A 71,872-nucleotide genomic window follows, 5' to 3' on the forward strand; every position below is an offset into this window, starting at 1 on the left:
TTCTTCCTTCCTTTTTTTTTTCTTTTAATTTGAAAAGAAACTTCTGGCATTTGGGGTATTAATTGGAAATTTATAAAAGCAGGATGTGTTTCAGGTTGGCTGACCAGTCATAATTGCTGCCTGGGCACCCGGAGAGAAGGTCAAGTTCTTGCAAAGACACCCCCTCCCCCACACCCCTGGGCTCTGGCTACTCTCTTCCAGTTTCTTCCTATTACTTTTGGACTTTCCAGGAGAAAATGACAGGACAGATTTTTAACGACCTTGAGTAGTCACTGGCTCTATTTATAATGGGCACATAGTTTGTGTCCTTAGTTCCTGACGCAGAGTTTTGGGGGCAGATAGTGGTATTTTTAAAGGAGGGGAGTTGACCACTGAACCACGGTCACTGAGAAATTACATTAGGATACAAAGACAGAATCAAAGGTGTTCCTGGACACTTCAGATTAAAGTTTTAGAAATTCCCATGACATTTTGTTGAGTTGTGCTTTGAGACGGAGAAGCCAGAGCCTTCTTTAGAGAAATCAGAGAAATTGGTTCACAGAGGCTTACTTGAGTATTTTTTTCTTCAGCAAAAACAGTGAAATATGATTACATGACCAGAGTAGAGAAATATATTGACATCTACTTCTAAACGCTAGTAAAAATTCATCTGGCTTTAGGTTTGGGGGCAAATCAAAATATATCTGGTCCTTTGTCATCTGTAAATATTGACTGCACAGCACTTAAAACCTATCTTGAATTAAATATTCCCAGTACCTCTCTCTGAGATCAGAAATAGACTGTGGATAGATAGACAAGACAAAGAAGCTGTAGAATAAAGCTGAAACAAGTAAATATATGAGCATGATATAGACACCCAGGTGTGAGGATGTTTCAATTCCAAGAAAGTTGCTACCCGTCCACTCAACAGTTCATGCATTTTCCAGCCATCCCCCCCACCTTATGTCCATGAATCCATTCACCTGTCAGTTCACCAATATTCCATCTTGTTCCTCCATATATTACATGGCAGGTGAGTGTCATAACAAGGAGGTTTAGAAATATGTTGGGGGCTCAGATGAAGGGGAAGACCTTTCTAGCTGGAGTTTTTAGAGGTCTCATGCAGAGTTGACATTTGAGCTGAGTTTTGGAGGATGGATAGCATGTGAGGAAGAAGGGATGATGTGGGGAAGACAGTATGAGCAAAGACTCAGAGGCAGGAAAGTCCTGTGTTTGTCTGGAATGCATTGAACAGTCAAGAGAGGAGGTCAAATAAGAAAGAAGACTGAAGAAACATTAACTTTGGGGATCAAAGCAGTTAAGGCAAGTAGCCAACAGTGTTTTGGAGGATCTTGGAACCAGTCATTTTTACAGTAGAGAGAGCACCAAATGAGAAGGAGGGAGAGGAGCGGGGAGGAATGGGGAGCCGGGACAATGACTAGCACATTTTGCTGTGGGAAAGGGTGTGTGAATAAAACATGGAAAAGCAAGAGGAAACTCTGTGTCTTGTATGAAGTTTTACAAGTGCCTTACATTCAGTCTCCAAGAGTTCTCCAAGTAACTCTTTATAAAACTCGGAAAAGTCAAGGAGACTGAGTTGGTAAGAGATTCATTAAGGAGTGGGAGGTAGGAGGGTGTGAAAGGAATTTCAGTGTTTTTGTGTGTGTGAGACAAGAGCCTTTCCACCTTCCTGCACCTGGCCCTCTTATGCTATTTTTCTGGAATTGCAGACTTGGAACTTGGGTGGGTGGAGTCCACTGCTGTGCCCTGAGCCAGATGGTTTTCCAGCCTGGGAAGCACCGTCTGGACTGAGGGCTGGAGGAGGAGCAGGGCTGGACCTGGGCTGGAATCATGTGTCTTTATTCCTCATTAGATGCATGAAGCAGGAGAATTGCACAAACTCTTTAAAAATTGGTGTCATTAAAAGGTTTCTAGTAAGGCTTAGTTTCAAGTTTCAATGACAGGAAAAAAAGAAACTAGCCCCAAACATTGTCTCCCATATATACTGGTTCTTTCACAGGTCATCTTATTTTATCCCTGAGAGCCTACGGAGGTAGGAATTATTTCCCTTCTTTTGCAAATAGGATAATTGAGCCCAGAGAATTTGAGCAACTTTCCCACAATCGCACAGCTAGTTAAGCTGTGGCAGAACTAGATTCCAAACTGAACACTCTGGATGACCAGTTAGTCACTTAAATGATCTTTGTGCTTCAGTTACTGAAGAACTCTTGGAATTAGGGATTCCTGAAAGCTCTGGGCTATTAAATATTTAGCATAGATCTTTGTAATAGTGATATATTATATAATTATATTAAGTAGAAGAGGACTGGAAGATCATGATGAAGGGAGCTTTGGAGGAAAATATGAGTGGAAAAACTAGGAGGCAAAGTAATTTTGCAAGTTCCTTATATGAATTTTTTGCAAAAGAGAAGGTAGTAGGTGGAGAAAAGATGAGCCGATCTTCGGGGACGACTAAGCCAGACAGCCTCAGCCTCAGTGGTCCCTGGCCTCCCAGACCATGCTCTGGCTTGGGGCGGGTGGGGAGGAGGGAACCTAGTAAGCACAGTGTGCAGCAAAGCAAATACTGCCTTGTTGATTTTGCTAAAAGAAAATAAGAGAAACACAGTTTACTCCCTGAGGTTCTTGTGCTGAGCCAGCTGTCCTGTAGCCCCATAATGGGCTGTGGTGCTCTGCTCATAAGATACCTTGAGTGTCCTAGTGAAGAGAAATCCAGGCTGTTTCTTTCCTTATACACCGAGAAATACTCACATCTGAAGTACTCTGTTTTGATCAATATAAAAGCCTAGAACATTCCTGTCACCCTAGAAAGTTTGCTTGCAGTTTTTCCTAGTCAGTCCCTGCCTGCCCCAGCATTCATGATCTGACTTTGATCATCCTCGGTAAAGTTTCAACTCTTCTAGAATGTCATATAAATGCAATTGTACTGGGTGTTCTGCTCATGTTTGTCTTCTTTTACACAGCATATTTTAACATCCATCTTGCCTTAGCTCATCCATTCTTATTACTAAGTAGGATTCTATTGCATGAAAACAATGCAGCTCGGTTATCTAGTCTCCTGTGACTGGAATCTGGGTTATTTCCAGTTTTGGCCTATAATGAAAAAAGTTGCTATAAACATTCTTATGAGACTGTAGATATATATTTCCATTTCTTTTTTGTTGTTGCTGTTTTGTATAGTATTTATTGATTCAGGAAACAAACACAAAATTCTGAATAAAATGACTTGGAAACTGCCTGCCTTGGCTTCTCATTTCTTCCCTCCCCTTCCCTCCCACCTGCTGTTGAGTACAGCTCTATTGCCCCCACCCCCAGCTAATAGTTACTTTCTGTTGTGCTTTCTTGTTGACTGGAAAATGGTTAATGTTAACTAGGAGGTATGACCTTTCCATGAGAAGGAAATGGCAATCCACTCCGGTATTCTTGCCTGGAGAATCCCAGGGACAGAGGAGCCTGGTGGGCTGCTGTCTATGGGGTCGCACAGAGTCGGACACGACTGAAGCGACTTAGCAGCAGCAAGGCAGGATGACCTTTCCATAGGGATTGAGCAAGGACCATCATAAGCACCTCACATGTCTCGGCAAAGAGGAAGTGATGGAGGGAGAAGGGAGTGTTCTGAATTTACATCCTAGTGACCTCTCCCATAGAGGGGCTGCTGCCTCTATAATCACTTCTTGCAACTGCCAAGCATATTTTACTGAGACAAATCTGTAAGGATCAACTTCTCCCAAACTCCCCATCTCACTACCCACATGATGCTGCTAGCTCCTTTGGTGACACCAGGACCAATTATTTAATGACTAAGAGATCATGGTGGCTGGGGCTGAGGTGCTTGAGTCAGGCTGGGGGTGGGACCACCTTGGTTAAGAGGAAGTCAGAGATTTCCTCTTTTTTCCAAACAGAAGGCAGAGGGTACAGGGTTGGTTGAGCAGGCAGCTGGTACTAACACTGCCGGACTCAGGGTGAAGGCTGTTCTGTCATGAGGTTGGCTGTGTTCTTCTCTGGGGCCTTGCTGGGGCTACTAGCAGGTAAGGGGACAGGGGGAGGGGGCCCCTGGGAAGAAGCCTGCCCTGGGTTGCTAACCAGTCTTTTCCTCAAAGCCCGGGGACAGGGAATGATTATCCTCATACAAAATCTGCCACTCTGCTGCCATCCTTCACAGTGACACCTATAGCTACAGAAAGCACGTCAAACCCTGGAACAACCAGCCACAGAACTACCAAGAGCCACAGAACCACCACTCAGAGACCCACCACCACCACCACGCATACAACTAACACCACAGGAACCACCAGCCGCGAGTCCCCAACAGCCACTCATAGTCCTGCTACCACCAGCAGTCATCAAAATACTACAGTTCATCCAACAAGCAACAGTAAGGCCACAAGTCCAGGGTCCTCCATCAGATCCCCCCACCCAGAACCACCATCCTCTCCAAGTCCTAGCCCAGGCTCCAAGGAGGCAGTAGGAGACTACACTTGGAATAACGGTTCCCAGCCCTGCATCCGGCTCCAAGCCCAGATTCAGATGCGAGTTCTGTATCCAACCCAGGGTGGAGGAAAGGTAAAGCTAAAAGACAGTGGAGGACATAAAAGGAAGGGGCAGAGGCCTGATTCGATTCAGAAGGGGGTGAAGAAGAGCAGAGGAGGAGACAAATACAGACTGAAGACAAAGGGAACATGGAATGGCAGAGCTGTGTAGTCTTGTGACCTCTCATCTTTAACTTCTACAGGCCTGGGGTATCTCTGTACTGAACCCCAACAGAACCAAGGCCCAGGGGGGCTGTGAAGGTCCCCATTCCCACTTGCTCCTCTCATTCCCCTACAGAGAGCTCAGCTTCGGATTCAAGCAGGTACTAACTCTCATCCCTCCCCCTCACCCTATCCCTACCAACCTCTTGGCATACTCCTTACTCTGTACCCGGATGCCACTCTGCCCTGCTGCCCTGAGTCTTCCCGGTCACCTCCCCAGGATCCACCGCAGAGCGCTGTCTACCTGAACTTTATGGCTGTGGAGTGCAACGTGTCCTTCCCCCAGGCAGTGCGTGAGTAACCTTCCCTTTCTCACCACTTGCGCTAGATATTTGGATTCCTGAAGGGACCCAGGCTAATGGGTGGAGACGTGGATATGGAGCTAACTCTTCCTCATTCTTTTAGAGTGGACATTCTCAGTTCAGAATTCATCCCTTCGAGATCTCCAAACCCCCCTGGGCCAGAGCTTCAGTTGCAGAAATGCAAGCATCATTGTTTCACCAGCTTTACACTTAGATCTGCTCTCCCTGAAGCTACAAGCTGCTCAGCTGTCCCCCTCAGGGGACTTTGGACCAAGTAAGACCTATTTCTTCCCTCCTAGAATTTTCCCATTGCACTGAAAGCCCCCACCCAGGCTTATAATCTCCCTCCTTGCACCCCAAACTCTTCCTCCTCTCAAGCTTGTCACAGCTAGGGTAACTGTCCCTCCTCTGTAAGGCTCTCCCCAGGCTCCCTTTTGTTTCCTGCTCCGAGACATCTAGGTGAACGCCTCACCAATCTCTACTTCCCAACATCCCCTACATTCCTTCCTCCCACCTTGATCCCAACCATCACCGTGACACCCACTTGACCTGTCTTTCCACCAGGTTTCTCTTGTTCCAGTGATAAGTCCATTTTCCTGCCTCTCATCATCGTCCTGATCTTACTCGGCCTCCTCACCCTGGTGCGTGTTACCTTCCGCATCGGCCGAAGACGCCCATGCGCTTACCAGCCCCTCTTAGCATTTGTCTCAATACCCAGGGCACCAAGAGGTGCTCTCATTTCTTATCACTCAACTGACTCAAAAAGATAAAAGTTATCCTTCCCTGTCTTGATGAACAAAGAGATAATGCAATTGGAAGGGATGAGGGGAAAGATGTTTATTAAATATGATTGATTTCCCCATCTCCCATGGGAAAATAATAAAACTTGCTCAAATCTTTATCCTTGGTTTTCCTTGTCCTTCCTGCCAGGATTAAAAGCCGTTAAGTTTCTTGTCACACACCTTTTGGTACTTTCCACGGTTGAGTCTAAGGGTCCTAGAAACAGCACACCGGGAGCGATGAAAATGTCACTGTGTGATGCAATGCCCTCATGGATTCCTCCTTCAAAGTCTGGCACAGCTGTTGTCAAACTGGCCTTGCCTCCCTTGCTCCTCTTTTCCTGGGGTCTCTGGCTGCTCCAGTTACCTCTCCTCCAATCCAGGGGAGCCACCCATCCCAGCAACCTGTCAAATGCCCTGCCCTACCCGCTGTGTCTGGGCTAGTGAACAGCCCAGATTAAACTCTGGCTGCATCTGGGATGCTCCTATCTCACCTGCAAAGGATTTTCATCAACCACAGGAGCAATGCATACTCTGACTTCCATAAAACATCCTCTATGCTCCTGGGCAACCCACAGTCCCTGGTGGTGGTGGGTGGCGCCCCTAGGACAGCCCCAGTGTGAATTCTAAAAAGGATCTCCCCGACCGCTCCAGCCTGAACGACCAGACCAGGGAGTGCTAAATTCCCCTTTACAGTTCATGGCCCTGTGAGCATCCCCAGGGCCAACATGGGGCCCTTCCAATGGTAGGAGCCTTGTAAGGTTACAGAAAGCAGCCGCTGAGACTGACAGACCCACCCCTTTTGAGGGGAGCACATGGCTGAGATCCAGCAAACATACCACTGCCTTGGGACACCTCATAAGACCCTGCAGACTGTGGCACAGGAGTGGCTGAAGGGTGTGGTACTCCCAGCAGGTGCCTAGCCACCAGAGCGAGATGGCCAGTGCCATCTCCACCAAGACTTGGTGTCCTGGCACTGGGTGGCAGAAGGCATCGCTCCTGCTGGGTAGTCTTGAGATGCCCCACGGTGAGATGCTAGGGCGTCTCCATCTGGCACAAATCCTGGCTCAGCACATGGTCATGGGAGGCCGAGGAGGGGGCCTTGGCCCAGAGGTGGTGCCCTCGGGCCAGTGGGGTGAGAGGGAACCCCGGGTCCTTCGTTTCACAGAAGTGGCCAGGACTGGGCCCGCATAGAAGCTAGGGACGCTGCCATCTCCTAAAACTGGGCTCTCCTTCCCCACCGCCCCTTCTTCTGCTTCACTGTCCTGGCCCAGCGCACCCATTTGCCAAGGCCTTGGCGAACCTGAGGAGGGAGAAGCATGGGCCTTGCGCCTAAGGTGAGCAGCCTGGCTCAGACTGTCTCGCTCCCATTGGCGCCAGGTCCTCTGGAGACACCGAGAGTACAGGAGGTGGAAAGTTACACCGCCCACACCCAACGCCATTTTGGAGACTCACACCCCTCCTCTCTCAACTTCGAACAATGTAGTAAGCTGGAAGAAGACAAGATGGCGCCGAGTAGGTGGACAGAAAGGAAGCTGTTTCCATTTCTTTCAGGTAAATATCTATGAGTAGAATTGCTGGGTCAGGGGGTGGTTGCAGTGGTGTGCTGGGGAGGGCAGATACTGATTGGCAAGAGGCAATTCTGCTCATCCCTTTCCAATTCAGCTCTCAGTGATGTCACTAGCAGCTTGAAACTGGCTATGATCAAATTGATACCAGAGAAATTGGCAAATGCTACAAAGCAGGCTTGTTTTTCTTTTGGGGAGTCCCTTGTTAAACATTTACCAGTACACCACAGCATAGATATGTGTTTAACTTTTAAAGAAACTATTAGGTTTTCAAAGGGACTGTACCATTTAACATTCCTACCAGTGATGTATGCGAATTCCAATGGCTCCATGTCCTGTCCAACATCTGGTGCTGTCAGTTTTTAATTTCAGCCATTCTTTTAGGTGTAGTGGTGTCTCACTGTAGTTTTAATTTGCATTTTTCTGGTGACTGATGATGTTGAGGGCTTCCCCAGGTGCTTTTTGTGGTCCTTTGTATATTTTCTTTGGTACAGTGTCTGTTTAGTCTTTGGCCATTTAAAAACATTGATTGTTTGTCTTTTTATTGTTGAGTAGCAAGAATTCTTTTATATCCTACATAGAAGCCCTATATCAGATACATGTTTTGTGAATATTTTCTTCTAGTTTACAGTTTGCCTGCTTATTTTCTTGATGGTATATATTTTTTAGCGAGTTGATAGTTTAAATTTTGATGACACACAATTGATCAATTTTTAATGTATGGTTTGTGTTTTCTGTATTTGCTTTAAGATATTCTGCCTGGGGATTTCCCTCGAAGTCTAGTGGTTAAGACTCTGCTCTTCCAATTGTGGAGGGGGGTGGCGGGGGGTGGGGGAAGGGGTGGTGAGTACAGGTTGGATCGCTGGTTGGAGAACTAAGATCCCACATGCTGCAATGCAGCCAAAAGATTAAAAAATAAAATAAAGATATCCTGCCTTCAGTGTCCTTCCCCATTGCCTCTGTCTGGGGAACCATTCATTCTTCAAGGCCTAATACAAAGGTCACCTTTAGGGAACCCTTTCTGAACTTCAATTAGCAACATGCTCATCTCTGTACACTCACTTAATTCATACCTCTGATCATGCTAAAATATAACTGTTTATTTATGGGTCTTTCCCACCTACTTGACTGGGAGCGCCAAGTGGGATCTGCAAGTCTTCTGGATTTTATTCTCCTTTGTATCTCTTCATCCTCCTAGCCTCCTATCCCATTTCCATCAGCAGCACCCTGCTAGGTGTCTGGCCTATTCACAGTGAATGCTAGCTGAGTGAGTGAAGGAGCTTGAACACACCTAGGACCTCATAAATCTCCATGGCTGACCTATTTGTCCTTTGATTATGTTGTAAGCTTTGAGAGGATATTGCTTACAGATCAGAAGCTGGGGCAGTTTATTTCCCAGAGCAAAGGTGAGTTTGATAATTCTACCAGGTTCAGTTACTGAGAATCCTCAGTGAGGATCCACTGAGGCTCCACTGTGATTCTGCTCCAAGAAGGTTAGAGTTTGGCAGCTCTTTGTGCGCCTTCATGCTGGCAGACTGGGAGAGGGAGAGGGTGAGGGTGTGTGCAGGGTGTAATCTGAACTGCATCTAAACTTTGAGCCTGAACTGGCAAAGCACTGGGCTGGTGGTTTGACAAACCTGGGTCAAGCGCATTTATAGCTATGTAACCTTATGCAAGTGGTTTCACCACTTTTAGTCTCAATTTCTTCAGATATAAAACAGGGGCAATCATACTACCCATTGCCATTGGAATTAAAGGGAACTACTTAAGACAGATCTAAAAGTAGTCAAGTTTTCAGGAAACTTCCTGACCCTAAGGGTCTGGGTCACTCCTGTGGTGGCGGGGGGCTGGCGGGGAGGGGAGATGCCTGGTGGGTTCCTGGCTCTGTGAGGTATTCCATGAATGACGACTCCCGTGACTTCCAGCTTCAGTGTGGTACCCGCCTGGAGCAATCAGATTCAGTTCCGGGGGTAGGAGAATTGGAGGAGTCCTGGGGAGTCCATACAGAAGCCCAAGAGAGGCAAAATACCCGGAGTGCTTGCCACTCGCAGACACAAACATCCACCCTGAATCCGGAGGCCCCCTTTTTGAGGAATTTACGAATTGCCTGTTTTGGCAGCACTCAAATGGCGCCAGAGTGGGCTGTGATCAAGGCTTCCCTAGCCCATCAACAAATAGGGAATTGGAGTGGATCTTGGGTCTAGAAAGGCAGATCTCTTTACAGACCGAAGGTGGAGTATGGAAAGTCTTCCTGCCCACCCACCCCCTACCCCGCCCCCGCAGTTCCCACCTAAATCTAGAGGCAAGAGCGGCCCCGCCCCTAGCCAGTCACTTTCCCCGAGGCCAGTTTGCACCGTGGCAAACTGGGGGGTGGGGCTGTTGCCATGACCTCTCTCCCCTCTTCCTTCGGAGTCTTTACAAGAATGTGCGGAAACAGTGGGGGTTCAGGCGTTTGGCAATTGAGAATAACTGCAGAGGCACGTGGTGGGTAGAAATCGGGAGCGGCTCCCTTTCCTTTGTTCTTTCGTTCACGCGCTCGTGTATTCATCTACACTGATGCAGCGGCTAGTGGGCCACGCACTGCGATGAGACACAGAACGCGAACAAGACCAAAGCCCTCTGCAGTTGTGTCCGGCCATCCAAGAGTTAAACGGGCGGCGTGGGAGGCAGGAGGGCGCGCGGCGGGTGCCAAAGTCGGAACCTGCTCGGCGGCGGCTGCGGCGCTGCCTTGACTCGCGGCCAGGCCTGGCGCGGCCGCCGGCTGTGGAATGTGTGAGCGCCATGTGTCACCGCCCCAGACTGTGGGAAAACGCTGCTCCGCTCACCTCCCAGCAGCTGCCCCGCGCCCGCCTGCCGGCCGTGCCGGGAAACGGGAGCCGCCTGCCGCGCGGGCCCCGGGGCACTTCCGAGCGTGCCTGCCGCACCCCTCGCTCGGCTTGCCTCCGCAGCAGCCCGGCAAGGCCGTCTCCTTGCCCTTTGGATCCCGAACGATTTGATTTCTTTCCGTTTAGTTCAGTTGGCCCTGTTTAGACCCAGCAGCCTTCTAAGAGCAGGGCCTGGGGAATGAGGGCGGGACCGCTGTGGTTGAAATACCACTGGTCCGCCTGAACACCTTCCTGGTTCCTTGCCTGGCGCCCTGAGGTCACCCTCAGTGATCACAGCTCTGAATAGGAGGCCCCGATCTACCTGCTTCCCCCAAATCAGAAACACCTTCCCCCAGGGCCAGGCAGGGCATTTGCAGGCCGCCCCACCTCCCGCCCACTGCGGGGTCACTCTTCCACTCCCGGTCACACCCAGGACGCCAGCCTAGCGCCAGGTGTGAGTGGGAAGTGTGCAGTGTTCAGACCACCCCACCCCTCACCGCCAGACCAAGGACTTAGTCCAGTCATGTAGGGAGATTTATCCAAGGTCTCCCTGCCCGATGGCAGCAGAACCACCCCTAGAACCCCAAGTCCAGTGGCCCTCTGCCACACCCCGAACATGCCCCTCCTAGGTGTCCTGACTTCTCCAGCAGCGTGGGGCCCTGAGTCCCCTGCCTTAATCAGAGAAGTTGGGGGGCTTCGCTGGTGGTCCGGTGGCTAAGATTTTGAGTTCCCAGTGCAGCGGGCCCAGATTCCCTCCCTGATCAGGGAACTAGATCCCACATGCCACACCTACAGTTGGATGCAGCAGCTAAAGATCCTGCCTGCCAAGGAAGATTAAAGATCCCATGTGCTACAACTAACACCAGTTCAGTTCAGTCGCTCAGTCGTGTGGCGCTCTTTGCGACCCTGAGAATCGCAGCACGCCAGGCCTCCCTGTCCATCACAAACCCCCCGAGTTTACTCAAAATCATGTCCATCGAGTCAGTGATGCCAACCAGCTGTCTTGTCCTCTGTCGTCCCCTTCTCCTCCTGCCCTCAGTCCCTCCCACCATCAGGGTCTTTTCCAATAAGTCAACTCTTTGCGTGAGGTGGCCAAAGTATTGGAGTTTCAGCTTCAGCATCAGTCCTTCCAATGAACACCCAGGACTCATCTCCTTTAGGATGGACTGGTTGGATCTCCTTGAAGTCCAAGGGACTCTCAAGAGTCTTCTCCAACACCACAGTTAAAAAGCATCAATTCTTCAGTGTTCAGCTTTCTTCACAGTCCAACTTTCACATCCATACATGACCACTGGAAAAACCATAGCCTTGACTAGATGGACATTGGTGGCAAAGTAATGTCTCTGCTTTTTAATATGCTATCTAGGTTGATCATAACTTTCCTTCCAAGGAGTAAGCGTCTTTTAATTTCATGGCTGCAATCACCATCTGCAGGGATTTTGGAGCCCCCAAAATAAAGTCTGACACTGTTTCCACTGTTTCCCCATCTATTTCCCATGAAGTGATGGGACCAGATGCCATTATCTTAGTTTTCCGAATGTTGAGTTTTAAGCCAACTTTTTCACTCTCCTCTTTCACTTTCATCAAGAGGCTTTTTAGTTCCTCTTCACTTTCTGCCATAAGGGTGGTGTCATCTGCATATCTGAGGTTATTGATATTTGTCCTGGCAGTCTTGATTCCAGCTTGTGCTTCTTCCAGCCCAGCGTTTCTCATGAGGTACTCTGCATATAAGTTAAATAAGCAGGGTGACAACATACAGCCTTGACGTATTCCTTTTCCTATTTGGAACCAGTCTGTTGTTCCATGTCCAGTTCTAACTGTTGCTTCCTGACCTGCATACAGGTTTCTCAAGAGGCAGGTCAGGTGGTCAGGTATTCCCATCTCTTTCAGAATTCTCCACAGTTTATTGTGATCCACACAGTCAAAGGCTTTGGCATAGTCAATAAAGCAGAAATAGATGTTTTTCCTGGAACTCTCTTGCTTTTTCGATGATCCAGCGAATGTTGGCAATTTGGTCTCTGGTTCCTCTGCCTTTTCTAAAACCAGCTTGAACATCTGAAGTTCTCGATTCACGTATTGCTGAAGCCTGGCTTGGAGAATTTTGAGCATTACTTTACTAGCATGTGAGATGAGTTTAATTGTGCGGTAGTTTGAGCATTCTTTGGGATTGCCTTTCTTTGGGATTGGAATGAAAACTGACCTTTTCCAGTCCTGTGGCCACTGCTGAGTTTTCCAAATTTGCTGGCATATTGAGTATAGCACTTTCACAGCATCATCTTTCAGGATTTGAAATAGCTCAACTGGAATTCCATCACCTCCACTAGCTTTGTTCATAGTGATGCTTTCCAAGGCCCACCTGACTTCACATTCCAGGATGTCTGGTTCTAGGTGACTGATCACACCATTGTGATTATCTGGGTCATGAAGATCTTTTTTGTACAGTTCTTCTGTGTATTCTTGCCACCTCTCTTAACATCTTCTGCTTCTGTTAGGTTCATACCATCTCTGTCCTTTATCGAACCCATCTTTGCATGAAATGTTCCCTTGGTATCTAATTTTCTTGAAGAGATCTCTAGTCTTTCCCATTCTGTTGTTTTCCTCTATTTCTTTGCACTGATCACTGAGGAAGTCTTTCTTATCTCTCCTTGCTATTCTTTGGAACTCTGCATTTAAATGGGTATATCTTTCCTTTTCTCCTTTGCTTTTCGCTTCTCTTCTTTTCACAGCTATTTATAAGACCTCCTCAGACAGCCATTTTGCTTTTTTGCATTTCTTTTCCATGGGGATGGTCTTGATCCCTGTCTCCTGTACAATGTCACAAACCTCCGTCCATAGTTCATCAGGCAACTAAAACCAGACACAGTCAAATGAATAAATAAATGAATGAATTAAAAAATTATAGAGAAGGTAGAATTAAGACACATAGGGTTAGGGCTAAACCATGTGTACTGGGACCCCAGCTGCTTTGCCCAAAGTCAGCCTTAATGCTGCCAGAGGTCTACCCCTGTCACTTCACCCTGTCTTCCTGGGGGCTGCACCACCTACACACTTTGGGCCCTGCCTGGTTAGTGAAACCTCCACTGCATCCCAGTATTCCAGCTTCTTCCTGTCTCTGCGTCTGGCTTCTGCTTGTCCTTCAGTGTTTGGGCCTGAGGTCGGGGTCCATCTGGTCCCTCTCCTGGACTCCTGACACTTGATTCCTGTCTGTTCTTCCAGCCACCTACAGCTCACGATCTCTATGCCTTCTCCTGTCTTCCACAGTTTCTTATGGACAGGACCTATGTTGCCCTATTTTCTATATCCCTCACAAACAATAGTTTGGAAGTTCTGCTTAGTGGTATCTGCTCTGTCTGTTGGCTGGATGAACTAACACATGACGACTTTCCCAGAGCAGTCTATCACGGGCTCACTATTTCACTTACCAGATGTGTGACCTGAGCAAGTTACTTAATTCACCTCTTTAAGTCTCAGTTTTCTCACCTGTAAAATGGAAGCGAGTTCAGTTGTTCTTGGGTCTGAAGTGACTTGTGTAGTGGTTGGCACATGGCAGATGCTCAGTTAAAAATACATATGTATATACACATGTGAAACTGCTAAAATATTTAGTATATGAATGCTTAGCATATGCATAAAATATGCAAATACTAAATGACAAGTATTTTCAGGGACTATTCTCATATGGTACATCATTTGTTAGCTAGACTGGTGGTTGGGGAAACTCCTTGTTGTATCAGTGTGTGTTGTCTTTTGTGTATTTTCCCCTTCTCAGTGTGCTTCTGGGAGCTCTGGTTACAGACCCAAGACTTGACAGAGGGAAATAAATGTCTGGGTGTGTCTAAGTGTGTGCTTCTAAAAGTGTCCTGAGATGGTGGGACAGACACCTCCGCTCGGGACCACGTTTCGTCCTCCATCAGGGCATGACATGTAATCTGCTAAGCATGTCTTGAGCACCTGCTGTGTGCCATGCTTTGTGCTGGGCCTACGGGTGATATATGCCCTCTTGTTCCTACCTGCAAAAAGCTTCTGTCTTTATTGGGGGAGCAAAATGGGCATGTGTGGGGGAAATTATTGAGTCAGCAAGACAGTGTTACTAATTTAGTGCTATCAAGTGAGGGGTAGGTGACAAGTGACACAAGGTTCTGAGGAAGGAGAGAACAGTGATGGTGGTGTGTTCATCTACTTGAGCTGTATAACAGAAGACCATAGACTATGAGGCTAGAAACATTTGCTTTCTCATAGTTCTGGAAGCTGGGAAGTCCAAGATCAACGTGCTGGCCAATTTGGGTTTTGGTGCAAGGTCTCTTCCTGGCTTACAGATTGCGACTTTCTCACTGTGTCCTTACATGGCCCAGGCAGGACTGGGGAGCAGTGGGAGAGTCTTTTCTTATGAGATTTTTCTTGGGGGCACAGTTCTTGAGGTGCTAGCCTATTGTGTCCCCACTTTGCCTGACGAAGTAATAAAACCACTCCTTCCTTCTCCTCCACAACTCTATCTCTGAATTTCTGTTTGGCATTCCTACGCAGAGAGCCAAGATTTTGGCAACAGCATGAGCCACCTATTCTCCTTGCTTGGCCCCACAATAAAAAACTTTTTCTGCTAAAAAAAAGAAAAGAGATTTTTTCCCAGGCATCTTTTTTTATAAGGATACTTATGCTATGGGATTAGGGCCCTATCCTTATAAATTCCTTTAACCTTAACTACTTCCTTAAAGGCCTTATCTCCAAATATAGTTCACATGAAGGATGTTAGGGGTCGACATTTGAATTTGGGGGGGAGGGTGTGTTCGTTTCAGTCCATAGAAGTGGGGAAAGGGTGTGACTCGGTCTAGAAGGAGACCTCCTTGGCAAGGTGGGCAGAGGGCATGCCTGGTGAAGGGAACAGCTTGGGCAGAAGGGCAGCGGCAGGGGTGAGCAGGTCATGAGGAACCTGGCGTGGCTGGTACCAAAAGCATGTGCTGGGTGGGAAATAGGTTTAAGAAGCTGGGGGCATGGCCAGATTATGGAAGGTTTTGAATGCTGGGTGTTTGGAGGCTCTTTTTAAATGCTCAGTTTGTGCTTCATGTGCCTGAAAATAGGAATTGAATAGGAGTTGAAGAAAATAGGAGTGGAGGAGGAATCACTGGTTGAATGACAGGGCAACAATAAGGCTTTAAAAATGCTCCTCATAGGCACCAGATATAGGAAACCTAACCCTAGTCTTCAGATGAGGGCGCTGAGGCTACGAAAGGTCAAGTGACCAGACTTAAAGCCAACAGTGAGTTAGTGGCATGCTAGGAATAACAGTGGCACTTGGCTGGCTCCGCAGTGGACACTTCTTCCTTGGTCCCTGGGTAACAGGTGGTCAGAGGGGCCCAAGGAAAGTCCAGGTGCTGGACTGGTGATGAGTAGATTAATGCAAGGTGAGCATAGAGGTGAAAGCAGTTGGAACCCCAGCAATAATCTAGATGAGGCGCCTCCACCTCCCATCTCCCTGACCTGGCTAGGGCAAGATCAGCCTATGTGAGACTGTTGAGCTGTTAGGGAACAGTGGAGAATGGATCTGAATGAGTTCTGAGGACTGAAGAACATTGGGAATGGGTGAGCAGGCAGAAATAAGGAAGGTCATTTGATATCTGTTGGACATTTTGGTTGCTATTATCATTGCTGTTTAAGATAGCACTCTAAACCATACAATTAAAGTTAATGCTTTAAATAGTAACACACCAGATTTAACCAAAATCCAAACAAAATGACGGTATAGACAGAAACATCTGGGAGATACTAAGTGTCTGTGGAGCAGTGGTTTTTCTAAGCAAAGTCCATGGGATTGACTTATAGAAAAACTATTTATTTTCTAGATGAAGAAACTGAGGCTCAGAAAGAAGAGCTGCTTAAAGCCACACAATGAGTGGCCGAGCTGGTTGACCCCAGATCTATCTGGCTCCAATGCGTGTCCTCTTGCCATCCCCGTGATGCTGACACTGGGCCTGTTTGACACTTGGATATCAGGTATCCATCTGGTAACTTTATTTTCCAAACCCTAAATAGGGACACATGGTCTGACAAGTGTGAAGTCACTTACGGGGACAAGAGGCTAGAATGTTTTAAATTAGGACCATCCAGGCAAATCCAGGACATCTGGTCATCAGAGATATCTAGGGGCTGCCCACACCCTTGGCACGAGGCTGGCTGTTGCCATTTAATACTCTTCCCCATCCTGAATGCCCAAGGTCTATTTTTCGGTTGGAGCATATGCCACAAACAAATGAGAAACTTTTAAAAAGATCGAACAGCTGGAGAGAGATTGCAGTGGACATTCTTTTTAGGGCAGCCTAAGAAGGGGAAAGAGAGCAGGGGAGGGCAGGGATGTGGTTGAGGGTCAGAAGAACAACCCACAGCTTCCAGATCCCAGGAGGTGTGAGGCTGTGTGAGCAGAGGGCAGACTGTGACTGGAGGGCTCTTCACCAGTCTCGGGAATGGGGCTACCCTCTTATCCTCTCTCTTCATCTTTCCCATCTCTTCCACTTGCTCTTTCATCTTTTTGAACTTCAACTGCTCCCTCCCTGCCTTCCTGCCACTGGTGCTGAGAGGAAGGGTGTGCAGCTGTGCCTGGTACCTCTTAGGGAGGGCCCGCAGCCCCTGGGGAGGGGAGATGGCTTACTAACCAGTGATGTGAGGGCGTCAAACCCTATTCTGTGAAATGGGCCCGAGGGAAGAGGTCACTGTAGAATGCTGTCAGATCCTATGTGAAACTGTTCTGGAAACAATAAAGAATTGGACACATGTGGTGCTGAGGTTCAAATTCAGTGAGAGTTGGGGATCACTGTCATGTTGATATTGTTACAGTCAAATACCAGTCTTAGAAACATCCATCTGGACAGGTGTGTGTTTGATGTTGTATGTTTGACTCTTAAGAAAGGAGAAGTGAGGTGGGAGGGTATGTGTGTTTCTGTGTATGTGTGCATGTGTAGGGACAGAGAGACAGAGATTTGGCATTTGCTGGAAATCATTTACTCATAGAGTATTAGAGACAGGCCTCAAAGACTGTATAACCCATGCTCTTCACTTCATACATGGGGACACTATAGTCCGGACAAAGAGGTTAACCTTCCCAGGTCAATAACTAGTCAGTGGTCACAGTGGACGTGGTCCAGGTCTCCAGGTCATCAAACTGATGGCCCTCTGGTAGGGGCACAGGAAGGTGAGCAGGAGAGATGTGATCTCTAGTGTCTGGGTCTCACAGACCCACTGGGAAGTCCAGCCCCAAGCAGAGAACCGCTCCAGACTGTGCTGGTTATAAGTGGGAGATCCAAGGATACAGCCCAGGGACCTGTGAGAATTTAGCTACAGTCACAGCCATCCGAATCAGATGGTTGGGGAGGACTTGGGGGGAACAGCCAGAATGCTGTAGCATTTCCCTCAGTGATGCTTTGGGCTCCAATTATTGTCTAGAGGTGGTTAGTTAAGCTTTTAACCAGCATTTGAATTCACATGTACCAGTCCTTAGCTTTCCCTGAAAAACCGATAAAATTATAGTAATTTTATGGCTCCTAAAACAACTCTGCAAAGGGTTAAATGTCTGCTATATTTAACCGGTTAGTATACACTTTGCCATCAGCCCAATGTACTAAAGGAAGGCCACTCAGTAAGTGGCTGGCAAAGCTAATTTGTTATTCAGGTGTTTTAACCTATTGAGCTTTTAAAAGCATTATTCTTCCAAAGCATTTCAAAAGTCTATCTAGTTCCTCTTAGGGAGAACTGATTAGCAAGCAGTTTTTACTTCTCAGTACAAGTTCTCATTACAATAACTCGTCTAGTTTTCCCTCTTTCCTGGAAACATAGGGAACCTCTGGAAGATATTCATCTCTCACCGCTCCATTGCACCTCCCATGAGTTCTTGTCCAGGGTGGGCTCTTAGGGATGTTTTGTTGGATTGACCTGATGATCAGAGTAGGTGGTGTGTCCAAGTTACTCCCAACCCTCTTGAACCCCAAGCCTTGAGGTGCTCACAACTCAAGTTATTGGCTGTGAAACTGTGGTTATCCTAATACCTCCTGTGAATTTCCACCATAAGCAATGTCACCTGGGTTTGGGCATCTTGAGGAAGACTGAGTAAGATACCAAAATGAGACCAAAGATACCATTTGGTATCTTCGTGCTTAGTGTAGTGCCTGGTACATAGTACGTGATCAGTAAATGTTTATTGGATGAAATAGAAATGAAACACACTTTTATTAGGCTACTTCTGTCAGACTATGTATCATTACAGGGAAAAGAGATTTAAAAGATCATTTCCTGCTTTCGAAGCTGTACTGTTAGCTTCTTTTCTCAAGGTCAGTGTTTCTGATCTGATCCCTGTAGTTCACACAAGAAATGACAACTTCCCTGTTACTTCAAAGTCCCTTTCTCCTACCTAGGTTGATTTTTTTTTAAATTTTAACTTTTTTAAAGCATAGACTCATCTTTGATCTATGCCGGACAATGGATCTGTGTTGACAAGATGTTTTCCCATAGTTTCCTCATTTAAGTAAGCTTTAATGAGTTTACTCCTGCCTTGTTCTAGTCCTAAAAGGATTTTCTTTTTTGGACCCAGAATTTATCATGGAAATTCACATTAGAGAATACTTCTGCATATTTCTGGGCTTTTCATCTTCCAATTATTAGGATAAGACCCTCTCCCCCAAGCCTTGTCCATTCTTTGGATTATAACTTTTTTTAAGAACATGATCTTGGGGTGCATATCTATTCATGCGATGATTAACTGATCCAGAAGGACTTAACTAGCATGTAAATACTGGAACTGGAAGGCAAGATCAAAACCATTCCCTATACAGAAATGTTAATCTTTCTTTTGCCAAGGGGAAGCTCAGCAGTTTAACATGTAAGGCGATTTCACGCATTTTTACATTAAGTAGAATCTTGTGTACTTTTCGTATGGTTGAGATTGCTTACAAGTAACAGGTAAAGGCTAAAATTCCACAGAACCACCCAATTTTCCTGTTTTAATGTCAGTCCCACCAAAGATGTTTAGAGACATCACTTTTCTTACTACAGTATTGACTAATACCATCTACTAGTATTTAAGCCACTTGAACTATGTCAGCAAAGGTTGAATGACAAAACTATGTTTCCATTTATGTGTATATGTGTGTGTGTGAGAGAGAGAGAGAGAGAGAGAGATGTGGTGGTGGAGTGCTGGGCTTTGTAGGTTCATACAAAGTAACAAGAGAAGAGCCTAAATTAAATGAACAGTGAAACGATAACAGGCTTTTCTTATGAAACAAACTCTCTAGATTTTTTTCCATATATCAAGAAATGGTTAAATTCTTCCATAAAGAAAAAGTAAATCATTTTTTACTTTTAAGAATGTTCGGACTTCCCTGAGTGCTTGTCATTGGGTTACTTTTAGATGGAGAGCTTTGGAAAGTTTGCATCTCTCTAATAGATACCAAATTGGAGACTTAATAGTACATAAAATAGCCTGGGCATTCTGGGATGAAAATGGCTCCAAGTTGACCTCTTATCCAGACTTCCATACCTCTGTTCTCTCCATCTCAACCCTGTCTCTTAGACCAGGTCTAAAATAGGCTGTTTCCAAAGAATGGGTATTACCCTTGGGTTAAATAAGTATTTTGTGTGATTTTTCCACCTGGTCAATCAATTATTGACTCAGATTAACCTAGAACCTTCTGGTTATTGTAATTTCTGTCTCTACCCCTAAAGAAAGAATCTTCTATTATCTCAACAGCACACACACACACACACACACACACACACACTTATACCATTTTGAAGTTTTGGTGATACGCCTTAACTTATTTAAGCAAATTGCACAAATAAAGTAAAACACTCACATCTGTTTTGAGATAAGACTTTGGTAGCACTAGTGTTATTAGATTTTATAAAAAGGAATTCCAGTTACAGCAATGACATTTATAAAAGCACAACTGGGGTGGTTGAAATTGGAGTAGTTCACTAGGTTAGATCAATATTCAATCCTGGCTACACATTCACCTGGGGAGCTTTTGAAATATACCCATGCCTGATCCACATATCAGACCAATTAAATCAGAATCTCTGGGGGTGTGGCTGGAGCATCTGTATTTTTAAAAGCTCTTCCAGAAGATTCTAATGTGCAGCCAGTGTTGAGAACCACAGAGTTAGATAAAAGGAACCTGGGAATCAGGAACACAGTGATTAATTTATGCCATGTTCAATAACAGAGTCTGACCTTTTAATTTAGGATAGATCTTCTGATGTTAGAGCTAGATAGGACGTTAGAGAGAATTTCTCATTGTAGAGAGGGGGCACTAAGGCAGAGAGGCTTATTAAGGTTGAATGACAATATAGGCAGGGAGCTCAACCAGGTACTCTGTGAAACGTCATTGTATGGCAGAAACCAACATAAAATTATAAAGCAATTATCCTCCAATTAAGAATAAATTTTTAAAAAGGTTAAAAACACACACACAAGATAATATAGGCAGCACAAGCTCTAGAAACCAGTGCCTTTCACTGTATGCCTCTGCCCCTAAAAAGTTATATTGGAAATTAAGAGAAAAGATCAGATACACCTTTGTGTTCCTAAGCATCTGTTTAGGAAATGGTTTATGGTGGTGAAAAGAGCACAGCTTTGCTGCTCTCAGACCTGAGTGGCATGAACATAAAGACTGCATCATTTATTAGCTACTGCTTATCAGTCCATGGGGTCACAAAGAGTCGGGCACGACTGAGCGACTTCACTTCACTTATCCTCTCTGAGGGCTTCCCTGGAGGCTCAGACAGTAAAGAATCCTCCTGCTAAGCAGGAGACCCAGATTTGATCCCTAGTTCTGGAAGATCCCTGGACAAAGGAAAGGCTGCCTACTCCTGGAGAATTCCATGGACAGATGAGCCTAGCGGGCTACAGTCCATGGGGTCACAAAGAATCAGACATGACTGAGCGACTAAACCCACACATCCTCTCTGAAGCTTTCTCACTTGTAAAATAGGGATTAAGAAGAACACAGAATTATCACAAATAAGTCAAACACGTAGTATGTGCTCAGTAAATTAAATAGTAATTATTTTATTATTAACTGCATTTAAAAATCTTGCACTTTATGTAGAAATAGCTGCAGAGGGAATAAAAAGATAAGAGTTTCTTTGCATGAAATAATCTTGCAAAGGTTGTTTTTGGTTTCCGTTGATTGAAAACACAAATAAACCCCAACTGAAGCACTTCTTAGGAAGGAATGAATGGATTTCCAATCTGTGTTTTCTTGTTTACAGTGGAAAATATGCCATCCAAGGAAAACACAGGTGGTTAACTGTTCAGTGCCTTCTATTTTTATCATATGCATAGGGCTCTAAGCATACAAACGCAAATATTTTAAGTAACAGAAAATGAAGACTAACTTATCAAGGTTAAATGGCTTCAGGTTTCCTATACCAAATTTAGACTTTTTTTCTTTCCGCCATTTCTTGAAAAAGAGCTCCAGATCCCACACAAGCTGAATTCCAAAACAATTAAGAAAAACAAAACTAAACAAAAAGCTGACAATTAGCATTTTTAAAGAAACGTTTCTTTTCCCTTGGGGTCTTTTTGTTTTGTTCTGCATCCTTTTTGCTTTGCAAAAAGAGTATCCCAGTTGGAAGAGGAGAGCGACCTCCGCGGGTTGTGTGTTTGCGAAACGAAGACGGGAACAGAGACGCGGCAGGTCCCCGGAGAAGCTGGCCGCCCCCGCGTCCCCAGCCCCCGGGCGGGCTTGTGCGGACGTGTCTCGGGCGTGACCTCTGAGCAGCTGCGCCACCGGCTCAGCCTCGCGGCGGGAGAAACCCGAGCTCCCAACAAAACAGTTCCATCTTTGGCAAGTCCTCTGGTATTTAAGGCGCTGCCGGTGGGGAGAGAGACCGCGTGCCTGAGAGGCTCTGGGAACTCGCGAGCCTTCCCCTCCTTGGTGTTACGTTTCTGAAGGGTCTGAGCATCTGCGGCGGAGCCTGGAGTGGATGGCGGAGTGGGGGCGGGGGCGAAGCCGGCTGTGGCATCTTCCTGGAGACCCGAGCGAGTCTGCTTCTCCATCCTCCCTGAGATGCGTCTCAGGACTTGATTTTTCTTTCTTTTTCTCCTTTCTTTTCTGCCGATACTATGTGGGCAACAGGGGCTGAGAAGATTTAAACCCTTGCAAGAAGAAATCTTTCTAACATCCTCCTCCCTCCCCCAAACTGGTTCGAGTTGCCACTTTAGCCAAGTGCCTCTACCTGCCTGAAGTGCTGGAATGCAAAGTTGAAACTGACAAAAGATGACCCGTTCTTTCAGGGAAAGACTCTGAAAGAGGCTCTATAGTAGTAGGTAACATTTACTGAGTGCTTCCTCTCTGCTAACCATTTTAATGCAACAATTCATTTAGTTCTCACAACAATCCAATAAAGCAGGGGTTGTTATCATTGCTTTACAGGCAGCAGAAGAGGTACAGAGAGGTTTGTAACTTGCTTAGGATCACACAGCTAGTAAATGGTAGAGCTGGGATTAAAACTGGTAGTCTGTGCTTGTCACTGCTGTGCTCACCAGGTGAAAGATGCTGTGTTCTCGAATTCCTCTCCTAGCATACCGTATCTCAACAAGGTGGAGAAACAAGCTCTGAGAATTTGGGAAATAAGAAGTGACAAAGTCAGGATCTTCTGAAATGTCCTGACTTAATCAGAAAGAGCTGGGGCCCATGGAGCAGTGTATACAACATTCATCAGGAATTGTGCATGTCCTGCTTTGGACATGTTGATGGTTTGTTAACACTCACCCTGTCATTCCCTGGAAGGGTTCCCTGGCAATTTGACTTATAGGAAGGTCATAGGACAGGCAGTGACAAGAGGTGAGGATTGTAGTCAAGCGGCTACAAGTGTTGGTCTGAAAAAAGAAGGGGTGTGAGCATGACATAAGGCTTCCCACGTGGCTCAGTGGTGAAAGAATACCCTTGTCAAGCAGGAGATGCAGCTTCAATCCTGGGTCGGGAAGATCCCCTGGAGGGGGATATGGCAACCCACTCCAGTGTTCTTGCTTGGAGAATCCCATGGACATAAGAGCCTGGAGGGCTACAGTCCACGAGGTCACAAAAGAGTTGGCAGGACTTAGCAACTAAACAAACAAAAAACAAAAAAATGAGCCAGATATGCTGCCTGGCAGCACAGCCAGGACCTTACCTGACCACCAGGGGAAGGGCTTGGTCTCTTTCTCACTGCCCCAGGAAGTGCTCCAGGCACTTGGAGACCTCCTACTCTGAAGCCTGGGTCTGGCAGGCCAGTTTACTGATGGACAGAAGTTGTCAAGGAGTCAGGATTTGTTTCACCGTTGAGGACATCCCCTTTATGGTATGCAGGAATAAAGAATGGAATGAGTCGTTAGAGGATGACGCTTTAGGGGAGAGGGCAGTGAAAAAGCCATAGTTCTGGAATGCTTGGGAGGCTCATTTCTCTGCAGTGTGGAAGAGCTAGAAGCTTCACTTTCCTCACACACACACAAACTTCAGGACGTTCACTTCCCACTGGTCTGAATGTCTGTCTAGACTAATCCTTACTCACAGGTTCTCCTACCTTTTTATGGTAATGGCCTCCACGGTGCCATTTTATACCTGTGAAAGTATGCACATGTACACCTACCATGAGGCAGGAGGAGTCTTTTCCATGTGCCTCCCACTCCGGGTACCAGAGAGTGAGGGTCCTGGCTCACAGCAGGAGTACAGAAAGCGCCACTGCTACCCACCTTCATAAGGACAGTCATCGGGGCACAGAGCAGCCGTGGGCTGGACCTGGGTGTTCCTGGGCCAACCCTCAGAGTACAGTGTTCCTTTAGATGGGTAAGCTGTGGGGGGACGTGCATACCTTTTGTGGGATCCTTTATGCTTACTGGCTGTGTGACCTTTGGCAAGTTACTTAACTTTGCTGTGCTTTGGTTTGGTTGTCAGCAAAATGGTCCTAATAGTAATAATCACGTTAGAAGACTGTTGTTAAGAATTTAAATGAGTTAATAAAGGTAAGATGCCTGGCACATGGTAAGTTGCTTAATAATTAGCTTCTGCTTTTACTACTATTAGAGCTATTATTATTAGGCAACTCTAGTCAGCTTACTTTGCCTCTCTGAATCTCATTGTTCTCATATGTAGGATGGGTGTATTGCTATCTGTTTTATAGGATTGTTGTGAGAATTAAATAGTGTTAATTACTGTTGTAAAGTGTGCAGTTTATGTGTTGCTTTAGCCTAGTTTATTTCCTAGGTGACGACTTTATTTTCACATATGCGGAGGTTTCCTGTAGGAGCTTCAAAATACTGACCATAGCTGGTGAGGGTGCGGGACACTGCGTAACCTCAGCCACATCCCCTTTCCCAGCTGTAAAATGGTATAATAACCACCCGTAGGAATCTCAAGGACATTACGAGGGAAAAAATAGACAGTAATACACAAAGCATTTTGAGCTCCTCTGAAGAGAGACGCACATAAATGGAAGGTGGGATTATAAGGAGGAGTAATGACTGGTTTCTCTCCCCCTCTTTTTTATTTAATGAGAAGAAAACTAGTCATTAGGAAGCATGGTCTCGTTAAAGCCGTGGCCTGGGAAATCGTTCTCTTGGCTCCTCGTCAGGGCTTGTGACACGGCAAGTTTTTGCAAAATGTGGGCAGCAGAAGACCTCCCCGCAGGCTCAGTGATAGGTCTGCAGATTGTCAGGAATGTGCTGTCTGAGGGCCTTGGCCTGAGGTGGGTGACGCACAGCTGCCAGGGGAGCCGCCCTGGTCTCCTGCTCCCTGAGGAGGTCGTCCCCGCTCCAGGTCAACAAGGAGACTCCACCCAGCTCTGGAGCCTTAATCCCTGAGGCCTGAAGTCACCCTTATCTGCCTGTTTGAGCTTGCTGCTGTCCTGGATCTAAACTTCTCCACCCCTGGGCCCTCTTGGCCCACTGGGGCGACCGCAGGGCTCTGAAAACTCCTCGCATCTGGTCTTTTTGCTGTAGGTCGGTAGAGGAAGAAACCAGCTTACTTTCCTCAAATGGGCCAGGGCAGAGTAGGTGCCTGGGGCCTCTGCTTGCCCCCTCACTGTGCCTGGCTTCTTAAAGCTGCCTCTAGCTGGGCAGGCTCCCGCCTCTCTGTGAGACCCAGTCTGCCCATTGTTCTGAATCCTGCTGAGAGTCTGCCTCAGCCCCGAGGCCTTCCCGGGCTTCCCCAGTGCCGTTACCCTCTGCTTCCTCTTCTGCACTCTGTTGGGTACAATGTGGTTTCTGTGTTGTTGTTCTTTAGTCGCTGTGTCGTGTCTGACACCTTGTGACCCCGTGGACTGTAGCCCCCAGACTCCTCTGTCCGTGGGATTCTCCAGGCAAGAATACTGGAGTGGGTTGCCATTTCCTTCTCCAGGGGATCTTCCCAACCCAGGGATCGAACTCTGGTCTCCTGCTTGGCAAGCAGATTCTCTACCATTGCGCCATCAGGGAAGCCCTTGGTATTAGTTCTTGACTCATCTCACCTCTGACTCTGAGCTGCTGGAAGGAAGGGAAGGAGCAAAAATGGGAGAGGTAAAGTATACTCAGCCAGGTGCCATGGCCAGAATTATGAGCAGAACTGACTGAGTTGATTCCTCTTCACTGCATTGCCAAAGCAAGTGGAAGGCTTTCTGTAAAACCCTGAGATGAGCAGTTCTTTTAGAAATTATGAATGAGTTTAAATATATAAAAATACTATAATAAGCAGGCATATATCTACCATGCATGTTATCAGATAATAATATTTTACCATATTTACCTTAAATACCTTATTTCTTTAATGAAACTTTCAGATTTGGAAGCAACTTAAATATCATTGACAGATGAATTGAAAAAGAAGAGATGGTGTGTGTGTATATATATATATATATATATAATATATATATATATACACACACACATACACAATGGACTGTTACTCAGCCATAAAAAAGAATGAATTATTGCCATTTTCAGCAAGATGGATGGATCCAGAGATTATCATACTGAGTGAAGTAAGTCAGATGGAGAAACATAAATATCATATGATATCACTTTTATGTGAAATCTGAAAAATAATACAAATGAACTTATTTACAGAACAGAAACAAACTCACAGACATAGAAAACAAACTTATAGTTACCAAAGGGAAAGGGGTGAGGGAGGGATAAATTGAGAGTATGAGGTTAACAGACGAACACTACTATATATAAAATAGATAAAGATTTAGATAAACAACAAAACAGATAAACAGCAAAAACTATATAGCACACAGAACTATATTCAAAATCTTGTAATTAGCTGTGATGAAAAAGAATTTTTAAAAGGAATATATATACATATATATGTATAACCAAGTCACTCTGTGTACACCTAAAACTAACACAATATTATAAATCACCTATACTTCAATTAAGAAAAAAACTCAAAAAAGAAACTTTTAGGTATAGTTAAGGCTGTCCGTCTCCACTGGAGTCCCACTTTCCCCTTGAGGTCCCCACTTGCCTTTCTCATTGTGCAAATGGCCCTTTATCTGCATCTGTGAATAGGGTTTAGGAGATTGGTAAGCTGCTGAATTGTATGTGAAATTGTATGTGCAGATCTTTTCTGCACACATCACAGCTATTCAGGAAATCCTCTTGACTCAGTCTTCCTGTGGTCTCCACTGCTGCCACTGACCCACAAGCAACCACTTGGATTGTGGGTCACTTATCTGCACTTGGATCTTCTGCTCCCCATGGTGGTCACTGACATTGTAGAGTCTTAGCCAGATCCTCTTTACCCCTTTGCTCAAATCCCACTCATGGCTCCTGACTTAACTCAAAGTGAAAATCAAAGTCTTAGAAGCCCACAGGCCCTATGTAATATATTAATATGTCCTCCCAACTCTCCTGCTTCTTTGATTTTTCCCACCAAGGCTGCTTGCCTCTCTCTCCAGTCCAGCCACACTGTTCTCTTTTCCTGTGCCCTGGGGCTGTTCCTTTTGGTTTCTACACTCTTTCTCCAGATACCCACATGGTGAAACCTCTCACATTCTTCAATTCTATGCTAACATTTCACTTTTCAATGTGGACAACCTAGCACATATTATTTAAAAATATAGCTGCATTCCCACCAATCTCTCTCTTACTCTGCTTGAATTTTTCTTTTTCCATAGCACCTAATTTCTAGCAAATTGTATGTGTGCTTATTTACTACGTTCATTATTTCCTGCCTATCTTCTTCCTGTTAGAATGGAAGCTCCATGAGAGTAGAGATTTTTGTCTATTTTTGTCCATTAATGTTTCTTTGGTCTCTGCAATAGTACCTGGCACATACGTGCGCTTTAAGTATTTGTTGAATGATTAAATAGATAACTGAATATGAGCATTTCTTGTGGGAAAGTCCAGAATTTTCCATCAGATTTTCAAAAGTGTCTGTGGCACAAAAGAGGTTAAGAACCACTGATACAGTAAAGCATCAAAAAATTGGCTGGAAATTTGTTGCTTGCCAGGTGGCCTGTCTAATGAAGCAGAAGGTCACAAGAGGGTGTTCTCTTTCTCCAGCTTGTGTTTCCCTGGAGAGCTACTGCTAACAGCTACTAGGATCTCCTCCCCCAAGACTGGCGGTGAGGCTCCCTGGACCCAGCCCTGGTCTGGCTGAGGTAGTGAGCCAGTGGGGCATTGCTGGAGAGTGGGGCAGGAAATCAGGCAGTGGGCCAGTTCCAGAGAAGCTGTAATTTTCTTTACTCCTTCTGTGTCTGGGGGCAGAGGCCAAATGTGGCCACAGCGTCCTGAACTTCCTTGGAGGAGCTAGGCAAGATGCCCAGACCAACAGAAGCTGCTTCCTGCCTTCAAGCCTTCAAGTCTAGGCAACGAATAAGACCAGGAAATCTTGCTCCAGGTAGGAGCCCCAACCAGAGAGACAAGATACTGGCCTGTGATACAGAGAGAGATAGGAGAGTAGGGGGAACCTGGAAAGCAAAATGATACCAAAGGCCATCTGGAGGTGATAATGGGAGTGAGTTGGAGGTGAGTCAGTCAGCTCTCAGGGCAGTTAAAAGACAAGCGGGTAATTGTGGGTGCAGTCGGCGGGTCACACACAGAAAATGAGGAACAAGTGGTTAATTGGGCCCACAAGCCCAGGATCCCGCCTGTAATTAGCAAATTGCAGGCCTTTGATATTTGCTTTAGTAACAACTTGTGTAGTAAATTGCAGGGAGGAAAACTGCACCCCCAGCCTGGGAGGTGATCCTGTGTCTGTGCTCCTTGAACTATGTTCTCACAAACTTGTAGGCAGCACAAACATGAATGTACCCCCAGCACTGGGAAGGAGGGGGTTTACCTTACACCTTTCTGCAGGCTGACAGCAGCCTGTGATATGTTCTCTTTTCCCCTTTACCTCTTGCTTAAATTTTCACCAACCCAGGACTGAAGTTGAGGCCTGGCTTCCTGGTGTATATTCCCAGTGTTCACATGTTGATTCCTAAGTTCCCTTAAACCACAGCCCCTGGTGCAGAGCTCCTCTGGCCAGAGATATGAATGGCCTTGGGGAATTCCCATGTAAGTGCCGTAGTAAGGCAGGAGGAGGAATTTGGTTCCACTGTTGTTGAAATTTTGTCCATGAAGATGCTAGTCCCTGATCAGAGACTGGCCTTCAAAAACTTCAGATCTGTATTTACTTCTGCCAGTTTTTGTGAGATTCTGACAAAAATGAAAATAAAAAATATGGCAAAATTGCATTGGGATTGTCATGGCAAAAGCTTATCAATTGCCACAGAGGCAGAGAGACTGGTGATCACAAGTAATGGAGCATTATGAGAAAGTATCAAGAGATCTGGGTTTGATTTTGGGCTCTCTACTGACTCTTTGTTGGATCTTGTCCAGTTTCTTAAATACTTGTGTATCATCTCTGTCATTTATGGGTCTGTTTTTATGGACTGATTTTTCCCTTGTTTATGGGTGAACATATTCATGCTTCTTTATAAGTCTAGTAATTTTTTATTAGATGGTAGACATTGTGGAGTTATACTGTTAAGTATTTGGACTTTGCTGCTTTCTTTTAAAGAGCGTTAGACTTTGTTTTGGCTGAAAGTTAATTTAGTCATGAGATAGTTTGATCCCTTTGAGCTTTGCTATTCAGGGTCCAATAGCTTTGCTATTCCTTCACTCCAGGAATAGTTCAGGATCTCTACTCAAGTATGACTCCCCTGGGCTCTCCATTGATTGCCCAGGGGATCATTAAGAACTCTCTATTTTGTTTGGTACACAACCATTTCCACCTTGTGAGAACTCTGGGTTGTTCAGCTTACTACTCTCTGGTCATTTGTTTTGCCTCATTTTGTAAAGTTTCACCTTATACATACACATAATAATTCTCAACAGACTCAAGAGGATATTTCAGCAGACTTACAATGTTCTTTTCCTGTGTATCGCCCCTCTTTTGTGAAACTGTGATCCTCAACTCCTAGCCTCTTCAGCTTCCCCAGGCTCTGGCTTCTGTCTCCTCTGCTTATCAAAGCTTACAGACTGTGCTCATAATTTCCAGATGGGAATTGCCTCCAAGCATAAATCCAGAGTTATTTTAAGGCTCATCTTGATCCTTTCTCTCAGGGATCAGTTTTTTTTTTTTTTCCCATTTATTTTTATTAGTTGGAGGCTAATTACTTTACATCATTACAGTAGTTTTTGTCATACACTGAAATGAATTAGCCATGGATTTACATGTATTCCCCATCCCGGTCCCCCCTCCCACCTCCCTCTCCACCCCATCCCTCTGGGTCTTCCCAGTGCACCAGGCCCGAGCTCTTGTCTCATGCACCCAACCTGGGCTGGTGATCTGTTTCACCCTAGATAATATACATGTTTCAATGCTGTTCTCTTGATACTGCCTATTTCCCAATGTCTTAAAGCAGTTGTAATCCAATCAAGCCTAGAAGCTGACATCTTGCTGTGTTAGTAAAGCAGCTACTCCAAGTCAGTTTTTATTTATGCTAAAAATACTATTATTGTTACAATAAAATTTTCTTCAAAAGTTAATTACAATAACTAAAATACACAATAGTCTGAAATAATGTAAAGTGATGTATATAATAAGCAATGAAACATAAAACAAGAACAGTTAATAAACACTTGTTCTATTTTTACTTTCCATTGACACCAACAGTATGAAAGGATTTGGCATTTTTGTGAAATTATATAATTTTATAACTACAAGGAATGTACCTCAGAGACACTGAGTTGGTCCAAATGCCCCATTTTACATGAACAGACTAAGGCTTCATTATAACAAGTGGTTTTCCCAAAACCTTGTGGCCAGTGAGCAGAAGAATGAGACTGTCACTCAGGTGTCCTGGCTTCCCAGTCTGTGACACATCCATTCATCCAACTCACATTTAGTGAATATTTACTAACTTCAGAGCACTGAACTAACTGCTGTATTGCCTCTGTATCATGTTCTGGTTTGCAAAAATGTTTAAAAATTGATTTGGGGACATTATAGCAGATTCAACAAGTCAGCATATAATTTTGGACTCTCAAGAGTAAATCTGCCTGGCATTAATTAGGGCAGCCAAGAAATATCAATAACCTCAGATATGCAGATGACACCACCCTTATGGCAGAAAGTGAAGAGGAATTAAAAAGCCTCTTGATGAAAGTGAAAGAGGAGAGTGAAAAAGTTGGCTTAAAGCTCAACATTCGGAAAACTAAGATCATAGGCATCTGGTCCCATCACTTCATGGGAAATAGATGGGAAACAGTGGAAGCAGTGTCAGACTTTATTTTCGGGGGCTCCAAAATCACTGCAGATGGTGATTGCAGCCATGATATTAAAAGACACTCCTTGGAAGGAAAGTTATGATCAACCTAGATAGCATATTAAAAAGCAGAGACATTACTTTGCCAACAAAGGTCCGTCTAGTCAAGGCTATGGTTTTTCCAGTGGTCATATATGGATGTGAGAGTTGGACTGTGAAGAAAACTGAGCACTGAAGAATTGATGCTTTTGAACTGTGGTGTTGGAGAAGACTCTTGAGAGTCCCTTGGACTGCAAGGAGATCCAACCAGTCCATCCTAAAGGAGATGAGTCCTGGGTGTTCACTGGAAGGACTGATGCTGAAGCTGAAACTCCAGTACTTTGGCCACCTCATGCAAAGAGTAGACTCATTGGAAAAGACCCTGATGGTGGGAGGAATTGGGGGCAGGAGGAGAAGGGGATGACAGAGGATGAGATGGCTGTATGGCATCACCGACTCGATGGACATGAGTTTGAGTAAACTCCGGGAATTGGTGATGGACAGGGAGGCCTGGCGTGCTGCGATTCATGGGGTCACAAAGAGTTGGATACGACTGAGCGACTGAACTGAACTGAACACTGTCCAAAGTACAGAAATGTGAAATGCTCCTCGCATTCAACTCCCATGGGATATTCTATTGTAGTCCCTTAGACATATGAACATGTCAGGTAATTACTGTGGTTTTATGACTTTGTCTGTCATAATGTTAGGGAAACTAAGAATTTACTCTGCATGCCACCATGCCAGTGATCCAATCCAAAGATGGACAATAAAACTTTAAGGAAGGTGATCAGTAAGTTGTAAAATGTGAAAAGAACTCCATATACAGTGTCAGGAGGTGTGGGTTCTAGGCCTAGTTTGTTACTTCTCCTCTGGGCCTAGATTTTCCTGACTGTAAAATAAGCCCAATAGACTGGATGACCTACAACGTCTACTCCAGTTGGAGATCTTAACACCTGAAGCTCTACCTGGAGCTACCCCTACTGAGAAGCATGATGAAGCTGGGGAGTGGTGGTGGGTAGGAGCGGAGTGTGGAAGTGGAAGATGTGGGAAGCATTCTAAACTCAAACGGCAACATGAGCCAAGGTGACCAAGCAGGGATCTGGCTACCTTGGATTTTGTAATCTGATGGATTGCTGGAACATAGAAAACAACGTGAATACCCATGAGGAAGCATCCACCTGCAAATGAAGGAGACATGGGTACGATTCCTGGGTTGGAAGATGCCCTGGAGGAGGAAATGGTAACCCACTCCAGTATTTGTTGCCTGGAGAATTCCATGGACAGAGAAGCCTGGCAGGCTACAGTCCATAGGGTCCAAAGAGTTGGACCTGACTGAGCACACACACACAGACGCACACACACACAGACACAGACACACACAGACACACTCTTTCTTCTTAAGATTACCACTGAAATAAGGACAGAAAATTTCAATATATTATATAGAACTCCACTCTTCTCCTAGAAAATGGTCAGGGTTTTATAGATTCTGGTTTTCAAAATACCAATGAAAGGAGATAGTGGTAAATGAGATGGGACATGTTGATCAGGAGGAGATTATAGATAGCCTTGAACATCAGGCTCAAGGATTAGTCATTTATTCTGTCAGTAGTGGGGAAAGATTGAAATTTTATGGGCAAAGGCTTATATGATCAGATCTGTGTTTCAGCTTTCTGGTTGTAGTATGGAGGATGAACGGAGAACAGGGGAGTTGAGACAGAAAGACTGGCCAGGAGGCTGGCACAATAGCCCAAGTGACAAAGGATGAAGGATGAAAGGATGAGTTCCTTATCAGAGAGTAAGAACAGTATTCATGAAAAAATACTGAGGATGAAGACCAATTGGGGCCTTTCTGCTGACAGACATGAGGTGAGGGAGGAGTCCACATTGCTTCCCCATGTTCTAGCCCACTGGATGGAATGACTGGTGATGTAGTCACCCCAGAGCCAGAGCAACAATAGAAAGGGGCTTGGTAGCTACCAACGGTATTTTTCAGAGATCTAGGACAAATAATTTCACAATTTGTATGGAAATACAAAAAACCTCAAATAGCCAAAGCAATCTTGGGAAAGAAGAATGGAACTGGAGGAATCAACCTGCCTGACTTCAGTCTCTACTACAAAGCCACAGTCATCAAGACAGTGTGGTACTGGCACAAAGACAGAAATATAGATCAATGGAACAAAATAGAAAGCCCAGAGATAAATCCACACACCTATGGACATCTTATCTTTGACAAAGGAGGCAAGAATATACAATGGATAAAAGACAATCTCTTTAACAAGTGGTGCTGGGAAAACTGGTCAACCACTTGTAAAAGAATAAAACTAGAACACTCTCTAACACCATACACAAAAATAAACTCAAAATGGATTAAAGATCTAAATGTAAGACCAGAAACTATAAAACTCCTAGAGGAAAACATAGAGAAAACACTCTCTGACATAAACCACAGCAAGATCCTCTATGACCCACCTCCCAGAATATTGGAAATAAAAGCAAAAATAAACAAATGGGACCTAATTAAAATTAAAAGCTTCTGCACAACAAAGGAAACTATAAGCAAGGTGAAAAGACAGCCTTCAGAATGGGAGAAAATAGTAGCAAATGAAGCAACGGACAAAGAATTAATCTCAAAAATATACAAGCAACTCCTGCAGCTCAATTCCAGAAAAATAAAAGACCCAATCAAAAAGTGAGCCAAAGAGCTAAACAGACATTTCTCCAAAGAAGACATACAGATGGCTAACAAACACATGAAAAGATGCTCAACATCACTCATTATCAGAGAAACGCAAATCAAAACCACAGTGAGGTACCATTACACGCCAGTCAGGATGGCTGCTATCCAAAACTCTACAAGCAATAAATGCTGGAGAGGGTGTGGAGAAAAGGGAATCCTCTTACACTGTTGCTGGAAATGCAAACTAGTACAGCCACTGTGGAGAACAGTGTGGCGATTCCTTAAAAAACTGGAAATAGAACTGCTATATGACCCAGCAATCCTGCTGCTGGGCATGCACACTGAGGAAACCAGAATTGAAAGAGACACGTGCACCCCAATGTTCATCACAGCACTATTTATAATAGCCAGGACATGGAAGCAACCTAGATGTCCATCAGCAGATGAATGGATAAGAAAGCTGTGGTACATATACACAATGGAATATTACTCAGTTATTAAAAAGAATGCATTTGAATCAGTTCTAATGAGGTGGATGAAACTGGAGCCTATTATACAGAGTGAAATAAGTCAGAAAGAAAAATGCCAATACAGTATACTAACACATATATATGGAATTTAGAAAGATGGTAATGATAACCCTATATGCAAGACAGCAAGAAAGACACAGATGTATAGAACAGTCTTTTGGACTCTGTGGGAGAAGGTGAGGGTGGGATGATCTGAGAGAACAGCATCAAAACATGTATATAATCAAGTGTGAAACAGATCACCATTCCACATTGGATGCATGAGACAAGTGCTCGGGGCTGGTGCACTGGGATGACCCAGAGGGATGGGATGGGGAGGGAGGTGAGAGGGGGTTCAGGATGGGGACACATGTACATCCATGGCTGATTCAAGTCAATGTATGGCAAAACCAATACACTGTTGTAAAGTAAAATAAATACATTTAATTAATTAAAAAAAAAAGAAAAGGGCTTGGTAAAAAGATAAATCTGGGTGCTCATTTGGCTCATTCTGAGTTTCTTTTATGGTAAAATAAGGATGAGTGCATGTATATCTTAGAGTTTTTGTAAGGACTGATGGATTAGTATACATGAAAGTGCCTAGGACATATAAGTCTATCCATCCATCTATTGATTAAATCTGTGCAAATATGGAGGGAAATTATTAGTTCAACTGGGACCATATCAAACATTTCAAATTCGCTTAGAGTAAAGAGATCATGGCTGAGAGGATCTCCATAGGATTGGACCGTTCTACTCCCAGATGCTAGGCTGGGCCACAGTTCAAGGCCAGGAAGTTGTTTTTGGCAACAACAGATGCCTTTCTTTCCCTTCCTTTCATGACCAACCTCCCACTGCTATCTATTTCTAGGTCTCTAATTCTAATGCAGTAAATGACAAAAGAAAGAACACAAACATAAAATTGATGAGTGTACTTTCTTGGTGGCCTCCTCTGAGGACACACCTGTGCTAGGCATCCATCCACAGAAGTGTAGGAAACTGTTACTTGGACTCTTCTCCAGGATTGGACAGTAACATCAGAATTAGATGACCCAGACAAGGGTGGCCTTGCCTTGGGAGATGCAGACACTTTGGGAGGTGAGAGTGCCCCATTGAGCCTAAGGTCAGCTACAGATCTTTTTTTTTTTTTTTTCCCCCTGCAGATCTTCTATGTGATGAGCAACAACAGGCACTATTTCTCAGGCTTTTGATCATTGCTCAATTTGCACATTGCTCAAATGAGCCAAACCCTTCCACTCTGGCCTCCTCCCTTTTTCTTGGCTCCCAGGGACCAGCCTCTTGAGCAGGTGAGAGCCTTCACTCAGCCCTTTAGTCATGACTGCAGTGCTGTTTGCCAGCCATGCAAAACAGAAGCAGGGAGCACTGTCAGGAAAGCAGGGATTTTAGCCCTGCCAGATCCCTCATTTCCTGGTTCCTTCCCCACCCAAGGTCACAAAACCCCTGGCAAAGCAGCTGCAGCTACAATCTCAGATTTAGAGAAAATCTGCAGGCGCTGACTCCCCTTCTTGGCTTCTAACCCAAGCTGGATGTTGTACTTTTAAACACTCAGCCATTGAGGGATTGGGCCCAAGTCCTTTCCCCTCGAATCTAAGTATGCTTGTGACTGCTTTGATAAGTAGTATGGCAGAAGTCATATTTTGTTCCTTTTAATCTAGGTCATCAAAAATCATGTAGCTTCTACCTTGTTCACTGGAGACTTAGTTCTCTGATCAACAGTCCCTGCTGAGCCCAGCCTTGCAGCCGTGTCCACCCATGAGCCTGCCATGTGTGTGAAGCCATCTCAGATCCTTCAGACCAGCTCATCTGCCAGCTGAGTACCTCCAAGCAACCATAGTTGGTGCCCAGCCTGAATTTCTTATCCACAAAAGCTATGAGATAATAAAGGGGTTGTTGGAAACTACCAAATTTTTGGGTGGTTTGATATGCAGCAGTAGGTGACTAGAACACTAGACATAAATAGAAGAAACTTTGCAGATGGCTTTTGACAGCTTTTTGATTTCATGTGATTTGCCCTATCGATCTGCTTCTGACCATGACAATTCCATTTTGCTTGAAACTTGGATCACGTTACCTCTTAACTGAGCCAAAACTTCACCTGGGTTCACAGACAGGTCCCTGAGCCACAGTAAAGGTTTCACGCTTGCCAGTGCAGGTTTGGTTGTCGTTAAATGTCCACTCCAGTTATTCCAACACAGCCCTGCATACTGCCTTCATACAAAAGATTTGCAGAAATTCGAAGTGTGGCTGCACAAGTCATTTTCTATGGATTCTGAGAAACAACATGGAGACATTTTCTCACTGTCTTCACATGCACTTTTCTTCACTTCACTTTTCTTGCCTTGTACCTGCCTTCTCATGTGGAGTACAGGATTTTCAGATGGCGATTTTTCTCCCCTGTTACCATCATTCTTGTGCTTTCATTCCAGAAGCCTCTTTTTCAGCCTTGATTTGGGGGGAAGTTCCCGGTTTCCTGAGTGAGGTTTAAGTATGCGAGTAAGGGTGGGCTGTGTCCCCACGGTCAAGCGACATGCTTATATGCACTCTTCTTGCAGTATGCCAACAGGACAGGTTTGGGCCTGGAGTCAGAAGGATGTGGGTTCAGTCCTGAGCTTTACCACATACAAGCTGTGTAACCCTAGAGTAGTTTCTTAATCTCCTTCAGTCTTAGTTTTCTCATTAATCAAAAGGAGACAGTTTTCACCATTTTCACAGGAAATTTGAGGCTATCTTAGTTTGGGTTTGGCCGGAAGCAGATCCTGAGATGAGGATGTGAGTGCAAATGGTATATTTGGGAGGCAGAGGGAATGCAGGCAAGAAGCGTGGGCAGTAGATGGGGAAGGGAAGGCAATCAGTTAGTGGTTCATGTCAAGTCAGTTACCACTGGGGACAGCTGCAGCTTGATCCCAGCAGAGACAGTCTTGGAAAGTATAGAACACATGCCTTGAAAATTATTCTCCTCGAGGGGCAAGGGAGTTGGGGTATTTAAACACTGATTCCTCTCAATCTATTGGCTGAAGGCTGTTCCCCAGAGGGGGTTAATTTCCCAGAGAGAACAAATGTGCCAGCTCAAGTGGACAGCTCCATTCTGCAAAAAACCCTCAGGCCCAGAGACACTGATCCTGGAAGTTTGATGTTTTCTGGAGCATACTTAAAGGATGAAGTCGGAGGTTTATAAGCTGTGCTGTGATAGCATCAGTTAGAGGGGATTGAACAAGATGTGTATAAAAAGCTGGGCTACAGCAGACATCTAACACATACCAGCTTATTTCTCCCCTTCCTTCATCTCACTGGCCCACAGTGACCTTTGCCTTCTCTTGTCTTTATTGAATACTTAGGTAATTTGGTACTTGATATGTACTGTTTTGGACTTCCCAGGTGGCATAGCTGTGAAGAATCCACCTGCCAACACAGGAGATATGGGGTTGACCCCTAGGCTGGGAAGATCCTCTGGAGAAGTAAATGGAACTCACTCCAGTATCCTTGCCTGGGAAATCCCATGAACAGAGCCTAGTGGGCTACCGTCCATGGGGTCACGAGTTTGACATGACTTAGCGACTAAACAACAAGAACAAAGTACTGGTTTAGCCACTGATAGCTTGTCCTTCAGATAAATACTAGCAAATGCAGCAAAAATCAGCTCCTCCCATATCTTACACTTTGTTGTGTCTCCTATAGTACCCAGCTTGGCAAGAAATATATGGTAGATACTAAGTAGTACATACTAGTCAGACAACAGAGGCCAAACCACCTTGGTTGATAATGGGAAGGGCTTGCACAGGTCTGGTGGAGTAACACGTTAACGTGACACTTTAACATAAAGAGTTAATGTAGATAAACCTTAGTATTGACGCCAGGGACAATTCATTGTGTAGTTGATTTTTCCCTTTTTATTTGTGGTAGCCTCCACCATGAGTTAAAGACAGCAATCATTCTTGAAGGAGACAATGACTCTCAAAGCAAAGGAAAAATAATATGTTCTGATAAAACAGTTTTCTCGTTCCGCTTTACTTTCCCCAATTATTGGGAAACAAATTGGTAATCCCGTTATCTTCCACTTGGCTTATGTGACGATATTTAGACACTGGTGTTGGCTGTGCAGTGTGTAGTTTATGGGGCAATGGACAATTTACTACAGGCACTCTCATAATTTATATGTATTAATTCTTGTGATACGTGTATGAAGGAGATTTTATGTCCATTTAATAGATGAGAAAATTAAGGTGCAGAGAGATTCAGGCAACCTGCTCAAGGTCATATGGGTATTCAGTGGCAGAGCCAGGATTTAATCAGCTTGTCTGCTCCAGTGGCCATCAGGACGGATGCTCATACCCTTTGTTCTAGATTAACTGTGGGGCAGCAGAGTGTCTGTGTCCTGAACCATTTTCTCTTTCAGCATCAGGGTTCATTAAGCAAATTCTTATATATGGTTATTTGGAAATTGGTACTGATGAATCAATATTGATCTCTGTATACCTTCTCCTTTATCTCTAATATGTCCATTGTGATCAGAAATTCACTGTAGAGCTCAGCTGGATGGAGAATGATTGCCTAGTCACATTTGCTCTGAAGAGCCTGATTCTTGGGGAGCAAAAGATGTACGTGAGTGGGTCAGAAGGCATGGATTCCTATATAGCTGGAGATTCCCTGAAGGGTGATAAGATGGTCTGAGCATGTAGTAGGGTGACCAGCTGTCCCAGTGTGCCTGGGACTGAGGGATTTCATGGCTACTTACTTTAAGTGCTAAAACTGTGATAGTCCCGGGGAAATCAAGAAGATTGGTCACCCTAACTCATATGCCAAAGTATTAAATAAGGAATTTGTTTTTAACCAGAACACAAGAAAGAAGAGCTCTGTAAGAGCTCCTGTAAGAAGATTTTCGAGGTGCTAAGAGGAAAGCTTCTAGATGTATCACAAAGGTCAAATTTCTGAGACTTAATAAGAAGCTCCAGCGAAAGAAAATCTGAGCCAAAAGAACTGGAGTCCCATTGATGAACTTTATGCTGTGTTACTTAGGAAATTTTGCTAACCTCTCTGAGCTTCAGCTTGCTCACCTGAGAAGTGGAGAGGAGAGCCCTATCCTGTTTTTGTCGCAGGGGCTGTGGCTACCACTACGAGACCTAATGGAATTGAAAAACTACTCACTTGCAGACTTTCTCCATAGTCCCCTTAGGATGACTAAGGCTGCCATGAACAGTTTCCTTGGAATACAGTAAGTTCCGGTCATCTTGACTCTAGTCAAGACTTGGCTCTGGACCCAGCCTCTCTCATCTGCTTTTTCCAGAATCAGATCTATGGATGTGGGGCCTTGAAAGTTGGGTCATATGATGGGCTCTTCTAGATTTGGGTGTGCCTGAGTCTTCTCTTATGGCAGAAAGCAAGAACTAAAGAACCTCTTGATGAAAGTGAAAGAGAAGAGTGAAAAAGTTGGCTTAAAACTCAACATTAAGAAAACTAAGATCATGGCATCTGGTCCCATCACTTCATGGCAAATAGATGGGGAAACAATGGAAACAGTGAGAGACTATTTTTTTGGGCTTCAAAATCACAGCAAATGGTGACTACAGCCATGAAATTAAAAGATGCTTGCTCCTTGGAAGAAAAGCTATGACCAACCTGGACAGCATATTAAAAAGCAGAGACATTACTTTGCCAACAGAGGTCCATTTAGTCAAAGGAAATGGTAACCCACTCCAGTATTCTTGCCTGGAGAATCCCATGGACAGAGGAGCCTGGTAGGCTACAGTCCACGGGGTCGAAAAGAGTTGGACATGACTGAGCGACTTCACTTTCACTTTTATGGTTTTTCCAGTAGTCATGTATGGATGTGAGAGTTGGACTGTAAAGAAAGCTGAGTACTGAAGAATTGATGCCCCCCCCATTTATTTTTATTAGTTGGAGGCTAATTACTTTACAGAATTGATGCTTTTGAACTGTGGTGTTGGAGAAGACTCTTGAGAGTCCCTTGGACTGCAAGGGGATCCAACCAGTCCATCCTAAAGGAAATCAGTCCTGAATATTCATTGGAAGGACTGATGCTGAAGCTGAAACTCCAGTACTTTGGCCACCTGATGTGAAGAACTGACTCACTGGAAAAGACCCTGATGCTGGGAAAGACTGAAGGTGGGAGGAGAAGGGGACAACAGAGGATGAGATGGTTGAATGGCATCACTGACTCGATGGGCATGAGTTTGAGTAAGCTCCAGGAGTTGGTGATGGACAGAGAAGCCTGGCATGCTGCAGTCCATGGGATCACGAAGAGTCAGACATGACTGAGCAACTGAAGTGAACTGAGTTTCCCCTCTTGGGGATCCAGGGATTGGCTGCTGAAGGACTTGGAGGAGGTTTGATGCCTCTTTGGCAGCACGTTGCGGAGCCTCCAGATTAGCGGAGGCCCTTAACAGGCAGCCTGCATGACTTTTAACCACCTGACATACACATGAAAATATGATTTCCCAGTCCTATCCCCCCTGAAGTTCTGATTCAGTACAATGGATGTGGCCTTTTAAGTAAGGTGCTGATTTGCTTCTGGTATATGTGCTCTGTTGAGTTACATACTTAAACAGAACTACTGTTGAGAATTGGGGTGCTTCAGTTAAAGAGATATTCAGGCTAAGCTAGTTGTTGTCATGTTGTCATGAACTTTTCAAGACTGAGAATGTGATATTTAAAAAATAATTTAGCCTTTGGTGCTTTGCCTCAGGTGCTATTGTACTGTAGGCTGAGATAATCATTATTTAGAAGAAAAAACAAGTTTTGGGGTGTTTTTCACTTTCTGATTGTTTGGATGTTGGTGAAATGAAAATTTGACCCAAGGTCTTGGAAATGTTTGTTACTATTATCTCTTCTGTCCTGACGTTTGGCAAAGCGAGATGAAGAGCCTGTGGTACTCTTTTCATAGATGGAGAACTTGGTCAATTTCCTGGGCTTAAAAAAAACAAACGCATGAATGTGCATTATTTTGCTGTTTCAAAGTGTCTGTACATGCATTCCTTTACTCAACCTTCACAGGAAACTGTGTGCAGGTAATAGCATTGTCTCTGATCTGCAGGGGAGGGAATCTAGGCACCGGGCAGTTATGCAGCCTGCTGAAGGTCACAGGATGAATGAGTGATGACAGCAGCACTGACTGCCTTCTGTGGCTCCTGCCATCACACTCTATTCAACACAGCCACGGGCCTCTCTAGAGGCCTCTGAGACTGGAACCCGGAGACCCTGATTGTTGGGGAAGCAAGCTGTTTTTTCCAGGCCCGTGGATGTTTCTCACAAGATTTAAGATCCACTCTGACTGTTTGCCAGCTCCGTCCTCACGTCACTTCCCAAGCAGGGAAAAATGAAAAGAAACCTGCTTCTGATGGTTCCTCTTGGACTACTGGGATTTAACAAGGATAGATGGCAACTTAATTTAAAAGAATGGAGGTAAAAACAGTAGATAGAAGTGACAAATGGACACGGCCCACATACGTGATACCCTCCCCCCACCCCCCGCCCCGCTCCCCGGCTGCCTCCTAACCTCCTGTCACAGCTCTGTGTCTGGCACCTTTGTCTCCCCCCACCCCCTGCAGGGCACCCAGGGAGGCGGGGTGGTGAGCACAGACAGTTGTTAGGATTTATGGGGCCGGTGTAGTCCCTCTTCCCACCCGCGTGGTAGGGAGGGGAGGCAGGATCCGTTTCCTCCTGGGTAAACATTTTCACAGGAAGCATTTATCAAATGTCAGCAGGGCAGTGCTGGGTCTGGGATCAGTCAGGCAGGATCTGCTTCTCTCCTGCTCTCCTGGGCGGGCGAAGGCTGTGGGGTTTCTCTGGCCTGTTCACACCCTCTCTGTCTCGTGGCCCGTCTTCTCTCAATGAGCTGAGTGATGGGAGCAGAGAACAGATCCTAGGACACCGTGGGTCCACTCCATTCTTTTTAATAAACAGGGTTTCTGCCAGCGTGAGCCCTGGGGTTCCTGCAAGCCTGAGCCCTGTAATGAAATGGACTGTCCAGATCCTTCTAGAAGAAATGCTGATAAGGAAATGCCTGGAAAAGACCTAAGCAAATAAAGCTCCATGACTCCTCAGGGGCTGGCCTGGGCTGGCCTTGTACTTTGAAACCATCTCCCTTCCTCCAAGGAGGGGACTTGTACTTGACTTTTCAGGTTGGGGAAAGTTGGCCAAGCAGGACCCCTGATTCAAGGCTCTCTCCTGGATTTTCTTTTCCAGTCTTTCTATAGGTGCAGCAAGTGAGAAGCCTTCCCTCACCACACCTGCTTTTCCCTCATGCTGCCTACAACCTGTCATCTTTTCTTCTATGAGAAGCAGTATGAAGTAGTGAAGAGGTAAATCTCAACTCTGATGGTTATTAACTGTATGACCTTAGGCAAGTGGCTGCACCTTCCGGGGCCCAGTTTCTTCATCCATCATTTCTTTTTGTAAATTAGCTGAGAAACGTTTCTGTTGGCACTGGGTGAGATGTGGATAAAAATGTTACCTCCTTACAGGTTTGTTGTAAAGACTAAACGAGACAATTCAGGGAAACACTCAGCAAATCATAGAATAGGGACTTGGTAACTGTGAGCAAATACAGTTATCCTCTCTCATTGTTTCCCATCTGTCTTTGGAGAATTTGAAAGCCTGTTCGTAGCCTTCCAGGCCTCCAACCCTCATGTCATCACATAGAACCCTGTTGCCCTTTTCTCTGGATCAAGGCTGTTGTCTCCCCAGACTTCTCCGTGGAACCTCAGCCCGTCACTCACACACTCGGTATTTTGACCATTCAACAAAAAAAGCATGGAATGCGTTCTTTGTGTAGCAAAGAGGAATAAGAAAAGTCAGGGAGGGGGCTGGGGGCAGCAGAATACATCACCAACTGCAGCTCAATCAGAGACAGAGGTGAGACTCTGAAAGGGCAGTAAGTAGCGCTCCTTCTGGGGAAGAAGTGGTTATTTCCAGCCAGGAGTCTGAAGAAAGGCTTCATGGAGGAGGAGCGACTGGGCTGTGCTTTGAAGGAGGAGGAGGGTCAGTGGGTCCTGCGGAGGTGGGAACATGCTTGAGCTGGGAGTCCTGTCAAGCAAATGAAACCACTTTGGCCCAAGGAGATGAAGTCTTTGGTCTCTGGGCTCTCACTTAATTGTGCAGACATTTTAAAGCTTCCACTTTGGATTATTGGATTGCCAATAATACTTGTGTGTTATCTTTCACATACATGCTGCGTAAATCACAAAAAATTGAGTCAGAACAAGAATTCTTACGCCTACTTTGTAGATGAGGAAACTGTGACTCAGCAAAGTGAAGGGTTTTGACTATGTACATAAAAGTGGCCTGTGAGAACTCAGCTCTCATGGCTCCAAGTCCAGAGCAGTTTCTGTGGCATAAAACTGCTCCCACTTCCCCCCATTGCCCCCTCTCCCCAAATCCTGTTGACTCATCCCACTTCACCCAGGCTGGTAAAGTTGGTCTTTGGAGGCAGAAGAGCTCTGAGCTGGTCCCTCAGACTCAGCTGATGCTGCTTCAGCTTTTGCCAGGACTCTGCAGTAACATCCTTAGATATCCTCCTGCTTCCATCGGATGGCCTCCAATCCATCTTCTCTATTCATGTCTGTGATAACCTTGCTGAAGCTGAGATCTGACCATGCTGCACTCTTACTTGAAAACCTTCAGTTATCCTGTCTCTTATAGGACCAACCCCAAATCCTTCACCTGTTCTTCCAGGCCCTTCAGGATCCATCCTGCGCTTTTGGCCTCTCGCAGATTCCTTCCTTGGGCTTCCTGTGTGTGAGAGGCTGAATTTCTTGCGGTTCCCCAGATGCTTCAAGCTGTCCCTCTCATAGTTTTGGGCCTACAGGGGCTCAGAAGCCAGACTTCCTGGTTATAATAGTCAGACCCACCACTTGAATAGCTGTGAGAGTGATTACAAGTGCTTCAACAGCACTGAGTCAGCTTCCTTATCTGTAAAATGGGGATGATCCTAGAACCCATCCTGGGAGGATGTGGTACAGACTCTTCTTCATAGATATATGATGATTAGCCCAAGGTTTGGATCATAGCAGGTGTTTAATAGATACTGTGGGGTTGCTTGCAGTGCAGGAAAACTTCCCCTGACTGGTGAGTTTCCTCTGCTGGACCAGTTCTCTGGCCCCTTCTTGTGTTGCCTCCTCCAGGAAGCCTGCCTGAACTGCCTCTTGGGAGTGCCTCTCACCCTCTCTCCCGTGCTCCGAGGTGCGCCTGCATGAGTCTTTTCTGCGCTCCTCCCCCCGTAATCGCTGGCCTGCGTGGCCTCCTCACCACACTTAGAGCTCCTTGAGGGCAGGGTGTCGTCTTTGAGAGCTGGGGTCACGTGTGAGTCTCTGTGGTGCTTGCTGAGTCCAGCACGACCCTGACACGTAGGAAATGCTCATCCCAGTGTGTGGAGGGGGCCCTCGGTGTGCAGGGCTGGCACTGAGGGCCCCTGTCAGTGGCCCCGTCACTGCTATGTTGGGTGACTGACCCTGGACACCTCTCTCTCTTTCTTGCCCTGGAAATAGAATGGATGACTGGCCTCCCTGGTCTGACAGTCCCCAAAGACCACAGTACCTACAGGACCACACAGATACCACCCCGGAAGGTATGACAGTCTTTGGCAATGAAACAGTTAATGTCTCATCACGACATGTGAGCCTGGCGTGGATTTACCGGGACGTCCGAAGGCTCACCACAGAGCCCAGCTGCCTTCTGAGGCCCTGTGCTTGTGTTATGCTTGGCACAATGTATTCTGTTTCTTAAAGATGTGCCCCCAAACCATACCAGCTTCAAGACCCCTGAATCCCGACGGCCCTAGAGCTCATCTTTCCCCACCTTCTTCTTCGTTTCTGGGGCTCCGGGTCCGGGGGAGGACCAGGAGCCAGGCCCCTCCCCTGGCTTTCCCACACTCCCCTGTACTGAAAGCAGCTCTGGGAGTTGCCAGCCTCCACGCAGAGCCCCTCCCGTTGCCCTCACCCACGGCTCCCTCAGGTCTTTTAAAACCTCCCGGTAGGCTTGGCGCTGCACCACACCCACCCCTCCGCAGGCCTGGGGGCGGCCTCCTGTGAGTGCAGGCCTCCTTGGACTTTGGGCCCTGTGGCGCCTCCCTTCCTGGGCCGCACCTCCAGCCTCATCCACCACAACCCACATCCACAGCTCCCACTCCAACCTCCAGGGCAGCCCTGTGGGTCAGAAAGTTGAAGTCCCTTGACCTGTACCCATGGGTGGGAAGAGGGAGTAGGGGGCTGGCGGGGTGATGTCAGATGCATTCAAACCATTTCCTTTGAGAGGAAGTGCCATTTTCATAAATACGCTATTTGGAGGCTACCTACACACACCCTGCAGGTCACAGTTCTCAGTCCTGGTTGCACTTTTGAATGACTCAGGGAGCTTGAAAATATACAGGTGCCCGAGTCTCACTCCAGATTGTGTTCTGATTGGTGTGGGATGCAGCCGGGCACAGGCATTTTTAAATCTCACCAGATGATTCTATAAACATGAGGCCACCATTGAGAATCACTGCTTTGGGGAACAAGTATATGTTCTGTAAATATGAAGGCAGATGAAAACTAAGGGTTTGGAGCAAAATGTGTCTGAGCATGAGCAACATACCCTTGCTTGCTAAACTTGCCTCCCTGAGTTGACCCGAAAGAAACACTGTTGCCCCCCAGGCCCTGTGTGTGGTGGGGAGAGGCACACTGGCTCAGGCCACCCCATACCTCCTGGAGGAGTTTTAACGTAGAGACGCCTGGGGGAGCAGAGCCAAGCCTTCTTTATTCTGTAGTGACCTGGGCCTGAGGCAGAGGTCACAGGCTTGCCCGGAGCTTGGTTTGAGGGTCCAGTGTTCATATTCCAGCTGAGCCCCTAGTGCTGCCCCACCTGTTCCTCTCCTGGATCCTCAGCTCAGAAACTTGTACCGTCGTCGTCTTGGCTGTTCAGTCTCCCCAGTTCACTCACCCTGGACTCTACCTCGACTTCCATCCAAATCCAGGTGGTCCCAATGCTCTGTGTCCTCCTCCACTAGCATCTGCTAGAAGCCCTTCCTCCCCCACTCCCTGCCCAGGCCTCCCGGGTTCTCTCTTGATATATTGGAAGTGTACTAGAAGACTTCCTGCTTTCTCTTTCTACATCAGATCATATTCCTGTCTTAGCAAGTCTCTTCCTTTCTTTTTTTGAATTTATGCTGAAGTCTGGTTGATTTACAATGCTGTGTTAACTTTCTGTTGTATGGCAAAGCAACTCAGTTATACATACATACATATATATATATATAAAAGAATATGAAAAAGAATGTATATATATACATATATACATTCTTTTTCATATTCTTTTCCATCGTAGTTTATCACAGGATATTGAATATAGCTACCTGTGCTATGAAGTAGGACCCTGTTGTTTATCCATTCTATATATAATAGTTTGCATCTACTAAACCCAGCCTTCCAATCCATCCCTCCTTCACCGCACCTCCCCCTTTGGCAACACAAGTCTGTTCTTTATGTCTGTGAGTCTGTTTCTGTTTCACAGAGAAGTTCATTTGTATCATGTTTTAAGTGATATCATATGGTATTTGTCTTTTTCTTTCTGACAGGAAGTCTCTTCCTCCCCCCCTCCACCCCCTTTCTCAAAAGCAGTCTCCAAGAGCCAAAACCTCCTGTGAGTTCCCTTGACACAGCCCAGTTGTTCTTAATGTGTCTTCCGAGGACCAGCAGCATCAGTGTCTCGTGGGGACTTGTTGGGAGAGCAAGCTCTGGGGCCCCAGCACAGGCCCACTGAATCCAAGCTCTGAGGGTGGGGCTGGGTAATCTGCTTTAACAAGCTCTCCAGGTGCTTCTGCTGCGTGGCCCGGACAACCGAGTCCACATTCCCGAGTGTGGCATTCATGGTCTCGCACGCTTCAGCCCCAAATGACCCGCTTGTCCACTGCTCAACTCTTACACCTCCCACATCCCTTCCTGTGGGACTCTGCTCATTCTGTTCCCTGCCTTGCAAAGCCTTTGGCCACTTCCAAGTATCTAAATCCATTTCTCCTTCAAAACCCAGCTCAAACGTCATGTATTTTGGCAGGTCCCAAAGATACTGCCTCCAGGAACATTCTTCCCTCCTCTGACCTCTGTAGCATTATTTTCTTCCTTTCTGTCTCTCTCCCTCCCCTTTCTTTCTCTTTTTCTGAATTTTACCTTTAAAGCAGGGTTTCTTTCAGCCATGATTATCTATTTGGGACTCAAAAAAAAAAAAAAAGAAAAAGAAATGTATGCTCAGGCCATACTCCAGAGCAATTAAATGAGAATTCCAGGATGAAGGCTGTCATCATGTATTTCAAAAGTTCCCCAGATAATTTTAATGCCTACCCAAAATTAAGTCCTTCTCTCCTAAAGTGACCACAGGGGAAACTATGACAGGAAGAGAGATGAATTTACAGTTAAGAGACCAGGCTCTGCTCCCAATTGACCGTTAAACTTTGGGCGGGTCACTTGCCTGTCTGAGCTGCTGTTTCCTAAACTGCCATTTGGGTCAGTGTTTTAGACTGGGGGCTCTCAAAGTTGGCTGAGGGCTGATCCCACTCCTAGAGGTTTCCTTTTAGTGGATCTGGAGGCAGCCTGGATTCTAACATGTAGCCAGTGTTGAGAACCACACTTGTAGATCTTATCTAAGGGCCATGAAATGGTGTCTGGTGGTTTACTTTTAGGAGCAAGGATGCCTGCCTGTTCAAATACACAGACTTCTCTGCCCTGGCACCTACTAAATTTTCCTTCCCAATAATGAATGCCCACCTTATTTCAGTGATGAAGGGCACGTGAAGTTTCCTTGTCTGCTGCAGGACAGCCAGAGATAGTTGAATGGAAGGTGACCGTGTTGGGTGTGTTTGTCCATGTGGCAAAAGGAGGATTAAGGATCAGATGAAAATCCTCACCAGAGGCCAGGCAGAGAGGGTCACTGAAGGGGCCCATTCTTTAGCAACCTTTATGTGTCTCAGCTCTGAAAAACTCTGTCACACCAGCACAGAGGGAGAGACAAGCTTTCCTTCACAGTCAGGTCAGGGCTCATTTAAAAGCAATCATAAAAGGAGATCTCACTAGGACCAGAAGAACGGGAAAGTTATGGAAGCAACCAAAATGTCCATCAACAGAGGAATGGATAAAGAAGGATGTGGAAGATATTTGAGTGATTTTAATAGATAATCATGGTTGAAAGAAACCCTGCTTTAAAGGTAAAACATGGTTGAAAGAAACTCTGCTTTAAAGGTAAAACTAAATATGTGTATATACAATACATATATAACAGAATATTACAACAATAATACACAACAGAATATTACTCAGCCATAAAAATATGAAATAATGTCATTTGCATTTGCAGCAGGGATGGACCTAGAGATTATCAGACTAAGAGAAGTAAGTCAGAGAGAGAAGGACAAATATTATAAGTCACTTATATGAGGAACCTAAAATATGACACAAATGAACTTATCTGTGAAACAGAAACAGACTTACAGATATAGAAAACAAACTTATGGTTACCCAGGGGAAAAGGAGTGAGGGAGGAATAAATTAGGAGTTTGGGATTAGCAGGTACAAACTACTATATATAAAACAGGTAAACAACAAGGTCCTACTGTATTGCACATGGAACTATATTCAATATTCTATATTCAATAAACTATATGGAAAAGAATATGAAAATGAATATATATATATCTCTGAATTACTTTGCTGTGTACCTGAAACCAACACAACATTGTAAATCAACTATAATTCAATTTTGAAAAAATAAGGGGTAAAAGACAGGATGCACCAAGAGCAGTGGAGGTCTGAAACTGGATGAGACGTCGGACTCCAGCTAGAGGAAGGCAAAATGACCCAGCTGCGCAGGGAGGGTGGAGAGGAGGAAACGGCCTGCTTATTTAAGGGGTGGGGGCAGGGAAGGGAAGTGAATTCTTAGAGCAGCACCTCTCTGATGAAGGTGTTACTGATCCCCAGAGACGCCCAGCAGCCACCCACAACAGGCCCTCTGTTTATCTGCACATCAGGTTGTTGCCCAAAGAAAACCGGCCCAAGTTCAGGGGAGCCCAGAGCAGGGACCCTCCACCTCAGGGCCAGTGGAAAAATGAAGATAATCAAGATGGGGGGGGACAGTCCCTGAGGTCTTCATCCCCTCCCCCACCGCCCACATTGTACAATGAACCCCTTCTTACCCTGTTCTGTTCTTCCACACCCTTCCCCACAGTGGTCCCTTCTCCCTGGAGATAGGCTGGTCCTAAGTCTGGCTGCTGCAGGAGCGGGGAGGGGCCGTATTTTGCAGTGAGAAGTGATGCTGCCTTGGCCAGAATTGTTTGCAGAGGAGGAGACAGTCCTGGGGGTGTGATGTCTGGCCCAGGTCAGTCTTGAGAGCCAGGACAGAGGTCAGGCCGTCTGTCTGGAGCTTGGAGCACTAGACCATACTTCCTGATGACTTTACAGTCTAAGCCATAGAGAAGGAAAATGCACAAGGAAAGGGAGCTTTGTTTTGACTCTTTGACGCTGGCTGGGACCAGCTCTTCCTGCCAGGGGGTGGAGTTGGGAGGAGGTGAGGGTGAGGATGAAGATGTCACAAGGCAGCAGGTGTGACATGTCTTCAATCCCCTTCCCCCCCTTTCCCGGTTTCTGCTGAAGGCTGAGGGGGTTGTTCCCTAAGGTTAAGGTGCCTGGGATGCTCAAGGCAGACTGAAAGTTTTGGGGTTTGAAAGTTGGTCAGATAGAACTTTTTGGTCCCAAAAAGGGAGAGAAGTCATAAGTCACCTATCCAGAAGGCTCAGCATGAATTTGGAGGCATCTATCCTCTTTGCTAGGCCATCCTTTGGTCGCCTTTGAAGTAAATGGGTCAGAAGGGCCTCAATCCCATTTCCCTGGCAAGGGCTGGGTGGGAACAAGAGAACTGCATCTCAGGTTTGGTGTGGTTAGCGCTTCAAGTGGATGGGAAAAGGCCAAGAGGCATTTCCAGACCCCTAGATTTTTAAGTAGTGGAAGAATCCCAAAGTTGGAAGGGAGCTTAGACTAATTTAGTATTTGCCTGCCTTGGGTGGCCTGACCTGCCGGTTTTTCAGGTGAAGAGACCAAGGACCTGCAGGGTGAAGTTCTCCAAGGAGCTGTCAGCAGTCAGGCCCACAGCAAGCTTGCCATCCTCAGCCCCAGGCACTTGCTGTGGCTCCCTGGATGCTTCCTCCTTGGGACTCAACTCTGGCCCTTTGGCTTGCTCTTAATATCCCGGCCCTCTGGAAGGGCCTTCTCCAGCTCTTAACCACACTGTCACTCAATCTAATGCATCTGGGAAGTCAGGCATGACACAGACTCCTGGGAGCACAGCTGTGGCACCTGACTGGCCCTTTACTGCCAACTCCTCTAGAGTCTTGGAAAGAAGATCTGGTTGGGGAGAAAGGATGGGGAGAGTTTAACATGGTTTCCTGTGCTTAGCTGCTCAGTTGTGTCCAACTGTTGGTGACCCCCGTGGACTGTAGCCCACCAGGCTCCTCTGTCCGTGCGGATTTTCCAGGCAAGAATACTGGCGTGGGTTGCCATTTCTTTTTCCAGGGGATCTTCCCAACCCAGGGATCGAACCCAGGTCTCCCGCCTTGCAGGAGGATTCTTTACTGTCTAAGCCACCAGGGAAGCCCTTAACATGGCTTAGCAATACCCTGATAAAGACTTGGCCTATACAATGCCTTGTCCTCTTTCCTTAAACCTTAGGAAAGATGTAAAGAAGAAACATCTTAAATGATGAACCATCACAAATTCTTTGGTTTCATCCTACACTAATTCATGGGATCTGTTTTAAGAAGAAAAAACAAAAGGGAGAAAAAAGATTGAAAGGAGACTAGAAGTGGTGATTGCCTCCAGGGGGAACATGCCAAGAAACCACCACCAACTGCATCAGTTCAGGTTGCCCATGGAAATCCATGGAAGGAATCAGCTTATCAGGTGCAGAAAGGGAGAAGTGTTGTCCATTCATGCTGGCAAGAGGTCTGAAAGTCATCGCAGAGAAACGGTCGAGTCCCATGAATGCATGGAGGTGATGGAGCCATCCTGCTAGGTGGTCAGCATGGAGGTGGTTCTACCAAGGGAGTCAGGCCTCAGCTATGGAGGAGGAGGTGGTGCAGGTACTAGAAGGTAGCAGGTACAGATTCCCCTGCAACCCCTCCCCACCCCCTCCCCACATCCAGCAAGTGACCAATGTTGTCAGCCTCAGAGATTAGAAGTTAAGAAGACAGGTTTAGCAGCCAGACAGAAGCGGCTGACTCCACCTCTTTCTAGTTGCATGAATCTGTCCAAATGACTTCTCTCCTTTGACCCCTTGTTTCCTCACCAGCAGGACGGGGATTAGAGTATCTGCCTCCCAGGACCTTGTGAGAATTCAGTGCACCACACACATCAAATGTTTATCACATAGGCCTGTCATTGAACATAGAATTATTATTCCTTTTTTCTTTCAGGCGTTGTTTCCAGATCCCATGAAGCTGCTGGTTTATAGAATGGGAGTCCTTCTTTTGACACCTGGGAGAGACATCAAAGAGGGAAGACAGAGGCTTGTGTGCCTTTTTGAGGGCCATTGCCGGTCTGTGTTCCTTTTGACTTTAGTTAGAGTGTGTGGGAGCAGTAAGGTGAGGAGGGCTTAAGCTGGTCTGCAGCTCCCTGGTTGCTTACAAATGCTTTCAAAGCACAAAAGGGGCTTTGGTCTGCCTTAGAACATGGGCTAAATACGAGGTCCCTCTCGTCCCTGCTCTCGTTCAGGCCACTGTCACCCCAAAGTCCTTCTCACACTGTAACATTCCTTTCTGGTTCCTCATAGTTGGCCTCACAGAGCAGGAAGGGATTCAGACAGCTAAAGTCAGGGTTGGCTCAGGCCTTGTCTGGCTGGGTGTGGCCTCCCGCTTGCCCCGGGAGTTGCCAGGGTCTTGGTCTCTCTCTACCTGGACCTGGTGTCCTCTGTGGCTGCTGTCTCTCTGAGTCTGTGGGCTTGCTGGGCCTGTGTGGTTCCTCTGGGGAATTCTTGGTCCAAGAAGTGTCTCCTGGTGAGGGCCTCAGGACCCTCCCTCAGTCTTTGGGCTTCATTACACTCAAGGGCTCTGATTTCAGCAAGGATTAGGAAAGTGCTATACTAGAGAGAGGCTGGGAAAATGAATCAACCCTGGAGCTGGCTCAGGAGTCAGAACAAGGGTATGGGCAGGATTTCCTCAGGTCAAGGTGCAGCTCTCTTCCTCCCTGTCTCTACACAGGTCTTGGTTTTGCCTCAAAAGTAAACTTTGAATTCAAAGGGAGGGAGCAAATTTTTAATCTTCCTGGGGCAGTCACAGGTCTTGGTATGAACCCAATGTCAAATGAGTCCGTGAAGCAAACAACTGTGTCAGAGACTGCTAGGTGTCAAGGAAATCTTATTCTCTTCTTCCTGGTCATCAACCAGACTACATTTCCTAGACTCTCTTGCAGCTAAGCATGGCCATGTGACTGAGTTCTAGCCAATGAAAAGTGAGTAGGAGTGATGAGTGCCACTTCCAGGTTTGACCCATCAAAATATCTCAGGTGCAATCCTACATGTTCCTTTGGGCCAAATGAGGATAATGCCCAGGTTCCCTGAAAACCACATATTATAATGGCTGTGTCCATCTAGCCCTGAAGATTCTTAGATTCCTGCAGAGCTAAGTGGTGGAGGGTAACCACTGGGTTGTCTCATTCACCCACTCAAAACTGATATGTGAATAAGAAATAAATATCTGCTGCATTTGAACTATTATGAATTTGGGGGGTTGTATGCTGTAGCAGTTCACTTATACTAACTTGTACAGGAATAAACATTTGAGTTAGAGAGACATCTTCTAGTCCTTGCAGTCTGTCAGCCTATATAGTCTATTCTTGTAATTCATGGTTAAGTGTATTCTATAAAGATGCTGTGAACACTGAACTAGCAAATACTGAACCATTGCTTGTAGGAGGAATTCAGGGTTAGTTTCCTGTGAGTCTCTGGTCAAAATATTTTTGATAACTGATCAATACATAGTCCAGTTTTACCTATGTTTCTGTTTAAAGACACCTTTTAAAACATAGCATTGATTAATAATGAACTCACAGCCAATAGCATTATAACTCACGCCTGAATGAAACTTATCTAACACAGATATTATTTTCTTCATAAGGTTCATCATAGTCTTCTTGCACTAAGGAACACCAGATGGAACTTCAGTGCTATCCCTGGGTTTCATTTTAAACAGTGATATCACTAAAACAAAAACAAAACACACACACACACAAATGTTAAAAAGAAAGTGGGACTAAATAGACTGTGAAAGGATACTTTACAGTATGAGATCTGAAACAAGAAAGCACAGTGTGGGTATCAGTTGGGAATGTGTGCTTCAAAATATGCAAAATTTCCACCCCTCTACAAATATCAATGAATGACAACCAAAGTGCCTACTTGACTTTGGGATTACAAATAGGTGTATCTGCAAATGATGAGGATAGACCATAACTGGATACCACCAGAGTGTCCTGACCTGGAGTCTTGATGTGCATGTCCTGGCTGGTGAGCAGGATTGGGATCAGATGAACTGAAGAGAGTGTAGGGCTAGTACTGGGAGTGTGTGTGGAGATGGGGGTGGGAAGTGAGGGATGTGCATAAAGATGGTGTTTGTGTTTCCTTGAAATGTGTGCGTCAGCAACTGTGGCCTCTGCTTACATTGCTCATTCAAAGATGCCTTTGGACTGAAGATGGCACCGGGGTCTGGTCATCAGGCTACAATTAATTTAAAGGAAATGGTAGGGTCCCTGGAGGGATCTAGAGTAACCACGCTCTCAGTGGCTGTTTTTGAAGACAGGACTACATCCTGAGACCATTTTTGGTTTCATGAAAGCATCATGTTCTTTCTAACTTTAAGCTTTTGTTTCTCTGTGTCCTCTCCCTCTACTTTTTCTTCTTCCCCTCACTTTGCCTGCCTAATTTTATCCACCCATCATATCTTGGTCAGCATTATTCTTCTCAGTACCCTATTCTTCCTCCAGTATTAATATTCATTATGCTATGCATTTTCTCTCTTCTTAACTGGATTGTCAACTCCCTCAAGACAGGAAACTTACCTATTGTTTTTCTAGTTACAGATGTGAGAGTTGGACCATAAAGAAGGCTGAGTGCTGAAGAATTGATGCTTTTGAACTGTGGTGCTGGAAAAGACTCTCAAGAGTCCCTTCAACAACAAGGAGATCAAATCAAGTCAATCCTAAAGGATATCAACCCTGAATATTCACTGGAAAGACTGATGCTGAAGCTGAAGCTCCAATACTTTGGCCACCGGATGCAAAGAGCTGACTCATTGGAAAAGACCCTGATGCTGGGAAAGATTGAAGGCAGGATGAGATGGTTGTATGGCATCACTGACTCAATGGACATGAGTTTATGCAAACTCTGGGAGATGGTGAAGGACAGGGAAGCTTGGTGTGCCACAGTCCATGGGGTCACAAAGAGTTGGACACAACTTAATGATTGAACAACAACAATCTCCAATCCAATTGCCTTAAATAATGAAGATGTGTATTGGTTCTGGAAAATAAGCATTCAAGAGGGTTAGTCTCAACATTTCTTTAATTGAGCAGTTCAGGGATGTAACCAAGGACCCAGTTTCTTTTGCTACCTCTTCTTTGCCTTCTGTGTTTCAGCTTTATAGTAAAGCAAGCTCCTATTCTGCTTACACAGTACCTGTAAGAGTCCCTAGGATACCTGCTTTCTTTCCATGTGAAGAGAAAGAAGTGCATATTGTTTCCACTGGAACCATCAAGCAAAAGTCTTCAGCTTTCATCATTGCTTGATCTGAAGTCATGTGCTGCTCTTGAACCATGGAAAGAGAAAGAGGATTACCATGCCTGATTTAGTTCTTGGAGATAGGTTGGGGCCAGTTGTATAAGACTGACTGTTGTAGAGGAAGCATGGAACGAGGGTTGAGGGGGCTAACTAGACTGTCCAGGAGACTAAAGACAGGTGGCAGGAAGATCCCAGAGACAGCAAGTCCTAATTGATCTGGGGTCATGGACCAGCTATTGGAGAAGAGCCTCAGACTCACATAGACCAAGGGTGGGACCATTTCCTTCCTTCTGAAGTAGAGGAATTTGCGGCAAAGCAGCACTACTTTTAGAAGGAAGGTCCAGTAGGATCAAAGCTAGAATGGGGTCATTGGGGGAAAGACAGAACTGTGAGATGAGGCTGGAGAGTTGGGCAGGGGCCAGATGATGCAGAGCTTTGCAGGCCATTTTAACACTTGAGAGATTAAGCATGAACAGATCATGCTTCCACCACTTTCCCAAAGAGGGTTCTGAGGAGAGGCAGGAACATCACTACTGATGTCCCCCTTTGTATCCATTTATAGGAATGTTATGCTCACCTATCAAAAACTTTTCTTGGTGATAACTGAAAATAAAGGGGGCTGCCCAAATGTGTGTCCAGATGACTGGCCAGAACTTTGCTTCTCCAAGAGAAGTGATTGCTTGCTTAAGATCAAGCTCCTTAGACCGGGTTATCTGGTTTCCTATAACTATTGTAGAGGAAGCATAAAATGGGTGTTGAGATGGCCAACCAGACTGTCCAAGAGACTAAAGATTGATGGCAGGAAGATCCCAGAGAGAACAAGTCCTAGATGACCTAGTGTCCTGGACAGTCTGTTGGAGAAGAGCCTCAAACTCATATGGACCAAGGGTGAGACTTGGTCCATGTGAGTCTGGACCAAGTTTGCATCTAGTTATAGGAATATTGCTCGCCTATCAGAGGCTTTGTTGGTGACAACTAAAAATAAAGGGTGGTTGCCCAAATGTGTGTCCAAATGACTGGCAAGAACTTTGCTTCTTCAAGAGAAGTGATTGTTTAAGATCAAGCTCCTCAAACTGGGGTACCTGGTTTGCTGGTGGGATGGTGACCCAGTGAAATACATTAATCCACAAGATAAGCACGGTATATCTTCATGGGATATAAGTTCCCTTAGTGGTCATTTGAACTATTTTTGTAGTAAAGCAGAGATATATTATGGAGTTGTTGTTTAGGCCCTTAGTTGTGTCCGACTCTTTTGCGATCCCATGGACTGTAGCCCGTCAGGCTCCTCTGTCTATGGGATTTCCCAGGCAAGAATACTGGAGCAGGTTGCCATTTCCTTGCCCAGGGGATCTTCCCAACCCAGGGACTGAACTTGTCTCCTGCACTGGCAGGCAGATTCTTTACTGCTGAGCCACCAGAGAAGCCCATATTATGGAGTAGTGGGCTACAAATTATGCGTGAATTTCTAGGCTTAACCATAGGCTTTAGGGAATGTTTGGGCTTGACTGTAGGTGGGAGGAGGTGGGAGGGGAGTGTATAGAGTATGCAAGCTCCTTGCGTTAAGTCGTTGGGGGTATGATTTCATTTTCTTCTCCTATTTGGGATACTTTAGGGAGAAATGAGAAGCACTGGCTTCATATTGGCAGGGCCACTAATGCCTGTGCTTCAGGACTTGGTGCTAACACCACTCTTTTATGACCTCATACACCACAGAGCCAGGTTAAGGGGCCAGGCGCGTCTTCCCCCTACCTCACGTAACAAGATCTTTCAAGGACTGGGCAGGTAATACCCTTTGGATTTATCCCAGACAGAAGAATATGCATTAGCATGAATCTGTGCTCAAACGAGTTCTCTCAAAGTGAGTTAGGGGCTGGAGTCTGCTGAATCTCATATGTGAGGCCATTGAACTTCTGGCTGTGACCCAAGGAAAAAGCGGGGGTGGTGGTGGGGCGTGGGCACCTCGTAAACATTCTGCCTGTCATTCACTTCCATAAAGGTTCTGTTTGTTCAAGGTCACTGCCTTTTGTCTTTCCTTTTTCTTTCTTTTCTTTTTCATAAATCTCAGTTCTTGGCATCCCATTTCCCCTCTCCCAGTCCACTCACTGCCCTCTGAGTTTCTTCTGGACAATGGGTGCTAAGCTTTTCATCTTTGTGATTTTTCTGAGTGCCCACTCAGGGCAGGAGGCAAGTGTCTCTTTGGTGACTGAATGAGTATTTGTCCCCGAGGGCTATTAGGAGGGGAAAGGACTTGGAATTCTTTTTCTTTTTTATGAAGAACTTTCTGTGTTCTTCCATGGGTAGTTCTTGAATGATCAAGTCCCAGAGGGGGAGGGGGTGGGGAGCGATGAACCTCTTGGTATCTGAGAGTGTTTGAAATTTCCTGTGTGTGCCTCACACAGGAATTCAGGAAAGTGTCCCTGAATTTCTGCAGGGTGGCCTCCCTCCCACAAAGTGGGACCTGTTCTCCAAGGGCTGCCAGAAAGGAAGGAAATGTCAGGCAGGTGGAGTTATGAGAATTACAAGGAGGAAACAGTCAAAATATCACCCTATAACTAATTCAAGTGTAATCGAAATTTAATAATATACAGCCACCCGTTCTGCATGTACGTACCATCTTTCATCCAACCGTGGAAAATATTACTCTTTTCAGTCCTCTGGTCTGGTTTTTGCGAAGAGTCCTGTCTGTGTTTTGTTTTGTTTTTTTTCCTTCTCCCCAAGGCAAAGAGAGAGTAACTGACTTATTCAAGTTTGTACAATAGCTCCTCAGATTTGAGAGAAGTTGGTGTTGGTGTTATTTTCAGGCCCTGGGGATGGGAGAGGGGGTTGGAAAACAAAGATGGCTTTTCTCTTGCCAAATGGTCACCCAGTGAAATCCCTTCTGGATGGACCAGCCCCGTCAGGTGAGCACACCAGTTTAGTTAAAAAAATATGGAAACAGAACAGAACAAGCCCAGCGTGACCTGTCCTCTGCACAAGTTTCTGGTGAGAGGAGAGGGTGTGGCATGGCTCTTTGCCCCCGGGACCTTTGACTGGTGGTTCAGGAATTTGTCTGCCTTATTTTACAATGCTGCCCAACCTTTGGAAGAATATATTTCAGGGTCTAAGGCAGATCTTTGAAGGGGATGGTGTCCGAGCTTGGGGATAGCATGAAAATATTAGTAACATCCAGGAAGATGGGGTGGGGCATTGTGATCCAATCTGTCATCTTCCCAATTAAACTATGTCTGGGGAAGAAATGCCACATTTCTGGAAGCTAAATTTAGACCACTTATGAATAAGACCACTTATGATAAGGTTCATGGAGGTTTTGATCTCCCTATGTTTATGTTTATTTATTTATAGTTTATATCTCACCGATTTCCATTTGAGATTGGAGGGGTCTGACAACAAATATCTGAAATGAACATCAAAGATCAAAAACAACAGAAAAGAGGAGGGAAAAATGTACTTCAAGTTGCAAACAAATGCAGTCATTAAGATCGGCAGAAGCTTTAACTCTTTAAGCACTATATTGATTTCCGAAATAAATTTATGCCAAAAATCTGTATATGAGGCTTTTTGAAAAACATGATGACTATATTTTTAGCTGTATTTTGGCAACAGGTGCAGCTGTGTGTGTGTGTGTGTGTGTGTGTGTGTGTGTGTGTGTGTCTGGAGGGCAGCTATGATATTTCATCAGACCTTCCCAGAAATCCTTTCTGTCTTCCCTCTCCCTAAGAGGACAAGGGGGTTTAGGAATTGGATACAGGCAGATGTCTCCATACAGTTGTGGGTTCCAGGCAATAAAAACTGCTTTTGGTAGTAGAACCAGTCTTGATTACCTCCTGGTGTCCAGGCAGCAGACGCTAGTGGACAGTCCCTTGGAGATCAGTAGTTGGATGGACGAGGATATACATCTCTTCTTTCTGGTGTCGCTGTGCTTGGCTCACCACAGAAGTGAGTCCAAGCAGCAAGGGGTGGGCGACATAACAGCTCCTTGTTGGGGGATGTTAAGGCATTTTGACAGATTGTATGCAAAACTGCATTGGACTTCCCTGATAGCTCAGTTGGTAAAGAATCCACCAGCAATGCAGGAGATCCTGGTTTGGTTTGATTCCTGAGTCGGGAAGATCCGCTGCAGAAGGGGTAGGCTACCCGCTCCAGTATTCTTGGGCTTCCCTTGTGGCTCAGCTGGTAAAGAATCCACCTGCAATATGGGAGACCTGGGTTTGATTCCTGGGTTGGGAAGATCCCCTGGAGAAGGGAAAGGCTACCCACTCCAGTATTCTGGCCTGGAGAATTCCATGGGCTATATTCCATGGGATTGCAAGGAGTCGGACACCACTGAGAGACTTGTACTTTCACTTTCTTCATGCAAAACTGCACACAAGAAGGGCAGAGGACAGACCCTAAAGGAAACTGAAATGCCATTATCAAAGGACTTGCCTCCAGCAGGGAATACTAACTCTACCCCACACTGGCTTTGCTTAAGGAAATTTCCTGATTTAAAAATAAAGCCGCTTTTTCCTATTTTCCATGAGCTGAGCTTATTCTAGTGATGTTTTCAGGCTCAACTGACCCAATGATTGTGCAATGATGCATCTGAAAGCCATCAGAGTATGTATTTTCTATTATCAAGAACACCTGTTGGCCAGAATCTTGGAATTGCCATAACAATACCATAAACTGGGCAGTTTGACACCACAGAAATGGCTTCTTTTACAGTTCTGGAGGCCAGATGTCTGAAATCAAGGTGTCAGCAGGGCCATGCTCCTCTGAAGGCTCTAGTGGGGAGTCCTCCCTTGCCTCTTCCAGCTTCTGATGGTGATCGGTGATCCTGGGCGTTCCTTGGCCTGTTGACTCCAATCCCCGCCTCTTTGCCACATGGTTTTTTTCCCTGTGTGTCTGTCTTCACATGGTGTTTTCCTCTGTGTGTCTTCTTAAAGGACATCAGTGACTGGATTCAGCTCCCACTCTAACGTAGCATGACCTCATCTGCTATGGTCCGAATGTTTGGGCTCCCCAAACCCACAAGTTGACATCTTATTCTGTAATGTGATGTTAAGGGGAGGTGAGGTCTTAGGGAGCTGCTTAGCTCTTAAAGGTGGGGTCCTCATAAATGGGATTGTGCCTTATAAATGAGGCTCCAGAGAGCTCCTAGCCCCTTCCACCGTGGGAAGACACAGGGAGAAGTTGCAGTCTGCATTTGGGAAGAGGGTCTTTGGCAGAACCAAACCATGCTGGATTTAGCTTTTGCAAACACCATAGAAGATTCTTATGCAAACTCAAGTTTGAGAGCTGTTAGATAACACAGAGCCTGGAGGATAGTGAGCTGACTTGGGTTTTGACAGGAGTATTTTGATACTGTAAGAAGTCAATGAAGCTAGAAGGCTATCTAATAATCTAACATTTTATGAAACACACACAATCTTGGTCTTCTAGCCTCCAGACCTGTGAGAAATCAGTTTCTATTTTTTATAAACCACCCAGCCTGTGGTATTTTTGTTACAGCAGCCCAAGCGGAGGACTACAGGAAACAAGAATGACCTCATCTTCACTTCCATATTAATTATATTTCTGCAAAGACCCTATTTCTGAATAAGGTCACCTTCACAGATTTTAGATAGACATACATTTTGGGGGACACTATTCAGTCTAGACAGAGAAGGGAGTTCCTCCTCTGTTGGCTGATGGAATTAACTTTAAACACAAAAAACTAATGGGCTTGACGTGGAGTTCAGTGAGAAGGAAGCTCAGGGACTTTTGCTTTCCATCTAAACACCGTTTAAAAGTGCTCGGGTTATATAACTGGGAAAACCAGGTATTACCAAGTTCTTGGACTAGTTTGTCAAGACTTAGTTTTTAGGGAATCGAACATCGAGTTGGTCTAAGTAGCTTTGCCATGAAAGAATAAGTCTTACTTTGTATGACTTCCCGGTCTGGATCAGGGCATTCCTAGCCCTCAACGTGCCATTTATCTCACTGAGTTATCCCTTGGCTTTAGGAACGCTTTTGTCTCCACTCTGTTCCTTCTCATCTTCCTTGCCTCAAATTTAGAACTGACAACCCCTGGAGTTACTCTAAGAGAAGAAAAGAAGAGGTCTGGTCTCTAAGGGAGGTTGAGAAAGAGAACAGGAACTCAGAAACACGATGTGTTTTGTCCCTCTCAGCTTTTATGCTCACTCTGGACTAAGTCACAGAGACATGGTTCCCATGGTGACACATTGGCATGGCCCACAGAGACTTTGCTGGGTGCCAACTCAGCTATTTTTCCGTAATCTCGTATAACACAGCAGTCATATGGAGGAATGCAATTGGGCTTGACTTTAACATGGCTTTTCATTTTTCCTGACGCAGGTCTGGCAGGCAGGATTAGGGGCGGGGTTTTGAGCTGTGAGGTGGAATAGTGAACAAGGGCCAGATGACCAAGGTCACTGAGAGCTGTGCTAGAAGTAGACTTTATTTGGGAGGTCTTTCCCCCCTCCCATTGTGCTATGAGACCACCTACATCAGAATCCCTTGTGGATATGTGGTAAAAATGGAGATTCCTGAGCTCCACCCAGACCTTCTAAACCAGAGTCCCAGGAGTGGCTCAGAAGTGTACCTTTTTTTTTTTTTTTTTGCAAGCACTCCAGCGGATTCTTGTGCAAATTCAAGTTTGAGAGCTACTATATAATGTGGAGCCTGGACGAGAGTAAGCCGACTTGGGTTTTGGCAAGAGTGTTTTGATACGATAGGAAGACAATGAAGCTAGAAGGCTGTTTAATAATCCAGCATTTTATGAAATATGTACTATGCTGACTATGTGTTATGCACTATGTTAGTTGTTTTAGAAAATTAACTCATTTAATTCTCATAAAAACCCTAGAAATAAGTTCTGTTTATTTTCTCCACATTCTGGAGAGAAAAACTGAGGTACAGAAATTTACCCAAGGTTACTTCAGAGCACATGTCTGCAACCACTATATTCAGCTGAGATGTAAGACTGTGGAGACCTATTGGTGACTTGGGGACCTGAAGAAGAAGAAATCATGTACAGCCAGAAGATGATGAAACCATTAAGAAGAACTTGAATGTGAAGCTGTACTGGTTTTTATGTACTTATATGACCAGAATCTTTCCTATTACTTGTGAGCTATTTAAAGGGAGGGATACTGAAGTCACTCACAGCCTCCAAAATGAAGCTCATGTTGGATTGCACAGGCATCAGCCTCAAAACTGGGGGTGGAGACTTCAGAATCAGCTCTGTCAATAAGCTGCTGTGTGGTGAGTTACTGAACATCAGTTTCTCCATCAGTAAAATGCAGCTGCTGGATATGCGATGTCTCTTCCACTGTAACATGAGCAAGGATTGCACAGCTCCAAGTGGTGCCCTTCTCTTGAAGTTCTCAGAGATACTGTCAAAAGTGGTACCCGGGATTTAACATGATGGGATTACTGCAGAGGAGGATGATAGTACCTGCTGGGGATTAAACGGGTTAATACAAGTAAAGTGTTTTGATCACACCTGGAATATGCAAATATCAGTTGTAATTATTATTATTATTTTTCAATTTCTTCTAGCTGGAGTATTTGGTGTCTAAGATCCTTTGAAATAGAGAAAAATCTTTTCCCCCCAAGAAATAAAGTGAATATGAACTTGAAGAACAAAATAGACTACAGGCAGACCATTTTCTCTCTTAACTGATTCATTCCTTCTATCTAGTTATGTCTACTGAATTCCTTTGCCCCCCTTTCTAGCAGCTTCTTCCCTGGAAATTTCCATAGCTGAGTGGCATAAGGAAAGTTAATGTCCCTCTTGGGCTGCTTGGCTCCTCAGTCAGACTCTTGGTTAGTCCATGAAATATTGAGTTTGGAAAAGTTCCATCTGATGAGACCCTGTTCACAAGTCCCTAAGACAGGCTGGAGCTCCACAAGGCACTGACTACTCCTCCTGAAGATCTCATGAAAATCTCCTTGATTTCAGCCCCATTCTGCACACTCATTAAGCCCCGAGACTTCTGTTTGGAATGTAAGACAAGTCAGTTTCCTGGATCACGGTGGACCTGACCACTTTCTAGAGTTGTGCGGCGTGGTGTGACTGCCGCTAGCCACATGTGGGTATTGAACACTCGAAATGTGGCTGATCTCTTTTGACACACACTGAAAGTGTGAAAGAGTCACCAGAACCTGAAGACGTCACACAAAATAGGAATGTAAAATATCTCATGAGCAATTTTTAAATATTGATTGCATATCAAAATGATGATATATTGATCATCTCAGTTTCAATAAGGTATATTTTTTAATTAATTCTTTTTTATTGAAATATAGCTGGCATACCATATTGTGTTAGTTTTGGATATAGCACATAGTGATTTGATATTTGCATCCATCATGGAATTATTACCATAGTAAGTCTAGCAAGCTTCTGTCCCCACACAGAGTTGTTACAATTTTATTGACCATATTCCCCACACTGTACATGACATCCCCCACGGCTTATTTATTTTATAACTGGCAATTTGTACTTCTTTATCCACTTCACCTGTTTTGCTCAATCCCCCATCCCTCCTTTCTCCGGCAATCCCTCCTTTGTTCTCTGGACTATGACTCTGTTTTCATTTTGCTTTGTTTTTCAGATTCCATATTTAAATGTGATCATACGGTCTTTGTCTTTCTCTGACTCAATTCACTGAGCATAATATCCTCTAGATACATTCATGTTGTTGCAAATGATAATATTTCATTTTTTAAAAATTGATTTCTTACAACAGTCTGTTGGGACCTCAAAGAACTGTGAACATTCCTCCCTTGTGTTGCCTCCTCCTGAGTTCAACATGTTTTCCAGTCCTCTGTCCATATTGTACGCCCCTGTTTCCTCTTCTGCTAACAGTCCCCTTTGTTGTCTGACAGATGAGGATGATTTAAGAAGCAGCAGCATCAGAGAACACCGGTGTTTTGAAGATTTGAGACAAGGGCTGACCTCAAGGTTTTATATCCAGATCTACATAAACACACAAAATCCTTTTCCCCCGTCTTAAATTCTTTCAACAAACTCATTTGACTGAAAGATAAAGTCATGTGTATGAAAATATCCATGAGATTCTGAACATATTTATTGGTGAAAAGAATTTCATTTTCCGTAGAGAACTCTACTCAATCCTCTGTAATAACCTATATGAGAAAAGAATGTTAAAAAAGAATGGATACATGTATATGTATAACTGAATCACTTTGCTATACACCTTATTGTTAATTACTATACTGCAATATAAAATAAATGTTAAATCAAAAAAATGAAAGGAATTTCATGTTCTAGAAAACTTCCTTCTGCTAGACAGTGAGGGTAACCCACAGCTCAGGAAGGAGAATGCTGAGCCACGTGAACTCTAGAATTTCCTTCCAGCTCTAAGATCGAGTCTGTAATTCCCTGTCCCAGGGTTTTATCCATCCTGGAGGGGAGCTGTCTTGGGGATGGAGAGAGAGCATGTAGACAGGTACATCTTCAGTGGAAGCCTCATTTTCAAAGGCATTTGTCCTCTCGAAACAGAGTTGAGGTCAATCCATTTGCCAAGAGGTCAACAAACTCCCTTCTCAACTAGGTCAGTAAAATGGGTGTAAAAGACTTCGAGTACCATCAGACTTTTTGAATTTTCAGAACGTGCGTCAATACACTGGCCTAGACCCAGAATCCACTGAAAGGAGAAAAAACACAAAAGACTATGAAAGGCCCAAGGATTATCTTCTTGGCATTCCCTAGAACAGCTGTTTGGCAAATGTTACCCCACCTCTGAGATTATTTTAGAAACTTTGCCTTAAGGAAGAACATGTAGAGAGAATACCAAACAGATATGCCTTTATTTTTTGTCACAGAATAAGAATTTCAGGGACATTTGTACTTTCAATGATATCATCCTGGCTATGATCTTACCATTTTTTGAAACTTAAATCATGTTATATCTAATAAACTTTTAGCCAAATGTGGTCACAACACTGAGGTGCTACCAAGAGCTGTTTAGGTCTTCCTCCTTCTCTTCCTGTTCCTTTTCCTCATTATCATGGTAAACAGAATATTTGCAAGATGTGTTAAACAAGAGAATTCTGCCAAGTGGCCACAGAAGCCCATCTCAAATGAAATACATATTTAGTTGTAAAATGATAAGTGATATCTGCTTTCCCGAATTTCCTTCCAGACCTCATTTTCTGCCCAAATGTCATGCTTAGTAGAACAGATTGTGCAGGAGTGGAGGGTCAGGGTGAGAGAGAGAGAGCGCGAAAAGAAGAAATGGTACTATGGTACCATGAGGGGTGGAATAAAAATTACAGCAAGACTAGGTTCAGAGTATAATGATATTTAGTGTAGCTCTTGGGGGTCTATACCTGTGGGGATGAGTGAGAGGGTGGCCTAGCATGAACCCCGCACTATGTTCTTAGTCACATCAGATTTCCAAGTTAAGGAGCCATTTCTCAACATGGATCACTTACATCAAGGTAGTGTCTGAGCTATGAACACATGACTCACAGCCATTACCTGAAGATGCCACCTTAGCAGGTCTAATGATGAAGTTTGGGTGTATGTGTGTGTATTCATTATACACTATTTTTTTTTTTTAATTTGGCAGTGCCAGGTCTTACTTGTGGCACTCAGGATCTTCGTTGCCATGTGCAGGATCTTAGTTGTGGCATGCAGGATCTAGTTCCCTGACCAGGGATCTAACCCAGGCCTTTGGGAGTGTGGAGTCTTAACTGCGGGACCACCAGGAAGTCCCCTTTACACTACTTATGGGGAGTTTTGTGGCTAATCTGGAAATCAAGCTATCATTTGTAACATGATTTCCACATTCAAAATAATAATTTAAAAAACTTTTGGAACACAGCAGGGTTGTGATTTGGGAGCATCCTGTTCGACTTCAGGAGCATGGAAGGTCAGTGCCGCTTCATACGGAATGCTGTGGAAATACACCAAACGTTCCCCAGGAGTGTCACTGTGAAATAAAAAAAGTTGAAACAGCTAAGATGGAGTTCACCCCAGCACACATACAGAACTCTGGATGTCTGCAGATTTCATTCACTCTTAAGAAGGGAAAAGTGCATATGCTGACTGCGTGTCTCCTTTCATTCACAGTCTTCGTTTTCCTTCTCTTCTGCCTTCCACAGGTTCTATTAAGCTAAATGATAGGTTTGCTAGGTGTTGTAGATTTCCTAAAGTCTGCAAGAAAAATAGACTTACTGATCGACCCAGACAATGCTGAGTGCATTACGACAACGAGGAAGGAAGGAAGGGAAAGAGGGAGGGAGGCAGAGAGAGAGGGCAAGCCAGTCATCGGGAGACAAGAAGAGACATACACTGTATGATCTTTCATTGGAAATTCATCATTTAGTGGGAAGAAGTGGAGAGCACGGGAGAATCCAACACAGGAAGGCATTGTTCTGTGTGGTGGTGAGTTGGTGTGGCTTTTATTCATATTACCCTCTGATGAGAGCCCATTCATTTCTGGTGGTCCTCCTGTTGAGGAAAACCAGCATTCACATTACAAAATTAGATTTAAAAAAGCTCTTATTCAAGTATTCTTTTAGATGGGAGCCATCTCAATATCCTAAGTGTTTTGTTTTTCAGACACTTTTTTTTTCATTAAACGGGTCAAATAAAGGTAAAATGAAAGAACCCTTGCTAACTAAAAACTGACTGCAACTGACTACTGGACATTATGAATTTAAATTAGTGAGGGGAAGGAAGGATTGGGAGTGTGGTATTAGCAGATGCAAACAAGTGTATATAGGATGGATAAATGACAATGTCTTACTGTGTAGCAAGGGGAACTATATTCAACATCCTATGATAAGCCACGATGGAAAAGAATAGGAGAATAGGAGAAAAGAAACTGAATCACTTTACTGTACAGCACAAATTAATGCAACATTGTAAATCAACTATACTTCAATAAAATAAAAGGTAGTGAGGAGATAGGACTAGTTTATAGATCTTGCATGTAAGTCTTTCTAACTCTACACTAGGCTGCCCAAATGACAGGTTATTACCCTGTCCTTGAGGGAGGGGGCCTATTTCCTGGAAGAAGTGATAAAAATATGTTTGATATTTCCACTTTGACTTCCTTGTGCCAAAATGTCTTTTTAAATTTTTTATTTTAGAATAATTTCATACTTAGATGAAAGTTACCCAAAAAATCCCCACTTTTTCTGAGCTTACTTTAGTGCAATTTTTTTTACAAATTCCCTTACATAATTATAATGCAATCATTAAAATAAGGAGTTAAACATTGATACATTACTACCATCTAAGCCTCAGATGCTGTTCAAGTTTTGACAATCAAAGAATGTTTGTTATAACAAAAGGATCCAATTCAAGCTCATCTGTTGCATTTAGCTGTCATCTCCTTAGTTCCTTCACTTACGATAGTTTCTCAATCTTTCCTTAGCTTTTATAAGTTTGATAGTATTGAATACCACATTCTGATTATTATGTAGAATTTCCCTCAATTTGCATTTGCCATCTGATATTTCCTCCTGAGTTTTCATTGTAAAATTGCTCTTTTTCTCTTTATAATTATTAAGAATTTTGTGTGGAGGTACTCTGAATCTATGCAAATGTCCCATTTCTTAAACTTTCACCTACTAGTTTTAATACCTACTGATGGTTTTTGGATTACTTAATTATCACTGTGATGTTGCTAAACAACAGATGCTTTTAATTCCATCATCTCTCCATTTATTATTTAGATTTTTACTGTAAGGAAAAGCTTCCTCTTCCTTCTTTCTTTACTTGTATCAGTATGAACTTACAGATTTCTATCATAATGATTACAATATATTATTATAATTATTTATTTTGATAAATAAATTGCTCCAGTGCTTTCAGGCTGACTACCATGTGTTTTTTACATAGCCTCAACATTCTTTGAAAAGCTGTGAGTCTTTTGAATTGTAGCTCTGCTGGGCTGTACGGAAAGGGAGCAATTCTTAAGAGTCTGAACACGTGGTTTGCAGTCTTCTTGGCTTCCTTCATTCCCAGTTGGGTATCCATGTGAGAATGGCCCTTCTGCTTTAAGTCTACAAATAGGGGTAATCAATACCTGTATTATCTGAAATATCTATATTGATTGGATTAAATCTGAATAAAAGGAAGTATGATGTGGATCTTAATCATTAAGTTTAGTATTCATGAAAGTTTCATTGCATCCGAAAACAATTTAGGGTTAGATTTTGCTGGGTCTGTGTAAGGATTACTGAGAACATTGTAGAAAATCGAATTACTCATAGGCAATTCCTTTCAAAAGCAAAAATGATAAAAGAATCATGGAAAAGTTTTAAAATAAAAATAATATTTGATGTAGGATGAATATGCATTTTAAGGTGTTTGGAGTGATGTGGTGTGGACTGCCCAAACTAGGAGAGTTGAAGGCTTATGAAGGACCTAAGCCAGGCAGACCAGTTAGTAAGTTAGCACCCTGTTCCTAGTTGGATGGGGGTAGCGCGGAGTAGAACCACAGAGGTTGGACAGCTAGAGTTTTGGGGACAAGTAAGTGTCTTCCTGTGCTGAATGGTGGAGAAGAAATCAAATTAGACCTGAGCAGACTGCACCCCTCTCTGGGCCTCCAGGTCCTCCATAAAATCAAAATACAAATATGCAAAAATCCTTTAAGCTCTCTTATACCTCTAGAAATTCTGTCACAGACACGGAAAACAAAGTTATGGTTACGAAAGGGACTAGCTGGGGCAGAGGTGGGAGAGATGAACTAAATTAGGAGTTTGGGATTAACACATACACATGTCTATATAAAATAGGTAAATAAAAAGGACCTACTGCATAGGACAGGGAGTAATACTCAATATTCTGCAATAACCTATAATGGAAAAAGATCTACATATCAACATGTATAACTATATACATACGTATAACTGAATCACTTTGCAGTACCCTCAAAACTGAAACAACATTGTAAATTAACTATAGCTCGATAGAAACAAACAAGCAAACAAACAAAAAACAAAGAAAACCAGTCTATCTGAAGATGCTGGTCTCCATGATCTTTCTCCGTCCTCGAATCTCCAAAATTTTCTGTCCCCTGAGCTTTTTTTTCTGCCCTAGAAGCTATTTATTTTGAGCATCAGTTTCTACATAGCCCGTAATCAAGGATTCAATTTCTGTAACTGCTGGTGTCTCCTTCAGAGAGCAAGCAGACCTGTCAGACTCTGTGAGCTGGCGTCTCCCCTCTTCAAACACAAATTGCATCCCCGCCCTAGGACTGGGCAGAGAGAAGGAGAGGCTTTCTTCCTAATCCATGAGTATACTGGTTTGTATTTCTTGCCCTTGAAAATTACATCAAAGGAATACCTCATGAAGAAAAGATATTTTGCTAAGGTGGAGTGTTAGTTTTCTATGGTTGCTGTAACACATTACCACGAACTGGGTGGCTTTAAACAATGGTGATTTATTTTCTCACAGTTCTGGAGACCGGAAGTCTGAACTCAAGATGTTAGCAGGGCTGCAGGCTGCCTCCAGAAGCGCTGGGGGAGAGTCCTCTCTTGCCTCTTTTAGCTTCTGGAGACTCTCCGTATTCTTTAGTTTGTAGCTGGATCACTCCAATTTCTACCTCTGTTTTCTGCTCTTCATCTTTTTTTTTTTCCATTAATTTTTATTGGAGTCTCATGTTTTCACAATTCTGTTCTGTAAAGCAAAGTGAATTGGCTATAAGTATACATGTATCTCCTCTTTTGTTGGTTTTCCTTCCCATTTAGGTCACCATAGAGCATTGAGTAGAGTTGCCAGTGCTATCCAGTAGGTTCTCATTAGCTGGGCTTCCCTGCTAGCTTAACTGGTAAAGAATCCATCTGCAATGCAGGAGACCCCGATTTGATTCCTGGGTCAGGAAGATCCCCTGGAGAAGGGATAGGCTACCCACTCCAGTATTCTTGGGCTTCCCTGGTGGCTCAGATGGTAAAGAATTCACCTGCAATACAGGAGACCTGGATTCTATCCCTGGTTGGGAAGATCCCCTGGAGGAGGACATGGCAACCCACTCTAGTATTCTTGCCTGGAGAATCCCCATGGACATAATATCAATAGTGTATATCTATAACTCCCAATTTCCAAATTAATCACCACCCCCATTCCCCACCTTGCTGTCCATACATTTGTTTTCTAAATCTGTGTCTCTATTCTTGTTTTACAAATAAGGTCATCTATACCATTTTTCTAGATTCCACATACATGTGGTAAAAGTGAAAGTCGCTCAGTCGTGTCTGACTCTTTGTGACCCCATGGAAATCTCTAGGCCAGAATACTGGAGTGGGTAGCCTTTTCCTTCTCCAGGGAATCTTCCCAACCCAGGGATCAAACCCAGGTCTCCTGTATTGCAGGCAGATTCTTTATCAGTTGAACCACCAGGGAAGCCAGTAATACATGATATTTGTTTTTCTCTTTCTGACTTACTTCACTCTCCTCTTCATCTTTATAAGGGCTCTTGTCATTGAACATTAGAGTGCACGTGGGTAATCCAGGATGACCTTATCTAGAGGTCCTTAATTATATCTAAAATTTCCCTTTTTCCAAATAAGATCACATTCACAGGTTCTGGAACATATCTTTTGGGGACTACCCTTCAACTCACTCACTGCAGGTGGCATGATTGTTGGGCTACTGGCTCTCAATTGAGCTCTAGAGTGTGGGTGATGGTGAAAAGAGAGGTTGCTGGGAACAGTGTCAGGGAGAACGAAAGCTGGAAACAATGAGGAGTGTGCACATGACTCTTGTTGACCTTGGCTGGTGCTGTCATCAGTGGCCCTGCTGGTAAGTAATGGCCATTCTGAGCACCCGTCCTTCTTCATTTCCAAAGGAAAGTGCTATATCAGTATGTAGGCTTGGCTTTACTGCAGTCACAAATAATTCCAAAACCTCAATGGCTCATATAGCAAGCACTTTTTGTGCACTTGCCTTAACTCTCTGATAGGCTGACAGTAGGACTGCCCCAGGTCACCTTCACTCTGGGACCAGGATGAGTGGTAGATTGGCAATAAGGCTAGTCTTGTGGCAGAGGGAAAACAGAGCATGATAAACCTCGAGCTGGCTTTGGAATCTTCTACCTGGAAGTGATGGGTACCATTCCTGCTCATTTCACAGGCTAGGGCAAATTACATGGCTAAGGTCAATGGTGATGAGGAGACAGATCAGCTTTTCCCAGTGAAGGTCAGTGAATATTTATGAACCACAATAAGGCAAGACACAGGTGCTATAGGAACAGCCCCTCTGTCTGCTGAAAAGCTGTATAGCTTGCTGAAAATCTGTATAGCTTCCTCTATCACTTCCTACCCAGGGAAGATTGCTGCTCATCAGGGCTTTCTTGAAACCCTGAGCATTCAATTCTCCCAGGATTGTGCTGTCTGCGTCTTCTGACTATACGGCACTCATTATTCTGTACTATCCAGGCCTCCCATTCATCCTCATCCCCCATCTTCTAGGTTCTAGTTTCATGTCATTTTCTGGAACAGCTGCTGTGGCGATGATACTTTCCAAACATAACTGACCCTGAGAGTCTCAAGCTTAGTTATTTTCACAGCAGCCGTGGAAAGAACAAGTTGCTCCTTCCTCTGTTTGCAGAGGCTCTGAGAAAATGGTTAAAGTCTTGGCCCTGAAGCTACAAACAGAATCATCTATGGATTCTAAAAGTCTTTAACAATTAAGGCAGAAGAGGTCTTAAAGAGGTGGAGTGCAACTTCTATGAATCTGGTGGCCCATAGATGAAGCGCAGGGTTCTGTCAGTTCCCTAAATTGTAAGCGCAGCTGTGTGAGGATGTATGTACAGTGCACGAGCATTTTCTGAGGCCAGGAACCATAGCTTATACCTGATTCTCAAAGAACCTGTGAAGCCAGGAAGATTGAAGACC

At 44.8% G+C, this 71,872-nt stretch overlaps 1 protein-coding gene across 2 annotated transcripts; it reads left to right on the forward strand.

Moving 5' to 3' along the window:
• The first annotated feature begins 1,446 nt into the window (after window positions 1-1,446).
• LOC110130011 (macrosialin-like) lies at window positions 1,447-57,684 on the forward strand. 2 transcript variants are annotated; one of them, XM_070466218.1, is made up of 9 exons: window positions 1,447-4,025; window positions 4,160-4,560; window positions 4,730-4,849; window positions 4,969-5,041; window positions 5,154-5,324; window positions 7,210-7,383; window positions 16,099-16,249; window positions 42,413-42,528; window positions 54,307-57,684. In XM_070466218.1, exons 1-7 carry the CDS (start codon window positions 3,977-3,979, stop codon window positions 16,146-16,148), a joined length of 1,038 nt encoding a protein of 345 aa, XP_070322319.1. In that variant the 5' UTR covers window positions 1,447-3,976; the 3' UTR covers window positions 16,149-16,249; window positions 42,413-42,528; window positions 54,307-57,684. The 2 variants fall into 2 exon arrangements, with proteins under 2 accessions (XP_070322319.1, XP_070322320.1); XM_070466219.1 differs by lacking the exons at window positions 7,210-7,383; window positions 16,099-16,249; window positions 42,413-42,528; window positions 54,307-57,684 and adding an exon at window positions 5,615-5,951 and having other exon boundaries at window positions 1,455-4,025.
• Window positions 57,685-71,872: the final 14,188 nt, after the last annotated feature.

Source organism: Odocoileus virginianus, chromosome 4 (genome assembly GCF_023699985.2).
Source record: "Odocoileus virginianus isolate 20LAN1187 ecotype Illinois chromosome 4, Ovbor_1.2, whole genome shotgun sequence".
NCBI classification, from domain to species: Eukaryota; Metazoa; Chordata; class Mammalia; order Artiodactyla; family Cervidae; genus Odocoileus; species Odocoileus virginianus.

Excerpts from the sequence above, each read along its gene's own strand:
- LOC110130011 (XM_070466218.1), top strand. The coding sequence starts at position 3,977 with ATGAGGTTGGCTGTGTTCTTCTCTGGGGCCTTGCTGGGGCTACTAGCA. Across the intron at positions 4,026-4,159 it reads CTTGCTGGGGCTACTAGCAG|TGACACCTATAGCTACAGAA; the intron begins GTAAGGGGACAG and ends CATCCTTCACAG. Across the intron at positions 4,850-4,968 it reads TCAGCTTCGGATTCAAGCAG|GATCCACCGCAGAGCGCTGT; the intron begins GTACTAACTCTC and ends TCACCTCCCCAG.